Below are 72,089 nucleotides of genomic sequence, written 5' to 3' on the forward strand. Positions count from 1 at the left end.
ACTTTAGCTTCCCATGTTGTAGATACTTCCGATCTCTTCCTATAAGCCAAAAGAAAAAGGCTCCTTTTCCTGATTAAGTTTGTTTTCTCATCAAAATATGTATTTTGTAATCACAATAATAAATATAATATATATCCAGAACTGTTGATTTTGATTAGTTGATTTTCACTGTAAGTCAAAATAATAGATTTAGTGATAAATCAAAATCTCGATGTTGACATGTAAATGGATTGGTAGGCACCTTAAATTGTTAAATATAAAACAACACTATCATTTTGGTGATCGTTTAAAAATGTGTATTTTCTTGATTTGATGTGAAATTATAGAAAAAAGATTACGTTGAAGCATTTTTTTCTCTACTCATATGATTTTAGTAGGTATTAAAATTGAATCATTCACCTACAGTATACAATTTTACAAGATAAGAATTTCAAACTCTAGTTACTATTTAATTTGAAATTCATTTTATTTTTCTTGATAGCTCTTCGATATTGAAAACTTCCCAGAGTTCAAAGACAAATGCCATACAACACTTGTCTTTCTCTGTCTGGTTTATTTCACTAGCATGTTCTCAACTTCCATCCATGTTGTCTCAAATGACAGGATTTCATTTGAGAAGTTTCTCTTGGTTGAATAATATTGCAGTGTGTGTGTGTGTGTGTTTGTGTGTGTATGTGTGTTTGTGTGTGTGCATCACATCTTTTTTTCCATTCATGTGTTAATGGACACTTAGCTTGTTTCCATATCTTAGCTATTGTGAATGATGTTGCAAATGAAAGTGCATATATCTCTTTCATACCCTATTTTCATTTCCCTTGGGTATATACCCAGAAGTGGCATTCTTGGATCATATTGTAATTTGATTTTTAATTTTTTGAGGCACTTCCATATTGTTTTCCACAGTAGCTGAACAAATTTACATCCTCACCAATAGTGCACAAACTTAAACCAACAATCTCATCACAAGGAAAACTCAAATATGAAATGATGATAAAAGAGTAAGAAAAGACATATTACAAAAGTGATTAAATAAAAATGTTTTGGAAAAAATAATAGTACTACTACTAATAATAAACAACTTACAATGAGCCATGTACTTTATAACCCTTTCAGTTAAATAGTCTTTTTTTTTTTTTTTGATAACCCTTACATTATCAAAAGGAAAAAAGTATGGGGCAAAACCAGTCTGTTCCAATCCTAACTAGACCTATATTAAGGATCAAATTTAGCATCTATATTTCCAAAACACTTAAACAAATACCTATTAAATAGGATCGGAGGAGAAATTAATTGGTAGTGAAATCAAATATTATTCCTGCTGGTCTTGCACCTTATTCTCAAACATAGCAGTTTCATGCTGTAGATGTCTTCCTTTTGGACAAATATAGTAGGTGATGAATATAACAAAGTGTTAAATTGTAGACTGTGCCTGTATTTTGCCAGTATCACAACTTCATTAAAATTTTCAATGGATAAGACTAAGAGTCAGGTCAGTTTAAGTTATAATTAGAGTTTAAATAATTTACAGATGTTTATTTATTCCCCATACTTTTCTGTTAGAAGGGTTTGATTCTTAAAGGACCTTATTGCCCAGTAGACTTACTTTTAATAGATTTTGAGTTTGTTATTCTTAAAACACTATAAACTGAGGTCTATTTTTATTTATTTACTTCTTATTAAAATGTATTGAGGTGACATTGGTTAGTAAAATTACATAGGTTTCAAGTGTACAATATTGTAATACGTCATCTATATATCACATTGTGTGTAATTCACCCAGAGTCAGTTCTCCTTCCATCACCATGTATGTGACCCCATTTACCCTCATTTACTGAGGTCTGCTTTTATTGGTTTAACTGTTTATCAGTTCATTTTCACTTTTAGTTCAATTTTAGGCAAAATTTAATGCCACTGAAGAGAGAAGTCAAAATCTCCAAGTAAGCATAAAGCTTTACCTATTTTTTTTCTAATAGATACTGTCCAAACAAAATAATTTTCAACTCCCATGATTACTGTAGATGAACTAAGTTATATTGATTGTCTGTTGTAATAAGTGAGAACACACTAAGAGAGAACTATGGGATTTTTTAGTAAGAATGTATTTTAAAAATCGTGCTACAGGACTTGTGTATTTGTTCGTTGATTTAGGGGTGAGTTCAAGGAAGTAAGGTTTTGCTTTTGATTGGATGCTGTCAGCAAACGGGATATTTCTATGACTGGACATATCAACTAATCTATCTATAAAGTTTGAAGAATAGATGAAAGTTAAGTTTTAATTCATAAAGAGGGAACAGTCACAAATGTTAGCTGAGATTCAGAGGTATTGACATTTTTTGTGATTTCCACAACAACCTTATTTCTGTTTCTCGTATTTTTTCTCTCATTTTATCTAGGTCACTTTACCCCCACATCTACTCAACAGGAGAATATCACAACCTAGCTATAAATAACAGCTCCTAATAATACCAAATACTAATTGTTAATGTCAAACCATTCCTGTATGTCAGGAACTCTGCTTATCTTTCTTAAACCCTCTCATTCTCATTCTTTTCCTCACCCATCACCCCACCTCACATTTAGGTCAAGGACAGATGAAGTTAGATACAGTAATATCTGTCTTTGATATCCTGATTTTTACTATTATCAAAATGTTGCTAATAGGGATTTGTTCAGAGAATATTGTCTGGAACTAGACTAGGATTTATCCTCCCTGTTTTTTTTTCACTCCTGGGTGAGTTGCTGAATCCTCCAATGTAACAATGGCTACACAGTAACATCGAAGACTTGGGATATACGTGTTTCCCTGAAAATAAGACCTATCCGGACAATCAGCTCTAATGCGTCTTTTGGAGCAAAAATTAATGTAAGACCCAGTCTTATTTTACTATAATATAAGATCGGGTCTTATATAATACACTATAAGACTGGGTCTTATATAATATAATAGGATATAATATAATGTAACATAATATAATATAATATGATATAATATCAGACTGGTCTTATATTAATTTTTGCTCCCAAAGACGCTTTAGAGCTGATTGTCAGGATAGGTATTATTTTCTGGGAAATAGGGTAGTACATTGTTCAACTGTAACATGCACAGTTACTAGAAACAAGAAAATGATTATTAGCTTTTGTAACAACTATTGAAGCTTGGGCCCTAGATAATAAAGCTCAGGTAATAAAAACACAGCCTAGATTTCAACAGAATCTGTTTTAGAAAGTAAAGTTTGTTTCATTTTCAGTTCTCATTGCTCTGTATTATGTAGCTATACAAAGATATGTTTATTATAGCAGCAACCACCTCTTGTCTGGCTAAAATTGTTTATTTTTGTTTCACCAAATTTTAGTAATGATATAAAATAAGTGGTTATGTAGAATAAATAAGCATTTAAATTTTTCTATCCCTTTCTATCCCCCCAAGTTCCCAGTTGTGTCTGGAGAAAAGAAACGTTGATTACTTTGGTTAAATGTGGTAATTAATATAAATTGTTAATTATGTTAGGTCATAATTTTAGAAAAATATGAATTTAAAATAAGAATATTGACCAATTTCCTGTCTGCTTATTAAAACTGCCATTAGAGTTTATTCAGATGAAAAATTTAATATGAAATGTACTTTTTAAATTTATAATACTAAGTAAATTATATTTTATGCTATATTTAAAAGTTTTACATTTTACAATATATATACCTATGTATCTCAGTCTGCCTAAACATACATATAAAGTTAAAATAATAAATCTTTCACAATTTGTGATTGTTACATGAATAACATACTAAAGACATAAGATTAGCATTTATAGTCTTTTTATCTATAAAATTACTATTTTATGCTAAGATTAGTAGAGATTTCTGTTGTCACCAAATTATTGTAAACTCTCAATGCTTTTTAACATACTCTTAAAAAATTAAAAATATTTAATTAAAAACTGTTAAGTTTCTAACAACTATGGTTTTTATATTCTGTTGATATTCATTGTTACCTATAATAATAATTATTTTTTAAATTAAAGTTTATTGGGTGACTATTGTTAGTAAAGTTACATAGATTTCAGGTGTCCAATTCTGTAATACATCACCTATATATCACATTGTGTGTTCCTCACCCAGAGTCAGTTTTCAACTTCCATCACCATATATTTGACCCTGTTTACCCCTTCTATGACCCCCCCTCTTCCTTTACCTTCTGGTAACCACTAAACTATTGTATATGTATATGAGATTTTGTTTGTTCATTTGTTTGTCTTGTTTTTTGTTGTTGTTTCAGTTTTATATACCACGTCTCAGTGAAATCATATGGTTGTCTACTTTTTCTGTCTGACTTATTTCTCTTATCATTATAATCTCAAGATCCATCAATGTTGTTGCAAATGATACTATTTCATCTTTTCTAATGGCAGAATAATATTCCATTGTGTACATATACCATAACATTTTTATCCATTCATCTATGGAGGGACACTTTGGTTGTTTCCATGTCTTGGCCAACGTAAATAAAGCTGCAATGAATATTGGAGCACATATGTCTTCATGGATAAACACTCTCAGATTTTGTGGGTAGATACCCAGGAGAGGGATTGCTGGGTCATATGGTAATTCTATTCTTAATTTTTTGAGGAACTTCCACACTGCCTTCCATAGCGGCTGCACCAGTCTGCATTCCCACCATGAGGGTTCCTTTTTCTCCACAGCCTCTCCAACACTTGTTACTATTTGTCTTGGTGGTGATAGCCATTCTAACAGGGGTGAGGTGATAGCTCACTGTGGTTTTTATTTACATTTCTTTGATGATTAATGATGTTGAACTTTTTTTTTTTTTTTCATATTTTCATACTGGCCATTTGTATGTTCTCTTTGGAAAATTCTCTCTTCAGGTCTTCTGCCCATTTTTTACTTGGAAAACAATGCTTCCGATAAGGGGCTAATATCCAAAATATATAAGAACTCATACCTATAATTATTTTTTAGATACTTCTGAGTTATATTTTATTTTCTGTAATACCTAAACATGATTTTATCTTTCCCAAATTCTGAATAATAAAACTGTTAAGATCTTTTATACTGGATTTAACTTAAGGTTTCTTAAAATGGTCATTAAGTAACACAAATATTTTCTTCATTACCACATTAAAAGGAAGGACAATAGGAAAATTTTTTGTCTAAAAATCATTTAAATTAAATGCAAAATTGACATTAAATGTTTGCTTAACAATTTGGTGGAAAGAGCCCTGAAAGAACAAAAGAATTTATCATTCTTTCTAGATTAATGATTAATAAAGTATAATATGCTAATAAGAATCTTTCAACAATTTGCATATTGTTCATTCATACTTGTATTTGTGTCTAAGTACAAAGATTATTACAATATCTGTGTACTAAAAGATTATTTTTCAACACTGTAAGTTAGGACACAACATAGAAGCAAAACCCAAATCAAGACAAATAAAAAAAAACTTGATTTGAATAAAGTGATCCCAATACATCGATTCAGTTAAATAAAATGGTACAGGTAAAGGAATCATTAAGTGTCATCCCATGAAAGGGTGATAAACTCAGAGTATCTCTAATTAAGTGGCGGGGAGAGGGAGAAAGAGAGAGTGAGAAAGTGAGAGAGTGAAAGTGAGAGAGAGAGAGAGAGAGAGAGAGAGAGAGAGAGAGGTATCTTCAAAAGAATTATGGGTATGGCTATCTGCATATCGTGCTAAAATAAACACCAGTGTGTTTTGAAAGGCTCTTTTATTAAAAATGCCTTTAGTTTGGGTTACAAGAGACCTTGACTCAACGAGATATAAAATGACCTTACAGACTCCTAATATCTTTGGCAGGAAGCAGGCAGAAGCAGCAGCACAGATGCCAAGGAAGGCATATTCCCCAACTCCCTTTTTAAATGATCAGGGAGGATAATGGAAAACAAGGTTTCATGTATAGAGCCAAACTATGAACAATAAAGGACAGAATACCTAACCTCAGGGGACAGAACCGAGGCCCAAACAAAAACTGTATTTTAACTGAAGGATTGGATGACCTTGCAAGATTTGTCCACTGGCTGGATTTCAAAATGTTCACGGACAGGACAGTGTCTATGTGTTTCCCATTATGCACTTTTCTTAATGTGCCAATTTACTGTAGTCATCCAGTCTCTGTTTCCTCGTGTGTGTGTGTGTGTGTGTGTGTGTGTGTGTGTGTGTGTGTGTGTATGTGCATGTGTGTGCGAGAGCAACAGGTAATTTGTTTTATTTCTTGATTTTCCAAATCAAGAGACAACAGTTCCAAAAATATGATTGTGATCCAGACTGGATTTTAACCAAACCTTGATTTTAAGCCTGATGCTGTGATTGCATAAGAACTTGGAGGGATGTTTTGAAAAGGTGTAAGTACATTATATGTGCAGGAAGGAGGTAAGTAATTGAGACCAGTAGACTATGGTGGATTGTAACATTTGCTCATAATATTTTCATTTCTTCCCTGTTATTGTCATGCTTCTCTGACCCCATTGACTCTGTGCTGGGACATGTGACTTGCTTACGCCAATAGACTATAAGCATAAGTCAACATGAGTGCTCTGAGCAGAAGCTGTGAGAGATGTTATACATATATTTGAGCCACTCCTTGCTCAATGGCTACCAATCAATTGAATATATATATATATATATATATATATATATATATATATATATATATATATATATATATATATATTCCTGAAGAAAATACAGGTTTTCTGGAACAAAGATAGATTATTTATTCTTACTGCAATAACTGCAATGGTTCACCACACCCCCCAATTTCTCTCCCTTGTGGGGCAATGCGATGAGAGATAGACTAGCATAGCATATGCAAATGGGTTTCTTAAACTACATGAGTAGAACCCTGAAATTATGAATCTAGTAGTTTACCCAGTAGTGGGACAACTGTCCCCTCTCTCCCTCTGACAGGGGTAAAAAAACCTTTCCTCCTTAATAATTTATAATCCTTTGGAATATAAACAGCTGGCTCCATGTCTCTGGGTTTCAACCTACCCATTCCCTTTGAAAAGTAAACTCACACTTGGAAAGAATAAACTATTTCACGATCTATTCAGGAGTTTTGTAAAATTCCAAGTCCTGTCTTTTAATCTAGAACCCAACCCTGTGTTCTGAAAGGATTAACTAAGCAGAATCATTATCTCTCTTTTTTTTTTTCTTTTTTCCCGTTTCTACACCTACTTCTGCACCCTGGGTTTGGGGAAAGATAGACAAACCAAGCCCAACTGAGCCCTGTAGATCTGCAGTTGTGCACAAACCCCAGGTTACATAACAAAGAAATAACTATGTTGTTTTCATGCCTTGTAATTTGGAAGTTGCTGTATATACACTATAAAGCTACTGAAGCTGAAAATGTTCCTTTTCAAACTTACCCCTCATTCCTGACAATTCTGACTTTTGGTGGAGTCGTGTCAATGAAAACCAGAGCTGGACAATAATTAAAATGGTAAAAGAAAAACAAAACAAAAAGATTTACTTAGGACTATTGCAATAGGGAAAGAGAGTCCTCAGTATAAAACTGAGCACAGGTCCAAATAAAACAAAGAAAATGGAGATTTATAGCCAAATAGCAGAGTGGGGAGATTAGTCGAAAGACAATTGCTAAGAGGGTAAGGTAAGTCTTTGTTAAGTTGATCTAACAGGATTTTTGCTGAAGGCAGGCCAGGGTTGTCAGACACCACCTAGAGGATAGTGCGGGGTTGGGGGAGAGGAATTTGGCCAGATATTGAGGGTGATGAAATATTGAGGGCGAGAATTTTGGTTAACCTGTCTGAACGGATTCTTGATAAAATTAGGCAATATAATGAATAACAAGGAAATCCTAAAGTCAAGGCCTAATTGGGAAGAGAATTCAGAGGAACCTGACTAAAATTCGGTCAAGGAAAGATTTTTGAAGGTGCTGAGTTATTTCCATAAATACAGAGACCCTTTCCTCTAGTACTGATCTAGACTAGTTTAGTGTTTGAAGTAGATTGCATCAAAGGATATATCAAAATCTCTAATAGGGCTAAGTAAACAAACATTATACTATGAGTCCAAAATTATTCTGTAACCAAGTCGTAGGTAAAAATGTACATAAAAAGGGCAAACAATTTTTATTGTTACCATTAATAAAATAATTGTGTTTTTTTTTAATTTTTACATATTTTCATACTCTTGCCTAAGACCTTAAAACAAAGCCTGCTCTATAGGAAGTAAAAATATAATAATAATAATAATAATAATAATAATAATCTGACAAGGGAAAGAGAGAAGAGACTCCTGTATTTTTTTCTGCTTGACAGTCTCATGCCATATGACACATCCATTTCATTTTTCATACAGAAAGATCTGCTGTCTCTTGAGATAATATTTCTTGGAAAGGATCAGTCAGGAAGAGGACAGCTTGAAGTCTACTGGTCTCTTAACGTGAGTGAGTGAGTGGATGATAGAAATTCTTAACTTAAGCAAAGAAAACATGACTTAGGAAAGATTGCTCTGAGAAAATAGGAATAAAAGGGAGGAAGTTACGTAAGCGCCCATTCATCTATAATGAAAAACATGATGTCCAAAAGGAACAAAATTTAAAAGAAAATCTCATGAGTTCAGAGTCACAAATTATGAGTTAAAATTATCACTTACTGACATTTTGGTAACAATTTATGTATCTCTGCTAAACATTAATTTTACTATCTTTAGACATGGAGGTAATAATTGTTTTTTATGTTTTTTTTCATGGAATTATGTGAGACTATTCATTTAAAAATGTCTTGGACAAAAAAAATAAAAATGTCTTACTTTTATATTTTATTCCCCAATTATCACTTTAAACATTTTCTAATGTGTTGCCTCAGCCAATATTAATTTATTTTAAATTGTGACTTATTACCTAATTTCATGTGCTTTTGTAAGAACTGGGAGAACAGTATGGAATGGAGACGACGAACAATGGAATGAACAGGTTTCTAGGCCTGATTTTAGCATTTTCCTTATGTATGTTTGAATAAGTCACTCAAATGATCCAAATTTTAGTTTCCTACACTGTATGATACCAAAGTGCCATTAAATAATCTCACAAAATAATAAGCATAAATATGCATATGAACAAAGTAGGAAAATAATAAGTAAACAAATATTGCAAACTTTTAAAACCTGGAGGAAAAAAATTAGATCTATCTGACAGAATTTAGTATAGGTAAGGGGGAAAAAAAAACAAAGAAACACTATTATTGAAAAAACCTAATATAAATTGCTCAGTCAATTTTTAACAAAACATGTCCAAAACACACATGAAAATACCAACAGTTTCTTAGACTATAAAAGGCACTTAAAAAGATAAGAAAAGTCAAAATTTAAGAAAGATATAACCACAATATTATTAAATTAAGATCTGAACTAGTAATTTTAATATCAGCCATAATATAATTTGAGGAATAATCACTATGGGTAACAAAAGTGAATTTTATCTAAAGTAAAATGGCTGATTAATTTTTAGAAAATGTATATATAACTATATATATATATATATATATATATAGAGAGAGAGAGAGAGAGAGAGAGAGATAAATATATATATATAAATCTCTATATATATACATAATCTTGGAACATACACTTAATTTTGTTAAAAAAAAGTTTAATAGCATTTTTATTTATAGATTGTGGTATGTTTTATGTAGGAAATGACCAGGGTGATGAGAGAAAAAATAAACTGGGGAGGGGCACCATGGAGAGAATTCAGGGAAGGCCTTTCTAAGGAGGTGACACTTGACTTGAGACATAAAAGATGAAAATGAGCCAACCAGGATAAAAATGATAATGATTCATAATGAGAAACACTAGAAGCAAATCATTAGATGGGAAAGTACCAGAATGGTACAGAAGGATGCTTTACCAGTACTTAAGGATATGTCAGGCCTTGCGATGCTCATTATTTCTCCTACTGGTATGATAACCCCCAGTATAAGTACTCTATGTCTTAATAAAGCCATGTTATACGCATTATATGGAAGGAACCACAGTCTGGAAGTCTTAGCATAGGAGCCAACATAGGTGGGTAGAATCTAGCAACTTACTGCCTCAGTTTCTCTCCCTGTCCTTTACTGCTATGAAAATAGGGTTTTCAGGAAAAGGTAAGAACAAGTGGGATAAAAGATCAACAGCATGGCATAAAAATACAATAAACGGTACAGATAAAGCATCTAAAATGGCCCTGAAAGTCCTTAAATCCCCAGTAGTAGGCTCTCAAGGAATAGTGGTGGTGATGGTTTTGATAGTGACATTGGCAGTTATGATGGAAAGTTGGTGATTATCATAAAACTGATCGATACTCAACCCTCAGTGCAGAAAAGATGAAATGCAATCTACTCATTAGGCTTCTTGCCAAATTAATAGTTTTATTGATATATAATTTATATATCATAAGATTCACTTGTTTAAAATATACAATTCAAGGTTTTTTTTTCCTCATAGCTACACAATTGTGCATCATCAACAAAAGCTAATTTTAAAACATTTTCATTGTCCTAAAAAGAAAGGCTGGCCTAATATTGACTAAAGTAAAAACTGACAGAACTAAAATTCCTTCAGATGATATTTCTCTTGATCAAACATAAAAGATATAGAACATGTAAAAAATGATCAATAAAACAAGTGTAAAAATTTTAAATCTAAGAATTGAGAGGAATATATTTTAAAAATTGTTCAGTCTATAATCATAATCTCAGATGATATCATATATTTCTTAAAGAACTAACAAAAAGAATTAACCATAACAGAAATGGTTTATAAATTAGGCTTTACTAAAACTGAGAATTTATCAAAAGATGTCTTTAAGAGTAACAAGCATGCCAAAGAATGACTTGCTTGTTACTCTTAAAGAAGATATTTGTAATATGTTGACAATGAATTGATATCTATAAGACATATAAAAGAAAAGATAGACAACACAATAAAGAATAAGCACGTATCTAATTAAGGACTTCGCAAAAGCTATCCACATGTTCAATAAATACATAAAACTGAAGACTGACATCATCATAAAAATACAGGTTAAAATTTGAATAAGGTATGACCACACACTAGCAAAAATGATGAAAATTCAAAAACCAACAATACCAAATATTGTTGATGATTTGGAGTAACTGAAACTGTGGCACACTGCTTGTGAGAAGATAAACAGAAAAATCACTTTTTAAAATTATCACTAAGTCTGTATATATGCACATTCTATGATCCTGCATTTTCACTCTAAAAGGAATTTGGTATTAGTACCAAGTAACATATAGAATACCCATAACAGTGCTATACTTAAAAGCTAAACATGGAGGAAACACAAATAGTCATCAACAGTAGAGTAAATAAATAGTTTGAGCACTGTTTATACAACAGAAAACATTATGGTAATGAAATAAGGACTAATTTCACAAATAAAAATGTTGACTGAAAGAAGCCAGACACACACTAATACATATGTTGTGATTCCATTTATATAAAGCATCCAAACAAGAAAAACTACTCTGGCACTAGGAATCAGGATCGTGGTTACCACTGGAGAGGACTGTGGGAATATTTACTAGGTTTGCATGAGGAAGCTTCTGGAATGCCCATATTATATGCCTAGATCTGGTGGAGTTGCACATTTCTGTGTTTACTTTGAGATCATTTGTGTATTTCTATATTCATGATTTGCTCTTCTTTCCCAATGTATTGGCAACTTCAACAAGAAGTTGATTTTAAAAGTAAAAGTCAAGAAAATTCCAAGGGGGTCATTTACCATGATTTCAAGAGAAAGATTTTATCAAGAGTTTTTGAAATACTTCAGTGTTTCAATGTCCAGTACCGTCATACTCTTGTATGTGATGTGAATGTCAGTTCTGTCTATATATGAAGAAGCTTATTCAGAAATAACAAACAAAGCATTGGATTGGAATGCAGTGCTACTTCAGGCAAGAATAATCAATACCACTACTACTACTACTACTACTACTAATAATAATAATAATAATAATAATGATAATAATAACAACAACATCTAGGCAGCTCAAAGTTTAAAGAGATATATGCAAACGCCTAGCATCTTCTTCACTTAATCCATATTTCACGGTGAGGCAGATATATGTTTTATAAATTTCTCCCATGAGGAATTCTGGAGGGTAGTGAGTAACATTTATTGATATATCTGATTTTCATAACCTGTGCTTGAGAGAGCGAGAGAATCCTTTGAATGTTGTGGGATAACAATCATATTATGGTTGGTAGTGTCAGTCCTACCAACCTGATGGCCTGTTAAAATAAGAAAGGAGGAGAGAGAGAGAGAGAGAGAGAGAGAGAGAGAGAGAGAGAGAGAGAGAGAGAGGAAGAGAAGAAGAAGAAGGAGAAGGAGAAGGAGGAAGACGAGGAAGAGGAGGAGGAGGAGGAGGAGGAGGAGGAGGAGGAGGAGGAGGAGGAGAATAGTCATAGGAATTGGGAAAAACTCTTCGAAGGACTATTAACAGAATCCAGAGTCTCCAAATATAACCTCATAATACCCAGGATATAATTCAAAATTACTTACATCCAAAGAAAGGAAACTGTGACAAATTCTCAAGAAAAAAAAGACAACCTATGGAGACCGAGCTTGTGATGAACCAGATGTTGGAATTAGCAGATGAGTAGCTATTATCACTACTGTTAAGTAAAAGTGAAAAAAATACAATAGAGTAAATGAAACATTAAGAAATACCAGGAGAGAAATAGAAACCCTAAAAAATAAAACTTCTAGAAGGAAAAACTCCAATTTTTGTTACAAACAGAAGAATAAAGATGAGAGTGGAGAAAAGAACCAATAAACATGTAGATATATTAATAAAGAATATGGAAAATATAAAGACACTCAGGAACTTATGGAAACTATTAAATCTATACATATATATATACACACACACATACACACACATAGATATAGATAGATATAGCTATATCTATATATATACATATATATGATAGATATATCTATATATAAATATAGATATATAGATCTATCAATCTATATCTATTAGATAGATTAATCAATCTATATCTATAGATAGATCTATATATCTATGTATATCTATATCTATATCTATTTCTATCTATCCATCTATCTATATCTATATCTATATCTCTATATCGCTATATCTCTATATCTATCTATCTATCTATCTATCTATCTATCTATCTATCTATCTATCTATCTTCCCCTGTGGACAGATAACTGGAAGAGAGATATTGGCCAAGGGAAAATACATTTTTTAATATAACTGAGAATTTCACAATATATTGGAAACATAAATTAACAGACTCTTGAAGGTCAGTGAACCCTAAGCAGGATAAATAAAAAGCACACTACACTTAGGCCCGTTATGGTCAAACTACTGAAAAACAAAGATTAAGAGAAAATGTTTAAATGAGCCTGAGAAAAGTAAATTACATGCAAGAAAATATAGTATAAATACTTAAATACAGCTGACTATTCAGAAATGTGAAGGGCATAAGACAGTAGAACAACTTTAGGAACTGAAAGAAAAAAATAAATAAAACAACAACATTCTGCCATCCCATTATTTTTATCCAGAAAAAAAATATTAAAGAATGACTATGATATAAAAACATTTTCAAATAAGAGAAGATGAAGAGAATTCACCGCTATTAGACTTTCACTAGAAAAATTACTGAGAGATGTTCTCCAGGCTGAAGAGTCATTTGAGTGATGAATTATTTCAACTGCTCTTTGTTTAGTATTTAGCAAATTATATTAAAGTTACAACTGTTCTCTCTCTCTCCCTGTCCCTCTCTCTCTCTCTCTGGTAGGTAAGGTTATTTGACAGAGAGAACTATTTTAATTTAACTCTGTATGTTACACAGTTTCTGGTACGTAGCTTGCATTTAATAAATGCTTGTTAAATTTTTCAGTTTTTTTATTAGTGAATAATGTTTTCACACAAAATATCTCATTTTGTTATTATAAAAATTAAGCGAGATTACTATTACTTCTCATTTTTAAAATTTGAATAAATGAATACATAGACAAAGTGACATGTGTAAGCTTACTGCATATCAAATGCATAAAATTCTTGAGTCTTAATTAATCCAGTGATCCTTTTAGTCTATGATATATAAGTGAGAGAATACTTATGCTGGATGCATTTCTAAATCTAAAATCAATGCATAACTAAACCATTAGTTATGACTATTTCAACTAACAAATTTAGATTTTTATGAAAATTGTAAAACAAAATTTTATTATTAATGGCTTTACATAATGTATATATTATTTTTCTGAAGTAACTACCAATAATTTTATGGCAATGATTATGTATCATAATTAAAAAATTGCAAATTTGGTCTACTTCCCCAAAATATATGAAAATGATCCTCACCAATTTGTACCCTTATGGTTTTCTTTCTTTATGTTGTTCTCATTAAATATTTAAATGCATCTTAAAGGCAATTAAACTATTTTAATAATATTTGTCTTCAAATATTAATCCAGATGCATTATTAATAGAGAAGGAAATATTAGCTTTTCCTATTTGTGGTCTCCTTTTAAACTTAAATCTCTTAATTTAAAAAGATTCTTGGTAACATACGCAGTTTGCTATAGTGACTAGTGTGGTGTCACTCTGTATTTGGTTTATTTTGGGGAATTGTGGCTGTAATTATCCTTTCACTGCAAAATCTGGTTCAAGAACCTGGGTAATAATGAAAGAAATAGGAAAACTAAAAGAACAGATGAGTCAGACTTCTTTATTTGGAGCGAGCATGGATTCCTGGCTTTTTTATCAGCCACTAGTACACTATTATAACTGGTTGAAGCCCAATTGTTAATAAGATAGGCAGCCAAGAATTCTCTAATTTTCCCTGTGCTACTTGCTACCTGAAAGCCATTTTTGTCATGTCACTTGACATTCTTTAACACCCATTTGCATATTTCAGGGTACTATTCCCACTCAATGGGGTAATTGCTGTCCATTTGGATACCAAATTTCATGATCACGACACTGTCCCAAATCAAGAAATTTCAGCAGAAGAAAGAACAGTTTTACTTTCAATGATGTGTGACTGACAGTTTATAACTATTTTGTCTAATCCTATTCTATCTGAAATAAAATGCCAATGTGTCTTTCTCTGCAGTGAATATGTTTGCTCATCAGAAAAGCGGCAATGCACTGGCTGTAACCTCAAGAGACAAATGATTTTGCTATTGTCTGTCTGGGTTGCCTTGCTTATCAAAATGGAAAACTAGACAGATATTAATGTATTAAAAATGATCCCGCAGGCAGAAGTTTAGTCTTATTGTCCATTCTCTCTGATATATTTTTAAAGCATTTATAGAATTTTTTAAAGAGAGAGAAAACAAAACAAAACAAAACAAAAAACTGGCATTTTAGTCAGACCAAAAAACAACTACACAAACTCAGTATATCAAATGATGTATTTATATCAGCTGGCTTGTAGACAACAGTAACTTTCTTAGAAAATGGATGTAAAACTATCCTAATGGTTATATTTCCACTTGGATCCCATTACGCCTGTGAGAGAAAGTGCAAACAAAATAAATGACTGTATCTTGCCTCTGAACCCAAAAGGCATGTGGTCAGTATTCTTCTGCAGGGAGAAAAAAAAAATACTTCCTATATGGAATAATGTATAGTAATAATAGCTAAATATCAACTATGACATTCCACATTACTAGTTCAGGAGAAAAAATTGACAGCACATAGATAGCTACTATAAATATATGCTTTAAAAATAAACTGCATGCAGGTTGCCCGAAATAACCTTATCTATGAGATTGTAGCATGCATGTCCTTGGGCTAATAAACAAACTTGCGTGTGGCATGTACACAATCTCTATATATTATATATTTTACAACTTTATGACAGAAAAAGTATGCATTGTTTGTATAATGAAGAGAAAATATTTTGAGAGAGTTATAACAGTGTATCTGGCAGTTAAAAATAAGAACTCTCTTTTTTTCCATATTTCATTTCAGTTTATTTTGACAGCTGTAGTAACAGAGTCAAAGGTTTGATCACAGCTGTGTGGGCTGCATCCTCATCAAATCCACAGTTTCTACTTCCCAGTGGATTTAGTGTCATTTCAATCAGAAAAGTGCCCCCAGACAAATGCAGTAATAAATTGGAAATATCATTTTCAGCCTTTTCTTCTGTCAGGATGAGCCTGAAAAAGCTGGAAAGTGAGAAAATAGAAATCATAATGAAAGGAGTGGCATTAAATCATCTACCTAGAATATAGCTTATGATGTGGCTGAAAGAACTTTCCTGGAAGTAAGCACATGTAATTAGCAAATGACAGGACTTTTAATACTAAAAGACTTTCATGGACTATAGATGAGGAAAGGTATAAATAAAAGGTAATTTTACGTTTTGCTCTACTTAATATGCTCCATCCAATAGACAGGGATTTCACACACAAAATGGATTTCAATTATCTACATTACTATTAAAGAAATGCGAGTAATAATAAATCAACTATTTCCACAGACACTCTAATCTTAAATAGGCATTAGTTATTCTTTTGTTAACAAAATGTAATGGGTTTATTTCAGTAGTTTAAAAAGTTGCTTCTCTGAGAGTCTACAAAAGGGAATCTTTGTTAGGATATATATATATATATATATATATATATATATATATATATATATGTATGTATGTATGTATGTATGTATGTATGTATGTATGTATGTATGTATATCTTTTTTTTACGGTTTTGGGGGAAAAATGTAAATCTCATACACACGTTAAGTGTGTGCTAAATGTTTCTTAATAAATGGTTTGTCAGGCAATAATAGCAAGAATTTCTCAGGAGTGTTAGAAACCAATGATGCAAAGGGACAAGATGAGATTGCCTCTGGTTTTGTTTATGACACGAAGCATAAAATCACAGGAAACATTATTGATTCCTTACTCTGTCCAAGTTTTATATCATCCTTGTAAAAGTCACCACCCACCCCCTCCAAACACACACACACACACACACACACACACACACACACACACACACACCAGTGCTTCTCAAGCTCAGTACAATTGGCATTCTGCTCTGTGCCAGATAATTATTTGTCATGTATGGTTGCATCATGTATTGTACATGCTTAAACAACATCTAATAGGTACCTATTTAGTTTCTACTGGCTAAATATCAGGAGCATACCTTCCCTACATTTATATAATTTGCAACTAAAGTAATTATAGAAATCCTATAACTTGGTTTGATTGTGACAACCAAAAATAAATCCGGATATTGTCAAATGCCCCCTTGGGGGCAAATCTCCCATGGTTGAGAACCACTGACACAAATACATTCCTCATATACACAACCACTTATATACACATGTGACGCATGACACCCCCACTTACTTCCCTATACCCCATAACACCCACATACACACATGTCTACACCCACCATGTTCATATCTACACAGTGACACACACACATCCAAATACTGACACTCTCACCCTCACATATATATACCCATTCCACTTATACTCAGTCCCACTTATAAACACACATCTGTATGTACATAATACACATTAAAATGTTATCTATTAGTATATAATATAGTAATTAAGAATTACTATCTCTTACTTTAAATAATGTATTGCCATAAACAGAGGTTTTGCATTTTTTTCTCTTGTGATCTGGGCATGCAGTTCCTTCACCAATAGTTTATCTCAACATATATTTGTTGAAAAAAGTTAGACTGTTTTTCCTGATGTTGACATTAGCTAGAGCTTATTTTTATTTCTCCTAGTTTTTTATTACTGCAGGCACACATAGGGCCTTTCAGTTTTATTAGAACCATGACTTGTATGCTATTCTTCCATTTATCTTTAAATGAGTACTGTACTGGGATGTTGATAGAACCAATGTGTACAAAGATGATATATCAAAAGACATTATTATCAATTTAAATTTGAACAGGGTTGAACGATACATAGTGTCCTTGTTGAAAGAAATCACATATATGTTCATATTTATTTTATTATGACCAGAAAAATTGCAAACCTGTGTTGTTAAAGTATATTTTTGAAATTGAATTGCTAGTATGATAGAATATTATAATTTTAAAACAGCATATTTGCTTTTCCTCGGGCTTAGGAATTATTGAACAACTGTTTACTCCAATGAAGACATGCTCTTCATTTGTATTCTGTGGAGATTTTTCAACTTTGGGATCCAGAAAGTATAATTGGCCAAAAATGGTGTCCTGAAATTTTTAAGAAAATTGATTTTTATGGAGAAATCTAAGTTAATTTGATAATTTAAAATCACTTCCTCAATTTTTCAAACACTGACTCTGTCCCCTTGATCAAATCAAAATGCCATACAAGTTAGAGTTTTATGTCCTCAGGGAGGTTATAATTTATTGCTACATTGACACTATGTGGTTCTATAAGGTATAGGGAATACTAATAATTAAGTTCATCAGTTGCATAGACTGGATTGTTTTTGAATAATATGACTCACAAAAATATTCTGTGAAAGAAATTGTATGTATTATGAATTGGTTAAAGATGTAATGTATGACAGAAAGATTATAAATGCCTTTTCTTCCCTATCTTGACTTTGAACTACAGATTTTCACCTTCCAATTACGCTAATAACTTAGAGTGTACATTTTTTAAATAAGATTGTTTTTTGTATTATAATTTATTACATGAATATATCACCGATTTAAATGTTGGGATGCAGACTAATCAGTGACTCAGATGAGACTTTTTGACGGAGGGATTAAACTTGTTTATGTAGAAACAGTCAATAGTCTCAGTCATTAAATTATTAAACAATTATGTACTTTTTGGACGATATGCATTTCTATTACTTCTGAAGCTTGTATTTTATTGTGTTGTTTAATGTCTAATAGTTACACATATTCATATCATGTATGAATATGTACAATATTGGCATATTATTAAATAGGATTTCTATAATTACTTTAGTTGCAAATTGTATAAATGTTTGATAATGACTTTCTAACAATACATGTAAAGGCTATACACAAAAAATGACTATGACTATTTTTTCATGTGGTCATCTTTTTGCTTATTATACATAAAGACCATCAAATTATAAAATAAATACATTCCATTCTTATCATCTTTCACATACTGTTTATTACAGTGTTAATTTGAGTTTATTGAAATGTTGCACAGGCAAACTATTTCATGTAACTATTTAGAGAACAATCTCATTTAAACTGAAAAAAAAAACTTTCAGGGTAAATAATAGCAGTTATTATATACATTCAAACACTTCCCACAATGTTGATATTTATAATATGCAACTTAGTTAGTTCATGTTACAGTTTTGCCATTCAATATAAAGTGCTAAAGTCAGTTCCTTTTTTGTTCCTTGTTTAAGTATAAATGCATGTAATTGATGTATTTTTTAGAAATTTCAAATTTACTAAATTTTAAAACTTAGAAATTTAAAATTTCAATGAAGAAAACAAAAGTCTTCATGTTAGCTATTGATTGCAGAGGTGAAAAATATTTTTAAATTAATACTCAAACATTTTGTAGAATAAATATATTTTCAGATTCAAAAAATACATGCATGGAGAGATTTCTCGCCCTAACACTTACAACTCACACCACATAAAGTAAATAATTGCATGACATTGTTATTTAGACAGTGAAGGAATTTATAATAAAATAGTGATTGCCTTTCCTTTAATAATTTAAGAAGATGAAAGGTAAGCACTCTTAATTTCATTGAACAGAATTTTTCCTTTTACACAATTTTTTTGCTTGCTTTTTTTGGATGAGGCTAATGCCAGTAAGTGGTATAGTCTCTCTCTCTCTCTCTCTCTCTCTCTCTCTCTCTCTCTCTCTCTCTGTTTCTCCACAGTTTTATCTGTGATAGGTCTGCATCTAGAGCTTGTAGGATAAATTTACACTAAACTGTCAATTTGAAACACTGCACTTCGATTTCCATGGCCATCACCTTTTAAAATGCAATGAGTTTCCAGTTTTATTAACCTGACTTCTTTCTTGGACCACATGAATTCACTGAACTCTAGACAGTTGTTGAATACATACGGAGAAAATACTGCAATTTTCAGTTTATAAATAATTTGGGGTTATCATAAATTCTTATTCTGTGGGGGAAACAATTTTAATTTAATAGGATATATGGGAGATTTTGTTTTGTTTTGTTTTGTTTACATGTCTGCATAACTTTCATTTAATATACACATATACACATATATGCAATAACCAAGACATGGAAATAACTGAAATGCCCATTGGTAGATGACTGGATTAAGAAACTGTGGTACATTTATACAATGGATTATTACTCAGTCATAAAGAAGAATGAAATCTTACCATTTGCAAAGATATGGATGAACCTAGAGAATATGCTAAGTGAAACAAGTCAGACAGAGAAAGAGAAATGGCATATGAGCTCACTTATGTGTGGAGTCTAAAGAACAGAATACATGAGCAAACTAAACAGAAATTGTCTCAGAAATATAGAGAAAAAACTGATGGTTGCTAGATGAGAGGGAGGTGAGGATGAGGGGATTAGAAAGCACAGATTGGTAGCCACAATATTGCCAAAGGAATATGAAAGACAGTTTGGGGAATATAATCAATAATGTTGTAAAGATTTTGTAGGGTGTCAGAAGGGCGCTTGTCTTATTAAGGAGACCACTTCATGGACAATGTAGATGCCTGACCACTGCCCTGTACACCTGAAGCCGAAGCTGAATAATAATGGATGTCAACCATAATTTTATATATATATATATAGTCACGGGATGTGAAGTACAATGTAGGGAATAGAGTCAATGGTATTGTAACAGCTATATAGGATGTCAGAGGGGTAGTAGATTGGGGGAGGGGGTTATCACTTTGTGAGGGGTGTAAATATCTATCACATTGTTTTGTTCACCTGAAACTATTTTTAAAAATTAAAAATAAAATTCTATGTATAACTTTTGACTCCACCAAAACTCAGTTGTCCTTTGGAATCTGCCAGGGATTTGTTCCAGGACCCCAGGTTACCAAAATCTGCTGATGCTCAAGTCTCTTATGTAAAATGATGTAGATTAATACATACAGTCAGCCCTCCTCATCCACAGATTCCCAACTGCAGATGAAAAAGAATAAAGGTATTTATTGAAGAAAATCCACATTAAATGGATCTTCACAGTTCAAATCCATGTTGTTCAAGGGTCAACTATAGTACTTAACCTCAATTTCTACAGCAAAAAAATGGACATAATAACAGAACTTGACTCATGGGTTTGTCTTAAAAGTTGAGTTATTATATGTAATGTACACAGAACAACTGTAATTAGTACAAAAGAAACTATATCAGTGTTTGTTATAATTATGAAAGGCAGACATCAATAAAGCTTAAATTACCTTATTTGTTTGCATGTATTATTTGAATATGCATCTTAAATACTAAATGTTTACTTCACTATGTAATTTAAATAGATGTCAAAAGTAAAACCACGTGATTATATTATAATTTAATGTTCCTCTAAAGAAATTGTTTCCTATATATTTTAAAATGTCTTCCACAGGAATTTTTTAATTCCTGAGAAGAAACTAGGAGGAAACTTCTAGTAACAAGATCTGAAAATTTAAAGATATTTCAAAATGAATTATATTCATGAATTCCATATTAATGAATTTGAGGGGTTTAAATGTTTAAAGTATGCCATCAATATGCAACTCAATATATTAGAATATTGTTTTAAATATATCTCTGTATTACACAATGTCAGGCTTCTGAAATTATCTGGAAAAATATAAAGGACAGCTATCAGAGGTCAAATCAGTAGCGATTCCATTTACAGACTGTGTCTCTAAAGATGGTAACTTATAGGATTGACATGTGCCTTTTTCCAGTTTTATTGAGATATAATTGACATATAACATTGCATTAGTTTAAGGAATACAACATAATTTTTGATATATGGGTATATTGCAAAATAAATACGATGATAAATTTAGTTAACATCCAGCATTCACAAAGTTATAGAACATTTTTTTCTTGTAATGAGAACAATTAAGATTTAAACTCTTAGCAGCTTTCAAATATACAAAACTCTTAGCAGCTTCTCACCAATAAAATGTGGCAAAGGTGATGAAATGTCACTCTCTTGATTAGCACTCCACCATAGTAGACTCCATCTTAGCAGACTGGTATGAGAGATTCTCCTAGCCTTGTCAAAACAAACAGCCATGTTGTGAACTGCTTTGGCTGAGGACAGCATGGCAGGGACTATATGGCACAAGGGGAGTTTCAGACTATGGCCAGAAAGAACACAGGCTCTTAGACTTAGGACCACAAGGAAGTGGGTTCTGCAAAACAATCTAACCTTGGAAGTGGATTATTCTCTAGTTAATCCTCCTGGTTAGATCATAGACTAGTCACCACCTTGATCACAGCCTTGTAAGACCCTGAGAAAATTCATTTAGAGCACGCCTGAACTCCTGAACTATGGCAACTCAGTTAATAAATGTGAGTTGTTTTAAGTCATGAAATGTGTGGTAATGTGTTGTGCAACAACAAAATAATTAATACACTTGATCACTAATACTAGTCATGTTCGTTACTGAAACCACTCTGCAGTTACAAGTTTAATCATTTTACCCTAATAAATACCTCATATTTCCAAATAATTCCTTCTGGTATGCCATCACCTACATTCTTTAATTCTATTAAAATATGCAAATCATTTCTATTACTTTTTTCACTATTCCTAAGTAGCTCCAAATTCTCAATTCCCTCTTTGTTCATTTCAGTTCCATGGCTAATCTTTGTGATCACACATTTTCCTCAATTTGCTTGAGCTATTCTCAGTTCATCAACTAGGTCTATTAACACATTAATTCTTTATCAACTTCCTACAAATAAAATCTTCTCATATTTTCCAAATCTTAAAAATCAATGCCATTCATACAGTAGAACAGACAAAAAGATGGGAGTCAATTTTCACTTTGCACTTGCTCTTATATTTTACATCTTGTCCATCAGCAAAACCTGTGGGTTTTAAAATATTCCCAGAGGTAGCAAAAATTGCTCTAGATGTCTGAAACTCGGTCTCAAGACTGAGTCAACGTCTGCTACAACATGGCTTTCCTCCTGAAGTTCACAGAAGAGTGGACACCAAACCATCTTTCTCATCCCACAGGACTCAGCTGAGGTGAGGCCTTCCCCACACACTGTCCTAACTGTGAATGAAGGTTTAGTATCTAAGCCATAGGAATTGGGATTAAAACAAGCCATCAAACTTGTGCTTTGAATTTTGTTCACTTTCCTCTGGATGAGAAGATAAGGAGAAGTTTTAACAATGGGACAGCAATCCCTACGTCCCAGCTGACAGGCAATACATCTGTGCGTAATGAGGAGCTATGTGAAGAAGTAGCTGAAAGCAGGAGCAACAGAGATGGGAACAAATGAGCCCCTAGTTTCCGAGTGCTGGCAGAAACCATCTGGTCCACATCAGAGGAGGCAGTGCTGCCCCTGAAGCAAGAGCCCAAAAGATTAGGGAAAAAAATAATAATAATAAAAGCAAGACTTCTCTGGTCATTCCTCACAGGCTAGACATCCCCTGCTTCCCCCGTTGCTCTATACTCTTAGGAGAGAGAGCCATTTTTGTCGGTGGGCCTATAGATGAAAACAACACATGTGTGAACATACACGCATGCACGAGTAGACTGGACACCCACACATTCAATTTTATAGTGTTAACAATTGAAACATGACTTTGTTATTGCCAAATCAATGTACTGTTGATGCGAAAATGTATAATTAGCGTTCCTTTTTTTCTTTTTTAATAACTACTTCTACTTTACCTGCTCATAAAGTGTCAAAAGGAGATTCTCCCAGTCAGGGACTACTGGTCGCAGCTGCATCCTTAGGGAGAGGTGATCTCTGTCCTTTCCATGTGGACCAATGGAAACAGTATAGAATCCCAGAAGACGAAAGGAAAATCACAGTCCAGAGTAGGAATTAAAGGCAACAGGAGTAGTAAAAAGATGCACAATCTCAGTATGACGGCCTCATGGGACCAGTGGAAAGGCTAACAAGAGCTGGAGACAGAGTGGAATATCAACCGAACCCAGTGTTGGCATGAAGCCCCAGCTGTTCTAGACAGTGTGACTACAACCCTAACCATTATTTCAATTGATGACACATGATATGCTGTTGCAGACATTAACATCTTTTTTTCTATTTCTTTGGTACTTAAGGAACAAGACTAATTCACACTCATTTGAAAAGGCCTGTGATGTACCTTTGCAGTGCTTTGCATTTGAAGTGCTCCACTAGGGATACTTCATCTTCCCTGACTTTAGCCCCAATTGGAGTTCAACGCATCACAAAAACCTGTGCCCCTGAGTCTGAAGCTTTTAAAGAATAAATCAGGTTTCAGTTGTTTGCCAAACCAGAAGCCCCAGTCTCAGTTCGTAATGCAGTATTATTACATCTCCAACAAGTGCCTGGGAAACCCTGACAAAAAGTCAGGATCTTGCTTTCCAAATATAGTTTTTTAAGAAAATGTCAAATTTCTCTGTTCTGTTGTTAGCAGTCCACTACAAAAGGAGGCTAAGCATTACATAAAATTATTTTGAATACTGGAGAGAGTGTGTGCCTCACTTAAGCATTTTTACTCAGTCCTTTATACTGACTACCTGGAAATCAAAATCAACTTTTTTTTTTTTTTTTTTTTTTTTGGCGGGGAGGAGACCTGACTCAACAAGCTCTGTTGGGAGCTGAACTTCAAATTGTGGCTCCCTTTTTACCTTTGAGGCCCCATAATCTCAGTTCCTTCCTTGATCTATACTGCTGATTGGAACCTGTGGCAAAAGTAAGCCATCTCCTCCCAGAGACATGTGTTGGGTTTTGTACACATTGCTTCCCTCACACAACTACTAGGCAAATGTCTTCCGTAAAGAAACTGTTGACCTGTTAATGGTCTCATTGAAACTGAACATTTGGTGCATGAAGACCTGGTGACTCTCTGGCCTGATATTACTATTTTGAGATGGGTCAATTTTGACTAAAGACAAGATAGGAAGGACCCAACAAACTTCACTTGTCAAATGAAAATTCAAGAGTATACTTGACCTGATCCTATTGCCATCTTATTTTTGCATGATGGAGTGGCAGCTTTCCCTGGAAGGAAACCTTATGTCATTCCACTGCCTGAAGCAAAATCACTCTAAGTGGGCCTTGATTGACAGGCTTTTCCTGAATGCATGGACCTGATTCACTGCTTGTTTGGCTAAGTTAAAACCTGAGAGTGGCTATTATGATTCTACTATTGTTCAACCTCAGTCTCAACTATGTAAAACTAAAGTCAGATATGGTGGTTTTGGTCATTAGTCAAGTGAAGGTTATTCCCATAGATCTTGCCAATGTTACCATTGATAAATTGTGTTATATTTTTACTGATTCTTGGACTATTGACAATGGCCTAGCTGACTGGTCTGCCACTTGAAGGACTATAGACTGGCAAATTAAAGACACTGTTCAAGGTCACAAACTATGAAATAACATTGAGACTCCTGGTTGGACAATCTGAATCATTCATATAAAGGTCCATCCTCTGGGTTAGGGCTCATCCTGTGATGAAACCAACTGGAAACAAGCTGCTTAACAAAACTGCACTGATAAGATCATGACCACTGACAATTTAATTCATTATTGCAGTGAACATGGCAATGCATGGCACCCACTAAAGGACTATATGGTCTGATCCAGAAGCCACTGCTGAATGACAATTGTCACTGATGCCAAAGATCAACCCATTTGTCCCACCATGAAAGAAACAATGTTACACGGGGTGTGGCCCCTTCCTTCTCTTGGTAAATTAACTACATCAGAATTTTGAACCCCTCCTCTTAACGGTACCTCACCAATTTTGACACTGTTTGAAGTTATGCTATTATATTTGCTTCTTATTGCTATATGTTATAACAAATAGAAAACCATACACACTAATTAGCTCAAAGTTTTATAAGTCATATATCTATCTTAATATGGCTGGGTTCTCTACTCAGGTTATTTCAGAGCCAAAATCAAGGTGTTGAACAAGCTGAGTTCTTGTTTGGACACTCTGGCATAAAATTCACTTCCAATCATGCTCTTTTTGACACAAACCTTCCTTGCAGTTGAAAGGCTGAGGTCCCTGTTTCCTTGTTGTCAGTGGGAGGCCACTCTGAGCTCATAGAGGACAGCCACATTTCTTGACTCATCGCTCCCCAACTAGGAGCCAGCAACGGCATGTGGAATCCTTCCTGTACGTTGAAACTCCAACTTTCTCATCTGTTGCCATCCAGAGAAAACTCTTCTTTTAAAGGGATCATGTGATTACGTCAGGCCCAAATGGATAATATCTCTATTTTAAGTTGAATTGTGTCACACACCATACCACAACTGTGGGAGTAAAACCATCTTATGTACAGTACTAGGAATTATGTAGAAGGGCGGGAGTATGGGGAATCTTGAGTCACCTTAGAATTCTGCCTAGCATGTCTATTATTGGTTTACTCCAAACAGCTTACTCCTGAAACACTCTGGCCCCTAAATTAATCTGTGTTATGTATTTATCTTTCTAGACCACCTATAATCTGATAATGGGGCTACTTTGTCACAAACACTAGCATTGGACTGGTAATCAAGATATCTGATGGATATTCTATGCTTCCCACCATCCTCAGGAATCTGGTATTTTTAATTGGAGATAATCTTTTCAAAAATTATCTCTAATTCACAGAGATGGAAAGCAAAATAGTGGTTACCAGGGACAGGGGAGGGGGGAGAGGTAATGGGGCAATATTGTTTAATGGGTACAGAATTTTAGTCTGGGATGATGAAAAAGTTCTGGACATGGATAGTGGTGACAGTTGCATGAAAATGCGATTTCAATTAATGCCAGTGAAATGGTTTGTACACTACAAAATTATTAAAATGGTAAACTTATGTTATGTACATTTTATCACAATAATTTTTAAAAATCAACTCAAAAAATTTCCTGACTGAATTTTCTTACTTCTTCCCAAACGTAACTGGGTAGCAGTTTAATTAATAATTGTGGCCATCTCAGAAAGAGACTCTCATCTTGGCCACCCCATGGGGGATGACATGGGGGAAAGGGTGGTAGGTTATATTGGATAGATAATAATCACTTGGTTGAGTATAGAAATTGGAATTAGTATAGTTTGAATTTTATGATTAAATATAAGAACATATGCGTATGCTTATATGCATATATTACGTTCAACAATTAAAAGTTAACTAAATTTCTTCTGATCTTAAAAATAAAGATAAAAATTCATAAGGCTGGAATATTATCAATTAGAAAATATTTGGAGAAATTACTTCTTTAAATATTCTACCACAGAATCACAAGCAAATCATATATCTTATTTGTAAATATGAATGTATATCAGGGCAGGTATTAATCATAAGTAAACTTATTTTTTCGCTCTAAATACACATTTAGAGTGAATATATTGTACTTAATATTATTCACATGCAAAGAGTCTAATAACTAAGGTTCTTATAGATTACTTTTTTATTTCCAATGGAGTACTGTACAAGATAGATGACTTTACCTTAAAAAGAATCATTGTTTTTCCTAACTAATCTACTTTGAGGGTGGTTTGTTTGTTTCTTAAATGTATACTTAAAATACTCCATAAAGTTAATTCATCATTATAAAAGAGGAATTCTATTATGCTAACCTGAATATTTATAATATTAAAGCTATGAATTGGATTCATTTTTGTAATTAAAGTATTTAACTAAAATCTTTACATGAGTTATGTTTAAGTTAAATAAATCACATATGCTATGTAAAATAACCCAACATCTCAACACGGTTAACTTTAAAATTTTACTTTATCCTTTGGACAAATATCTGAAAATAATTATATAAAAATAGATTTTAAATAAGAAAATAGTTTTATCTTTTCAAGTTATTGAAAATCTGTGGAATATGACTAAAATCCGATTTATAAAATGATTCATTTACAATTCTAATTCAATGCCTAGTGAAATAATTCATCCATTATCTTTCGTAGAAAACAACATAATTAGTCTTTGAGAAAGTAGTGCAATAATATTCATAGAGAGGGCAGGAAATGTTAATACATACACCTTTCATGATTAATGGCAATAATTCTACTGGTAAAGCAAAAAAGATTAAAAAAACACTTTCACATAAGTGATGACACTGGTTATTCAAACAACCCGGAAAGGACAGAGAGAAGTTGTGATCATACATGGGAAATTGAAACTTAAAGAACTTGAGTGATTTGCAGAAAGCTACAGAGCTATACAGTTTTGTATCCTCAAGTAAAACTTTTTCACATGACAGTGTTATATCCAACATACCGTGTAGATGCACACAGTCATATTTTTAGTGACTTCCAGGTCAAACTAAAAATGATTCATGGTTTGAAACGTACTTGGAAAAATAAACAGCAGACTAACTTCAGCTCAAGATAAATGGCTATTGACAGATGACTATGCATCCTTCTTATCACCCTATGAATGTGTATGAATGCCTATGTCATTCATGTCTCCCTTAATCCCCAGGGCATTTGTTTTTCCTTCAAGAATTTTAACTGAGAAAAATCTATTCAGATTATTTTTGTAGGAAAGATATGGGTTAGACTAAAGAAATGGATTTTTTCAGTTTCCACATATTTGAAATTAGAGGGGTTTTTCTAGTGTAATTCTAAAGGGAAAAAAAAGAAGGTATTTTCTGAAGTGAATAAATGAATTAATAGAATGTGGTTTTTCAGAAGATAAATGATTGGTATGACAAATACTTTTAAAAAATGCAATGGCTACAGTAAGAAGCCTGTCTTCCAGTTCTAAGAGAATGATAATTTTATCTAATTTATTTGCTTGAGCATTTACAACTGTTCACCAACAAATGTGTTTAGCCCTAAAAACACTCGTACTGATGACACTCCACACTTTTCTGACTTTAATTCGTAAATAACAGAGTCTTTCAACCCATATCATAACATTTTACCTCCTAAACCCTTTCATTCTTAGTCTATGTGTTAGGCAGAATTGTGCTCTCTACCACAAAAATGCTTATGCCCTTATTTCTGGAGCTTTTGAATGTTTCATTACATGGCAAAAGGGACGTCTAGGGATCTTGAGATAGGGAGATTAGCTTGTATTACCTAGATAGGCTTAATGTAATCACAAGGTCCTTAAAAGATGGAATATGTAGGAAGGAAACCCAGAGTGTGAGCTTGAGAAGAAAATATGAACACTGAAGCAGAGATAGGAATGTTGCAATTGCTGGAAAGGGGCCAACAACCAAGGAATATGGTCAGCCTCTAGAAGCAAGAAACAACGGAGGAATGAATTCTCTCTTAGAGTCTCTAGAAGGGACACAACCATGTGGATGCCTAAATTTTAATGCACCATTTCAGGCTTCTGACATCCAGAATTAAGATATAATATATTTATGTTGTTTTCAGCCAATTTGGTGGTAATTTGTTACAGCAGCAATAGAAATCTAATACACACTAGATACGGGCATTTAAAAATATATGTTAATTAATTTAAAAACAGCAATAGACTCATATGGTAACGTAAATAAGATATTTTTATGAAAATTATCTATATTTTAATGAAACAGTGAGAAGAATGACATTATCTTATGTTTTTGAAAATCTTTCAAACTCTTTCAATGGTTTAACAGAATACAGCAGAATTTTCATATCTGCCTACATTTACTCTATTATATGTACTTTTAGTTGCCACACATGAAGAAAATCCACTTTACATACATATTTACTTGGAAATAGGAATGCATTTGAATTATGTGCCATAAAAAATGCCCCTCAGGTAGTAGAGGTAAACATAAAAGTGCAAGGTATTTACTGCTGGAGATGTCTTTTAAGATAAAGAGAAAAGAGAGGGAGGTTAATCAGGGGAAGTTTCAGACTGCATGTGATACTGGTATGACACCCAAGAAAGGAAAAAGGAGATAGAGAAGGAAGAAGGATCTGAGATGAAGATCTCAGCTACCATAGTGGCTTTTAAAGAATATTGGCTAAACTAATGAGGAGCATCAGAGTAAAGATTGACAGTTAGTGGAGTTTCACCTCAGACAGAAAAGGCCCACCTCCAGTACCCACACTACTCAATCATTGATGGGTAGCAGCTGGCACAGAGGAAGGCCTAAGTCTGCTTGCCACAGTGGTATAGCATCTGCAGATCCTTCCCTTTATATCCTCATTGAACATTTTTTCTTGAAGATAGATCTGAGTGATGCACCTTTATCATTATCCTTTTCAGATGATTGTGGATATTCTTTGATACTATGCCAAACCTCAACAAGTAGCAGTTTCTTAAAGTTTAGTTGTAATATGGTATCTGACACCCTAATAAATTCTACTTTTGTACTTTGCTACGTTAAACTCCATTGTTCTGTCTTGCAATTTGAATGGAATTTTTACTTATGCATGACTTTCTAACATCATGCCTTTAATTATTTGTAAAATATTGCTTCACTGAATGACGCACATTTTACCAAGGTTGACACATATTATTATCAAATATATATTAAAAATCATAAATGTTAATATCACCATTAGTGTCATCAGAAAATTGTAAGTATTGAAAAGCTGTCAAAGTCACAATGGTGAATATAAGCTTTCTAAATTTCCACTTCTAGCAAAAGACAATAAACTAAGAGTATCTGAAGATACAAATTATCTATGAATATTATGATTGAAAATGATTGCCACTGAAAACAGTCAGTAATTTCTTTCCTTGAAGTGACAGGCTCACTTCATTCTTTTTTGAAAACCTCCCAGGTGCCCAGGTCTGAATAATCATAGTTTGCCAAATGTTTTTTCAAGCAAAAATAATGTTTTATGCAAAAACGTAATGGAGAGTGCAACTCAAACAATTGTCCAGGAGTGTTTTCTAGAAAAAGCCGTGGTACTGACATATATGTGGCAGAATTGCAAACTGCACCTTCTAACTTTGGCACACATGGGAGTAAACAACAGCACTCAGGTCAGTGTTTAATAAAAGGAATGATTTTTACCGTTGCTTTACCAAAAACAGTCTTGTATGAAAGGTCTGTGTTCATTTTTTGTTTGTTTGCTTGTTTGATTGTATGGTGGTGAAGAATCCAATATGACTATGAGTAAGACTTGATGCCACATTTTGATTCTTACTGTGGCACATAGTTTTACCCACCATTGTTTTTGCACCACGAGTGAAAATGTCAGTACAATATCAAAGCACACAACTTCTTAGTATTTTTCTCAAAACAAACGTGGCAGACACCGTGAAAAAAAGTCTCAGGGATCTCTAGAGGTCTGTGGACTATACTTCAAAAACCGATGACCTAAGACCCATATTTATCAAATGCAAGGCCAGAATTCATGGCTCCTAATACACAGCCCAGAGCTAGTTTCCACCATGTAGTACAGTCTTCTCATGTTCCCTCTGAATCAGAGAGGAAAGGCTTTGACAATCTAATCTCCTTCCTTTTGGAACTCCCTTTATGACATAGTATCCTCTCCTTCTAATTATGAATTATATTAAAATTCTATAATTTCTGAATTTGTCAATCTCCCTCTTGATATGTAAAATTAAAATATTCAGAATTAGACATTCCTTTTTCTACAGACAAGGCTGACTCAAGACCACTATATTCTGTAGGCTCAGAAATTATGTTTTTGGTTCCAAAACCAAACATCTGTCTTCCCCTTTCCTTTTAATTCCTTCCATAAGACCCTGAGCCTTCCTTAGGCAAATAGTTGTTTCTGTCAGAACAGGAAGAGATTACATAAAAGTAAACCCAAACAGATGCGCACATTTATATATTTGTAAATAAGAGAACCCCTGGGCTATAACCTTAGGACCACACAAGTAAATTCCCTGCTAAAGCACAGCAAATGAAAGGAATGCCTTGTCTTGGTCCTTAGATGGCTATTCATGCAGAATAAATAAAGGCTTTTCGCTCCTGTTTCCTGATAATAGTTTTCACACTATCCCTTAATATATATCTTGTTCATTTTTGACTGGAACTTTTTCTTTCCAAAAGCATCCAACTTTTTATTTCTGTGACTTGACTATACATGTGTCTTTTACCTCTATGTTAACATTTCTTTCCCTAGACAACATGTTATAAAGGTTATTTTACAGTTCTTCCTGCCAGAACAGCATTTTAAAAGTGAGGTAGAGGTATATGGTATTTTTTCAGAGTATTCTGAGGACAATTTTTAAAATATTTATTCCAAGTTATCATCTGTCTCCCTAGTCCTTTTACTTTCAGAAATGACAACCAAGACACATAAATTTAGATATCAAAATATGATTAAAGATTCTTTTTAATTCTGCAGCTATATTCTCAAAGTTACAAACTCAAAGCATAGCCCATGTTCATTTCTTTGTTTGTTTCAAAAGGGAAAGTGTCCAACCACTCAAATAGCAATTACATTTTAACTCTCAGGAAAGTCCACTAAGTGTAGTGACAAATCTTTTCTAAAACTCAGATATTTTATACCATCACTTTGATAGATAGAAATGAGCAGGAGAAGGAGACATTTAGCCCCTGTCAGAAAGCCCCTGGCTGCAGCTCCTACTTGAATCAAGACCCCTGGCAGCTGCCCAGAAGGACCCCAGGTTTACACATACCTTTAATCAAAGAGACATGTTGTTAAAAGTCAGAGAAGTGGGGGACCCCTCCTGTGTCACCAATACCTTACTAGCCCAACAAGACTCCAGGCTTACACATATCCCCATGGGATGTGTTTATACATCTCCCAAAATCAAGAGGATGTGTTTACACATGCCCCAAATCAAAGAGATATGTTTACACATGTCCTTAAATCAAAGAACTACATTGCTAAATGCCAGAGGATTAGGCACCTCGGGGGAAGAAAGAGAGACAAGAGAGGGGAAAGGGGACAGCAATTCTACCCATAAAAATAAAAGACTTCATGCAATGTAAGGCGAGGCTGCTTCCCTCTCTTGGGTCAGCCTCCTCCATGTCTTAGAGAGTACTCTCTTTTACTAATCAACTTTTGCTGTTCATGCCACACAAAATTCTGCCTTTTGATTTTAAGTCTTTCCTTCAAGAAGACAAGAACCAAGGTTTCAATGGCATTTCTCAGTAACAATTTTACAGTACGACTTAGTGGGATTTAGATACATTTCACTATTTATTTATGTCACACACTCAATTTCTGGATAATCTCATTAGGAATAATATAAGAGCAATTGAAATGTTTATTGATTTTTCATTGGCTTTTGACTCTGTGGGTAGAAACTAGTTACTATCTAATTTATACCAACTCAATATAAAATGGTGGCTAATAAGGCATGCCTCAATCCTGCATTTTAATAACGCTTTGAGATTTAGGGCTGATAGAACAACTGATCTTCAACTCTAATCCTGAAAAAAACACAAATGACAACTTTAATGGGGAAAAGAGTTATAGCAGACTCCCAAAAATCTACCTCTTTTCTGTCCATATTATTTAAAATCCCTTTTGATTTCACAAGTAATATAATTTCTTACACCCTTTAAATATAAATCCTCTCAACATAAAATGCCTTGCTAACTACAGTATTGGAGATGGACTTATATATAACACTGTGTCCTATAATAAAACAAAATAAGTTATCCTTAAAATATACTTCAAAATGTGGTTCAAGTCTGATCACCCCACATACTAAGACTCTTTTATTTTTTTTATTTATTGTGACTCATTTTCAATCAATACATTTTCGGATCAGTGGAATTAACCAGTAAATTTTTTTCCCAAAACTTTACATTTAAATATTGCATCATTAAGAGTCTGCTATAGTAAAAGTAAAGAGTTAATGACAACTAGAATAAAGAGACCAAACTAAAATTATCTTGGCTTTAGGCTTCCATGTAAATATCAGGGATCATGTAAGTGTTTTCATTTTTGTTGATATGAATTATGACTTTTTCCTTGAAGGAAAAATACTGGATTTATTCACATTTATATGGAGGTAAAGAGTTACTTCTGAAGCTGACATTTACAAAGAGACAAAAAATTGCATAACCTAGTTAAGATTTCTCAGTAAATATTTAAGGAGCAACACTCTACATCGTAGTAACATACGAGGTCTGAAAATGAAGCTCATGAACTCATTGCAACGATGCTGCTAACCTTTTTTGATATCACAGAGATTATTGATTATGAAACCAAGTTTACTATTTTGAAGTGCTGAAAAGGTTCCATGAAAAAGTTAGATGACCTGAATTTTTTGCCAGCAAGTCATGGCTCTTGCAGCACAACAATGCACCAGCTCACACAACACTGTCTGTGAGGGAGTTTTTAGCCGGTAGACAAATAAATGTATTGGCACACCCTCACTACTCACCGGATCTGGCCCCCAAAGATTTCTTTCTTTACCCAAAGGTAAAGTAAATATTGAAAGGAAGACATTTTGATGATATTCGGGACATGAAGGATAATACGACAACAGCTCTGATGGCCATTCCAGAAAAAGAGTTCCAAAATTGCTTTGAAGGGTGGACTAGAAACTGGTGTAGGTGCATAGCTTTCCAAGGGGAGTACTTTGAAGGTGACCATAGTGATATTCAGCAATGAGATATGTAGCACTTTTTCTAGGATGAGTTCAATAACGTAATTGTCAGACCTCATACATACAACTTTGCATTGTAAGTTTTCTAAGGTATATTCTCCATAATCATTGAGTAACAAAGAATCCCAGGATTTGAACCACTTATTCGAGAGCCAGTCTTAAATTGTCTGCTAAACAGTTGTTGTCTAAAAACTCTTGAAAGAAATGCTATTTAAAATAGTTTAGAAAAAGATATACAACCCATTCAGAAGAAGGCAGCTGTGGTCTTGAACTATACTTATACTGTTAGGCATTAATTCAAATCCTCTTACAAATTATATCCAATGTGTTACATTTAAATATTGTTACATCAACCTTTATGAAAAGACACATAAGAAATGCCCTGTTATGTATGTTTAGAAGAAATGTTCTTGGTAGATTTTATATTATTATCTTCATCATATGAAAAATTAGTGCTATTAATTAGCCCCCAAAAACCCATAATACATAAAAAGAGAAACATAAAAAAATCTTTGGTAAACTCAAATTTTTACTTTTTTTATAGTAATGAGATTTTTGTAATAAGAATAATAGTAAATACAGTTAATAAATACTAACTATGTACTAGACCATCAAATACATGCTTTATAATTCTAACAACAATTCTATGGGCTAGGAATTCTCCCAAGAGAAAACAGAATTTCAGATGAAGAAACTGTTTGAAAAAATTGAACTTCTTTCTTTTTTTTTTTTTTCCAGAAAGAGCTGCAGTATAATTAGACTTAATTATGGCAGCCATTGATGCTTGTCACCTGAATATTTTATAATACTAAACATATTGCTTTTATTATGTGATATTGTTATTCTAAGCTTTTTGTATGTATTAATTTATTTAGTTCTCACTACAAGCTATAGGACTTTATAAATGAGGAAACAGCTGCCAAACTAGCCCAAGTCACATAGATATCTAGTTGTAGAGTTGGGATTCAATTTCAGGCCATTAGTCTTGAGTCTTTGCTCTTAGTCATTAGCAATATTGCCTTTGATATTTGTATTTTTCTTTATGTTTTCTTTATATGGTATTTTTATTTGTATTTTTCCAGGTCAAATTCCTAATTGGTTTATTTACATTTTCTTGTACATTTGGCTCTTGGAGTCCACTTCATTCCTAAATTGGATTATGAATATAATAAATCTAGATTTATAATTGATAGATGGTTAAATAGATGGATGGAGTTAAATCTGTGAATTTTGTAATACAACATGTTTTTTAAATCCACATAATACTCCAAATATTTCTAGTTCACATATATGTTTTATATATCTTCCAGTAATATAAACTTTGAATAATTAGAGAGCAAATAACTTGTTTTTGGGCTCCTGACATTATAGATGGTTCAGTACATTAATTTAATAACTGGGCAACTGATTAATTGGGCCTATGTGTGAAATACAAGTTTTTTTTAATTAATGAAGCTCAAAATCACAATTCTTAAGGAAACAATTTTGTCAACTAGCATAGCTTTACCACTGATAGCATTGATAAGTTGATGTAAAATTTGGGAATGGATAGACATTATCCAAATCTGTCACTTTTTCACATTATCTTATTGATTACAGTTTATGAACAGTGGAAATTTGAGGGGGAAAAAAAAAAAAACAAGGAAAGGACTTTTCTAATTCTCTTCTAAAGGATTCACTGGAAAAAGCTGAACTAAAAATTGAAATCTGACGTTGAAGTCATTTATAAAATTAAGAGACTTGTGCTGGCAGATGTTTGAAGAGTTAAAAGTAGTATGTAATTACAGATAAAGGAATTTTCTGCTAAAGCGAGTTAACTGTCCCTCTTCCCAGCTAGAAAATTAGATTGCAGGACTTGGTCAGTTTAATTCTTCACTTAACCTTAGACATTTTGATAATGGACAACTCACTGAACCATTCTTCAATTATACCCACATCATTCAAGTTTCCTAACTATTGAATTTGTCTGACTTCAAACACTTTTGGACTAGTCTGAGAAAACACCTTCGATTATGACTGATTGATATAAATAAGATCACGGAAGTTCAAGAACTTAGATTCTTGGATCTATCCCATTAATAACATCTAGTTGTCAAAGCAAGTATGTCTGCCTTTAATTCTTACACTGTACGTTTAAATTATATGGTCTAGGTTATAGCACTGGAGAGAAATGGAGGAGGACTGCTTTTTCTCTGAATTCAATTCTGCATAATCTTATTGTTGCACCACTAAGTTTTATTTAAATCTACCAAATTTGATATTTACCTAGATAAATGTCAAAGATCACATCAAAATTGCATACCTCAACAATTAGTTTTCATCCTTCTAACTCAAAATATCCAAGAAGTCTAAAATAACATGATTCTAAAAGAGGTAAAAAATGCAGGGATTCTTCTACGGTACTTGACTAACTGTTAATTATTTCCATTCATATTTAAAATTCATTACAGAAAGGCCAGGTACAAATCTGGTTGAATTGCACAGACTAGAATATTATTTTAGCAGTGCTTTAATATACTTTAAAAAATTCTCATGTATCTCTGGACCTTGAAGTAATGGTATTTTAGGTTTATTGCTTAAACTATGAAAACTAGACCATCACTGGAGAAATGGGTCAACTATACTCTTATATACTAACTAAATATAAAATGTTGGTAGAAATAAAAATGATTGTTTGTAGTGCTATTTTTTTAAATTAACCACTGTCTATGTTGTGAGTTGATACTGAAAGCTATTCACATGAATATATGGCTACTAGTCATAATCACGTTTCCCCTGTAATGGACTATTTTATTATCAGTGCCTGCACAATGTTCTCTGTGCACTTTATTCAGAGGGTTTATTGCATTTTATTTATTTATTTTCTGTTTATTTATATCTCTCCATTGCTAGGAAATAAAGCCCCAGGATAGAGACCACGAATAAACAATCTAGTAAGCGGATGGCCTAACATGGATGGTATTTGCAAAAATCCCCAGTTAAATGATTAAATTAATCAATCATATAAATGCATGAATGTTTACATATATTAAAGTACATTGTCACAAGTTTGTTGTGAGAATTAAATGTGTTAAGTAAAATGATTGGCAGATTATGGGACATATTGGAAGGATTCAAAAACACTTATCTGTTCAATATTCAAAAACATTGAAACACTCTTTTCATCTTGAAAGGTGTACAAAATACTTTCACTTAGGGAATATACAAAGGAAAGATGAATTTTTAGAGCACATATCACAGGACAGATATCCTCGACAATTCTACATATTAAACTTATGTGAGTTAATAAATAAAATAAAGCAAATAGTGATAGAACCTGGTGATTAGCAAAACATGGTAAATTAAGCATATATATAGTCAATGATAATAGACGAGAAGAAGGAGAAAAAAGTTTTACTGGTTGTTTATACTAGATGATATGGTTTTAGATATAAATTGAGTGTACTAAAGACCTTTCTAACTTTACATTACTTTATATAAAGCAAATATCCCAATATATTATGCAATCTAAAACACATATATATATATATATATATATATAATTTTTTTTTTCAAAAGAAGACACTTTGCACATTTTCCAATTTCCAATGAAATAAGCAATAACATGAGTGAAGGGGAGGATGCAAATGAACTAAAATTATTCAAATTAGAAAACATCAGCTATATACTAATTAAAAAATGTGTGTTATTAGTTACCAATAAGCTATAGTTTTGTGTGAGAGGTTTTCTCTAAATCTTGTCTTAAACTAGGGTGATATATAACTTAAGATTCTGCAAAGTGGGTAGAAAAATCTGTGTGTTGTGTTTTGAATCTAACATTAGATAACGAGTCTGCTCACTCAGCCGTTAAGTACTGGATTGCTCATCAACAGAAGGCACTCTTGCAGAATCAACAAGGTGAATAGTCCCACATAACATGCCCAGGGCATAAGAAATTAGAAAATGCAAAGAGGGTTCTGGTCAGTTATGGAAGAACCAAGAGGACCGGAGCAAAAAAGTGAAGGGTCAGAATTTGGGGAGCTAGAGGCAGGGACAGGTAATTACCAAACTATATTTCCCAATGTATGTATAAACTCTTTGCTTTCCTCTGAGTCTCTGCTAACCTCTTAATTTGTATTAATTGAAAATATCAACGTGCATTTTTTTTCCATAATACATCTTTAAAATGCTCAGTGAAATGACAAGATTATATTAAAGTGTTGTGTTGGGAGCACACCAGATTTGGACAAGGATAGGCCCGGAAGCCCCCAGATAGTATTACTATTTAAGACCTACTATCGTGACATCTTCAGAATTCAAACAACCTCTCTAATGCTTGAGTTTTTTCATTTGTGAAGTAATGATATTCATCATCCCTTTGTCATAGGATTATTTTGAGGTTGAATAATGATGTATACCAACTCAAGAAACGTTTGTTTCTGAACAACCATGCAATTACTGGTTAAACAAGTTAAATCCACTATTTCATTTATTTTGTCACATGGAGAAGTCAGTCCTTAACCTCAAAAAAAAAAAAAAAAAAAGTTTGTTTTATCAAAAAAGGTAAGCATGTTTCTTGAAATAAAGACCATTATGCTTATATTTAAATCAATACTTCCTTGATAGGGTAAAATTAAACCCAGTTTGTATCTATATAATCACAGAGTTCAGAGTAGAGGAATTTGCATTGATCATATTTAACTGTTTTGAATTTAAATAAAGGCTTATGCAAAGTCATGAGCTCAAGGTTAAAATTACTAATCTGATGATATTAATGTTTACTTCCCAGACATTTTGTGACACTTGTGTTCCAAGGACTTATAGATCTTAAAATTTATTCATGCATATTTTCAACTCTACAGTTTACTGAAGTGGCTATGCTAAATTATGTTATTTCCATCCTAAATGTTGCTCAGTGAAATGAATATGATGCATAATTATGGAAATGATACTGGTAATTAGCTCAGAGCAGCAGCGCAGCCTACATAAGTTAATTTTTAATACATGGTTCAAATCAAAGAATGTTTTCAACAACATTTAGATATCTGCTTTCTATTCATTATATTATTTAAGTGGACAAAATATACTTCACAATCATTCAATTATATTTAAGATTAATTTACTGATCCTAAAAGCAGATAAGCAAAGCCAAGAAAATTACCTTTAAAACCTTTACAGTCAACACTTTCTGAAATGTTGCACCTTTCAAAAAAAATCATTCAAAACCTATTGTGTGTAATTGGCTTTATTAAGTGCTACATTTTTGTTTGCTGATGAACTCAACACAAATGCTCGTTCTTATTTTGTTTTAAAAATACAGTCATAGTGGAATTTATCTGCTAATTAAAACCAGCACTGCCTAATTAGTTTTCTCCGATATTTCTTTGTGAAGGACACTATTTTGTGCAAGGTTAATCATTTCTGTAAGAGCAATGGATACAATGATAATAAAAGAGCATTCATTTTGTATTTAAAATTTTCATATTCGCATTTAGACTATATAGAATACACTTCCAGCTAGTAAATAAGAGTGTCCAACTACAGTTCTTTGATTTTTTTTTTTTTAGATTTCTTCTCAAGGAATTAATTCAAAACAAAAACTTAATATTAAATACTACCTTATGTAAAATCACATACTAAAATCCACACAATAGTTTTTGCAAATTGTTTTAAAAGTAGTGCATTATCTACAAAATTTTATCAAAGTTCTTGGATTATAGAATTTTTAGAAGTCTTATTAAGGCATTTGATTGGTTCAGATTTCTATTTATATAAGGCCTATAATTAGTAGAGGTCTACAAGTTGGCTCAAAGGAGTCCATGAAATCCCTGATTTTTTTTGTTCACCCTAAACTGTGTTATAATGTGCACAAGTGGATTTTTCTGGAACAAGATTTCTCTAGCTTTTCTCAGATTCTCAGAGAGATTTATGATCTATAAAATGAAACAACAATAAAATTTATAAGGCTGCTTTTAAATGTAAATATCTGTAACTACCTGAGTTTTTGCTTTAGGTACCTAGCACATTTTACCCTCCTATTTTTATTCTAGATTAGCAATGCATTCAAATGAAAGAAATTAATGACTCATAATTTGAAACATCATCCAATGGACCTATTCACAGAAATCCTCATTTTGTCATTTTTATAGATGAGGAATTGATGTCAGTTTTCCCATCATGTAGGTGCCACAGAAGATAAAATAAGCATCAGCAAATACATCTTGCAAAAGTATTTATTAACACTATAACATTTTTATACTAGTAGCAGCAAGAGGTACACCATAAGGAATAGGAAGCATTTGAGTAAAACCCAGAAACATTCTCACATCTCTCAAATTTGTCTTTTTCCTTCATTAAGAGAGTGGCATCATAAAGGAGAGGAATATATATGTCAATGTCAAATCTGCTTCTACTTACCATCAAGATAAATTGATATTACGTTAATCTCTATCAATCAATAAGTCTTGAAAATTATTTCTTATATTTAACCACTGTATTTTGGTAGACTTAAAGCCTTAGTGGTTTTAAATATAGTTTTGGGGAGCTAGAGGCAGGGACAGGATTCTAAATCCTAGATTTTTACTACAATTAGATTTTAGGTAATTATGTTTTATTCTTTACCAAAGGGGTGATTATATATTTTATATTTATATTTGTACACCTTTCCATTTACATAGATACATTTACAAATAAGAAAAATATTATTTAACCACATGGGTAAAAAAAAAAAATGTAGCACATGTGGTCCCTATATTTAGCAACATACAAACTAAATATTTATTCGGTAGATTGCATACACTAATAAAAACAAATAGAAACTGTTATAAATATTATTTTACATGTTAATATAATGGTTTAAGGCAGTAACATAAAATTGCTTAATCCTAGAAAGGCAGTAGACACACACAGGGAGAACAGCATGTGAGGATAGTTGTTACGCTACCACAAGCCAAGGAAATACCTAAAGATTGGAGAGAGGCCTGCAACAGGTCCTTTCTCAGCTCTTTCAGAGGGAATATGGCCCTACCAAGATCTCAATAAAGACTTCTGGCCTCCAGAACTATGAAAAAATAAATTTCTGTTGTTCTAAGCCTCCCAGTTGTGGTTCTTTGTTAGGGTAGCCCTTACAAGCTAATATTTTGGTATACTTACTTAACCTATTTTTCTTATTCTAAATAAGATGTTTCTCCCATGTATGAAAGTATTTGAAAGAATAGTGCAATATACAACTGAAAAACATTACTATACTAACAATAATCTAAAATGAATATGTTACATTCTAATTAAGACTTAGGCATCTTGGTATTTCTGATAAATCTAAACAAAAAAAGATTATAAACAATTTATCTGTAAAGTTCGCAAATTCATAATTATAAACACTTTAGTGGTAGCCATATAACACAGGGTGTCGTAATTAGAAGGGAGATTTACGTTGTGAGAGAGAATAAAGAAAGAGAAAAAAACAGTATTTTACTACTACTTGTAATAGAACCACAGCTGTGTTCCTGTGTGTTTTCATTGCTTTATGTCCTGCACAGCATTTAAATATTTTGAAATGAACTTATGTTGCTGATCATATCGTTGGCCCATAAATATTAAACAATGATTAGACTGTTCTCAGGTATAACATTCTTCTGTGATACTACTAACTAGATTGAGCTGTCACATCATTTTTCCTCTCAAAGATTATAGCAAACACAAATCATTACAGGATAAATTATAAAAGGATGACCATGCAACACATGCATTCACATTTACTCACTAATCAAACATTACTCACTTCCGAGTTCTTTGTCAAGTTGAGTTATTTAACATGTAATTAACCTAATATATTTAATGCGTATGAACAATTTATAACATATGGATTAAAATATCAATAAACAATAAACAATGTGTTTTACTTTCAGTCAATCTGATACCATCCTTTATGTAATTCTACAGATCATTTTTTTTTTTTTTTTGGCAACTAAGAATGGAGATTATTATTTCTAACACAAACTTTGTGATTTTACTGATCAAAGAAAAGACTTGTATCAGTAGAAAAACAAGTAGGTTGTAGGTTCCCAGAGAATTTCAGAAATATAAGTTTAGAACAAATAGTCAGATTCCTGTACTTTGCCCCAGTCAATAATGTGACTGAAAAAATGGCCACAAGATGGTTCCATTCCTCCGCCAAAAATAAGGATATGGAGTTTAAGTCCCCACCCTTGACTGGCCTTGTGAATTGTTTTGTCCCTTAGGGTGTGGTGGAAGTAACTTTAAGCGAGTTCCTAACCAGGCCTCCAAAAGCTTGCAAATTCCTCCTCTTCTGTTTTTGGAATCCACTTACCATGTGAAGGTGCTTGAACTGGTCTGCTGAGTAATGAGCAACACAACGGTAAATGCTATTGTCATTCCAGCCAATTTACACAGCTGTTAGTAAAACCATCTGGGACAAGACACTCCCAGCTCATCTGTCAACCATCAGCAGACATACAATCAGTGAACCTGGTACAGACAACAGTAACACACTAACAGCAGGACTGTGATCTTAATAAATGGCTATTGTCTTAATCCATTCAGGCTTGGAATGGTTGATGCCTCAGTAAAATCTGAATGATATAGAAATTGGTGCCTAGAAGTGGGATACTGGAAAAAAATAAACATGTGGCGCTGCCTTTGGGAGAAGGCGGCGGGAACCCCATTTTCCAGTCCTCTATCACAATTACTTACTTCAGTGCTTTGTGAGCCTTTGCTAGCCATCGGCGTGCTATCAGCTTTTGCTAGCAGTTCCCTCTACGTTTTTCCACTTTCTGCTGGCCTATGCTATAATACATAGTACTGAATACAAATGGCCAAACACTCCTGTGTGGTACCTTGAAAAAGAAGTGCATCGAGTGAATGTTTGAATCTGCCTAAGGAGATCACCAGACAAAATGTTGCAAGTGGCTGTTTGGTTTCATTGACTGTGAATGATAAATAGCTGCAAGAGAGAGAGAGTTGAGATAAAGAAGAACCCTTCAGTTTTGGAAGCAGAATTGAGAGACAGTATGGAGAAGATATGACTTGTAAATTCATATTTGTTTCAGGGGAAACAAACAAACAAACAATGACAACAAAAACCTGTCTTCATCACCCAGGTCTTCTAATGTAGTAAAATATTCTTAAAATAATATGAGGCCTGGAGCCAAGGGTCAAATCAAGAGTGTATCTGTGAGAACCTTAGACCTCTGAAAGGCTTAAGGCAGGGCCTAGTAGACTAGGCCCTATACAAAAAACAAACAAACAAATGAACAAACAAACACAAATATACCCTTGACACTTTGCCTCAAAGAATCTTATGGAGATTGTTCTGCAACAACCTGATAAAACCACTTGAAAGTGAGAAAAGTCTGTCTGGGCAAGAATTGTAGGTGTGGGCTTTGTCACATGAACTAATAAAATTTCTGATACATATAAATTCCAGAAAGATTTATGAAAGTTAGATCAGATCAGCAAAGAAGACACCAGCTTGGGTTAAGAGGAATTGTGATAGCTCAAATTACTAAAAGGCTTCTGGGTTCCTAACTTTCTATACTTCGCAGCAAATACGGACCATTTCTTACGGAAAAGAAAGAATGTTTCAGAGACCAGATCGAGGTCCAAGGCAACAGAGTTGAGAGAGAACAATGTAATGGGGAGAACCGTCAGGAAGCAGAACCATACCCTATTGAAGTCACATTCGCTTTCTTACGGAGGACCTGGAAACACTTGATCTGTAGGACCAGAAGCTGCTATATGCCTACCATTCCCTTTTTGAATCAAAGTGCTTACATAGGGTTGACAAGCATCTGACCTATCATGGCTGTACACTGAGATCCAGAAATGCCTGGAAAACTCTGGCACTCACCTTTGGCCAAGATAGGGATGAGATCAACCAGAAAATGTCTTATTATCAGGTTCTGTTTGAAGTCTAAAAATTCCCTGTCTTAAAGGCATGGCTTCTCGACTGTATTTTTGAAAATTTACTATTAACACCTGGTTTAACTGAGTATAGAGCAGGGTTTTCGCTATCTTATCAGTAGGTTATAAAAGATTCCTCAGTACATTTGAGCCTTGACTCCCGTGACTAATATATGTCAGATGAATCCTGGTAGTTGACCGTCCCAAGACAAAGCACATTTTCTAACAAAGAGCTACAAAAGAGCTGCAGGAGCTGTTCTGGGGTACTGGGACCTCTCTGTGTTTCCCCAAGCTTCCTTTCTCCTGCTGAACCATATTCTTTACTTTTATTAGAGCCTCATATATGTATACACTGTAGAATTTCGAGTGTCAGTGCAATTGTGTCTGGTGTATTTGCTGCACTTTTTTTATACATAGATTACACTCTCATGGCCTCACTATTATATTTAGGTGTGAGGACACATAACTTATCTTTTTCAGTTTATAACTCTCTAGATCAGGGGTGTCCAAACTCTTTTCAACGTTTTTCACCAAGGGCCATATGTGGTAAAATACACAAACAGCCGGGCCACTCACTGGAGGTGAAGTACGTATTGCCTCACCTGGTTTATTTAAGTAAACTAAATATATTTTTGGAATTTGCTGTGGGCCAATTAAAAATGGATTGCGGGCCGCAGTTGGCCCCCAGGCCGTAGTTTGGACAGCCCTGCTCTAGATGAACAGGAGCCACATTCAAACATTCTCAGCCACTTCCAAACTCATCATTCAAACTGAAGGCATTAGTGAACATCATTAAGAGCCTCTTATTATGATAGTACCTGAATGCTTCCTGCCTTCTCCAGGCTTAGAAAGGAATTACTCAGGATCTAAATGTTTTCAGAAAATAATTGCATCAGTTAAAGGAACCTGTATCCTCAACAACATCAAAAGTCAGGGCAATGGCTACTATGAATTGTGACTTTGTTGCTATTCAAAGGCATTAAGTTATTTCTATTTTGTCTTAAAAAATATCTCTGTATTTGGTCTGTATAATAGGTGCATTCCTGAAATGGTGGGACTAAGGAAACATTTGAATGCTGTGTAAAAATACCTCAAAACTATTTTAAAGGATTATTTGTTCATCAGTTTGTACCGACTTGTTGGCCATATTGATCACTGTTTGGAAACACTGGCATCTATTAGGGTGTTACTGTATTAAGACAAGTTGTGACTTTGCCTTCCTGGGTAGTAAACCCAGTCTGAAGATTATTTGTGGCTTAGAAAACAGAAGTATAGTGAGACTAACCAAGTTGCTGTTTTAGAATCAAGGTCAAACAAATTCACCTCAGATGAACTATAGGTTTGACATTAGAAGATATTAATGGAGGGACTTCTGGCAAACTCAATCTGCCAAGAAAAACTGCTTCTGAGTGCCAGATAAGACTTCAGAAGTGATTATCCACATAAACCCTTACTCCAATGCTGTCAGTCAGGGAGGAAAAACAACAAAATGGGATACCTGTGAACCACTGAGCATGTAGAGGTTGAATCCTGGGGAACAGAAAAGATATTTTTTTAAAAGGTTAAAAATCTGAAGCACCCAATGCAGGATCTGGATCAAAATGGAGAACAATTTATAATGGCAAATTTGAAACCAAGAATTTTGGGATGGTGAGGATGCAGAGAAAGCCATAAATAGCAAGCTGAAAAGATTATGGCAACAGCAAATGTATCTGCATGTTAGCACTAATAGCTATGGAAATGGATTTATGCCATCACCATCTCTCTGAGCTTTATAATGTCACTAATCTCAAAAACCTAATCATGATTTTGATTCAAAGAAAGCAAATTTGAATATAGAAATGCACAGGTGAGGACATATTTCCAATACTACTATTAATAAACATTTAGCCACTCGTTGTGATTGTATCTAAAACCCAGTGGGAAAATCGTTGGGTTCCAAGTTTAAAAAAAAAAAAAAAGTCTCCGTTTGCATTTTCCTAAAGTTAGTGAAGTTGAGCATTTTTTCATATATCTGTTATCTGTTTGTATGTCTCCTTGGGAGAAGTGTCTGTTCAGGTCCTCTGCCCATTTTTCAATTGCATCGTTTGTTTTTTTATCGTTGAGTTGTATGATATCTTTATATATTTTGGATATTAGCTCCTTATCAGAGGTATTGTTTGCAAATATCTTCTGCCATTTGATAGGTTACCTCTTTGTTTTGTTCATGGTTTCTTTTGCATTGCAGAAGCTTTCTAATTTGTTATAGTCCCATTTATTTATTTTTGCATTTACTCCCCTTGCCTTTAAGACCAAATTCATAAAATCCTTTCTGAACCAAAGGTCCATAAGTTGAGTATCTATGCTTTCTTCTCTGCAGTTTATTGTTTCAGGTTTTATGTTTGGGTCTTTGATCTATTTTGAGTTAATTTGGTATATGATGCTAGATAGCAGTCTAGTTTCATTATTTTGCACGTGGCTTTCCAGTTTTCCCAACACCATTTACTGAAGAGGCTTTCTTTTCTCCATTGTATGTTTTTGACTGCTTGTCAAAAATTATCTGCCCATTTATACATGGGTTTATTTCTTGGTTTTCAATTCTATTCCATTGGTCTGTGTGTCTGTTTTTCTGCCAATATCATGCTGTTTTGATTGCTGTCAATTTGTAGTATAAATTGAAGTCAGGGAGTGTGATACCTCCAGCCTTGTTCTTTATTCTTAGTATTGCTTTTTTTTTTTTTTAATTCAGTGGTCTTTTGTGATTCCATACAAACCAAAACCACAATGAGACACCACTTTACACCTGTTAGAATGACTATTATCAACAAGACAACTAATAACAAGTGCTGGAGATGTTATAGAAAAGAAAAAAAAAAGAGAGAACCCTCATGCAAGTTGGTACCATGACTATGGAAAACAGTATGGAGGTTCCTTAAAAAATTAAGAATAGAGTTACCATCTGACCCAGAAACCCCTCTTCTGGGTATCTACCCAAAAAATCTGAAAATATTTACCTATATAGATGCATATACCCCTATGTTCATTACAGCATTATTCGCAGTGGACAAGACAGGGAAACAACGAAAGTGTCCTTTGATAGATGATTGAATAAAGAAGATGTGGTACATACACACAACAGAATATTACTCAGCCATAAGATGAAATACTGCCATTTGTGACACATGGATTGATCTTGAGATTATCTTGCTAAGTGAAGTAAGTCAGACAGAAAAAGTCGAGAACCATATGATTTCACTCATATGAGGTATGTAAAACTGAAAGCAACAAATGAACAAGACAAACAAAAACTCATAGACTCAGACAACAGTTTATTGGTTAGCAGAGGGTAAGAGGGGAGAGGAGGTGCTAGAGGAGGGAAAATGGGGTCAAATATATGGTGATGGAAGGAGAACTGACTCTGGGTGGTGAACATACAATGTGATTCACAGATGATGCATTGTAGAATTCTACACTTGAAACCTATACAATTTCACTAACCAATGTCACACCTATAAATTTAATAAAAGATTATATATATCCATAATGTTAGATTAGATAGATGCTGTTGTACTTATCAGAGTATCAGGGTTCTTTTGTTCTAGTTTAAATGTCTGTGAGGGCTTCTAACAGTGTGCTTGATTGGTTCACTGGAAATCAGAATCAACTGTGGACTATATCAAGCAAGATTAAGAGGCCAGAACTTTGCCTAGTGCAGGAACATTAATCTGTAGACTTCAAAATATAGAAATATTGAATCAAAGATATGAAGTATGACTCACTTTGCTACCCCTTCAATACTGGAAAGGCATAGAGATACTTTCTGTACCACAGTATTAAAAATAAAAATACCATATGATTTCATTTATATGTGGAATCTAAAAAAAACAAATAAATGAACAAACAAAACAGAAACAAACTCATAAATACAGAAACGATTTTGATGGTTGCCAGATGGGAGAGAGGTTGGGAGATGGGTGAAAAGGGGAAAGGATTAAGGAGTACAAATTGGTAGTTACAAAATAATCATGGGGATGTTAAGTATAGCATTGAAATATAGTCAATAATATTGTAATAACTATGCTTGGTGTCAGGTGGGTACTGCATTTGTCATGATCACCTTGTAAGTCATATAAATGTCTAACCAGTATGTTGTACATCTGAAATTAATGTATCATATGTCAACTGTAATTGAAAAAAAAATAATAATAAAAATAATTCTAAAAGTACACTGATGAGGGAGTACGTGAATCCTTGAAAATCTCAGTAATAGCTGCAAATGTGAGATGCTGCCATTTAAAAGAGCAACCTGACTTAAAATATTAGTAAAGCTATCAGAACAGCAGAATTGTAGTAATGGCACTAATCTGCTAGAGACAAGATAGGGATTGCCATGAGCTGCATGGATAAAGCAGTAACCAGAGAGATTTTACCTTCAGGAATATTTGCAGGAGGGTATTTATCACGATATCCGTAGGACTAAATAGAAAGACAGCCTACCATAGTTCTTATTTGTACTGCAAAACTGGAAGGAATAAAACCTTACTTACATCAGGAATAAAAGATACTAAAGACATTAGAAGTAAAATAATGCAATATTATGAAGACTTTAAGTCAATAAATTTGAAATGGTTTAAATAACTTTCAGAACAAAATTATAGTCATTGACATAAATTATGGAATATTTTATGGCCTTAGGTTATAGTAGGTCTCCCTAAGCAATGAATTTCTCAGAGGGACTTCTAATAGCCAATATAGATAGATAGATGATAGAGAGATAGATAGATGATAGATAGATAGATGATAGATAGATAGATAGATAGATAGATAGATAGATAGATAGATGATAGATAGATAGATAGATGATAGATAGATAGATAGATAGATATCTGTCTATATATGTGAAACTATTTAAACTCAGAAGTAAAGAAATGCAGAAAAAAACAACAATAGATATACTTTTGTTATATATACAGATTTATAAAATAAGTTGTATTGTAAATATTCAATGTAAAGTAATTAAGAAAGATTTAAGTAAATATATCATTTTAGCATTGAGAACTTCATATCTGGTAAGTATAAAATTAATTAACAACAAAAATATGAACTAGAAGAACTTTAATCTTTGAATAGCTCTACTCTTCATGAAAAGAATAATTAGGCACACATTAGCTGTCATCTCACATATTTATTCAATTGATTACTTTGCATATTAAAAAGTAAAGTTATTTATACATTAACTTTTATGCTTAAAAATGATGATTCTATTTACTTGGGTTTCAGTCATGACCCAGAAGAGAGGAGATGTCTAAGATATCTATACATAATTGAAGATAACTTTCCTTCAGTTATTCTTTCTCTTAAGTTTAAATTTTGCCCAGTCAGATTCCCTTATGAACAAGTCTGTTCTTCTTAAAAATAATATGACTCATAAATCTGGCTTAAATGCATATGGCTGTGCTTTTCACTATGCGTATATCTAAATTCGATTAAATAGGAATGCAAATTTTGATTGCAGAACCGTGATAGAATTGTATGGCTACACAAAAATGAGTTTATTTATTTCATAAGCATTTATGTATTACCATGATGAAATATGAGCTAAAAATCACAGCACAAAATATCTTGTAAGCATTTTATGGGTTTGAATTGTGGCTATGTGTATATAATGAATAAAGATTAAAATGTAACCTAGCATACGTCTTTTAAGGTTATACTTAAGAGTTCAAAGATACACTACTTATGAGTATAGCTGGAAATAAAAAATAAAAGTTGTACAATCATTAAAAGATTGTTTTCTTTACAAAGACAAATATATATCCCTATCTAGATGTGTTTTATATCTAGATATCAATGTTGAAATTAATCTGTTAAACTAAATTACCTAACTTTTAAAATCTACTCATAATATATACAACAGATATAAGTAGAAATAAAAATTGTACGCCAATTTTTTTTAAGGAGCTAAAGAGAACATTCAGTTAATGTAGTTTAATAACTTTTTATGTGTCTAGAAAATTTAATGAATACCATCTAGATGTTGCCATTACACTTCATAAAATGAAGAAGTAGAGGTTTGACTATATTAATCTGATTATAGAAATAATGTTAGTTGTTTATAGTTGGAGATATATAGATCTTAGTGAGTTTATGGATATTAATTAAGAGAGTAAAGGAATTATTGGTATAGGATAGTTCCACAATATATTTTCCGATTTATTGAATGTAGTGGTCATAAGACAAATACTATAGGTGTATTTTAGAAAATTACACTAATCCTCTTGGAATTTAGAAAGTAGTTCATAAACATCTACTACAAAATTGACATACAAATATGAAGTGTTTCTAAAGGGAAAGATATAATTATGTTTGTATAAGAAATGCAATTTTCCTAACACTAGAAAGGAGGCATTTCAGAGATAAATGGAGTTGTGTTTCTTCTCTGTTATTATTAACAACATTGAAATGTGTAAGCTTCAGGACAAAAACAATAATTCTGCTGAAAATATAAATTGCAGTGCTTTATTTATAATACATACTTCCAGGTGTCGAATAAACAGATTTCCCTGTTAACTTATTTCTAACTCATTAGTATACATTTATTTTCTGCCTTCAGAGTTCTTACAGAAATGGGGAAAAAATGAAAAAACAAACAAAAAAACTTGTTATGATTGGTTGTTTTTATTTTTAAGCTCATCAGCTACATAGGAAGGACCCACTTTTGCCTATTTCTCATATTTGGGGAATAATTTGGTTCCCATCCTATTAATTTGGTATTTGTCAGAGAACCCCTGAGATGTCTTAACATGCAAAATAATGTTGATGTTTGAATTAAAGGAATCCTCAGTCCTCAAAAATTTTATTCTAACTGTTAATCCACTAAACAATGAAGAAAAACAATTAAGTTTAACTATAGGATATGATAATATAATCTAAGAATCAATTTCTACTTCACAATTCCAGATTTACATACCCAACTGAAAACACATCTATATTTGGATGAAAAATAGGCATCTTACACAGAATACGTATAAAACTTGAATCATTACTTTCTACCCAACACCCAGATCTTGTTCAACGGCTCCCTGTCTCCACTCCTCTATAAATGACAAATCCATCTTTCTGTACTTGAGCCAACCACTCGTAATCGTTCTTTAATCTCCTAACTCTGCACTCATTCACAAAATATCCTGTTGACTTCTTTTAATTTATTCCAAAATCAATCCACTACTGATAACTTTCATCGCTTCCACCAGGTCTTTTCATACTCATCTTTTATCTGATTCTTGAATTATTTTATATAATTCTGGTACTTTTGCTTGTGGTTTGCCCTTAAATCTGTCCTCCATAGTAATAGAATGATCTTACTAAAATATATGTTGGATCATGTCACTGCTCTACTCAAAACTTTCTAAGAATTTTGAATTGCACTCAAAGTAAATTCTGAAGTCCTTGTCATGTCTTTAAGAAATTTCATGATCTAGAATCTGGTATCTGTTTAGCCTCCCTTGATCACTAAATTTCAGACACTCTGGCCTTTGTAATCCTACAAGTTAGCAAGCATGCTTCATCTCAATTGATCTTCCCTCACCCAGAATGTTCTCTCTGTAGATATTCACATGGATCAATGCCACACTTCCTTCAAAATCTACTCAAATGTAACTTTATTGCAGAATTCTGCATAGAGTACCCTAAATAAAAGAACAACACCTTTATCTTCCTCATTATTTTTGTCTAATTTTAAAAGCACTAATCACTAATGTAGTGTATGTATGAATTTGCCTATTGTCTTCTCTCACCTAGAATGCAGGCTTCAGTGGATCATAGGTTTGTCTTTAACAGTGTCTTGTCTGTAATAGAATCTCAAATGCTAGTAGTTTAATAAAGTAAATGTTGAGATACAGAGATGAATGCTATACAGTCCCTGTTGTCAATACAATAGCATGAAATTTAGGGCAATACTTCCTCTTCCATTACTCTTCCCCAGTTTGGTCATTCTAATAAATAAGCCAATGAACAAAATGTACTTACAGGAAAAAAAAAAAAGGCAAACTAAAATTAACTCAATAATTTAATTTTAAGGAAGTGTTTGTTGCTATGTGCCATGAGATAAATACCAAGTTAGCAGACACTGCATTAGGCAAACATAACCTACAGATATGTTTCTCATAATTCCTTTCCATTCATAAATGCTAGATCATGTGGGATAGATTAGAGTGTTCCTATTCAGAGAAGCAATTATATTTTAACTCTAGGGTAAGTGAGGAATATATAAGAAAATAAAACAATATTAAAAGTACCTTAAATATTTCAGCACTTCCAATGATACAGGGAGGGCTCAAATATAAAATAAAAAAAAAGTATTTATGTTCCTTTAATAAATGCTATTATAAAGAAGATAAAGTTAGGTGTGAATCTGCAATAATCTACAAAAGAAACAGGCAAGAAGAAAAAGGATCAGGAAAAAAAAGGAATAGAAAATAAAACCAATAAATGAGCAAAAACTGACTTGACAAAATAGTGAAAAGCAGAAAGTAAATTATTGGGTAGGAATGGTATGCCCAGATCCCACAGAGCAGCTATGACAACAGACACAGCAATCACCAATAAAAACAGGTATATATGGAACTGAAATCCAAACAACAAATTGATCCCCCTTCTCTGAAAATATTGAACTAGTTAATAGTTAACTCAATTCAAGGACATCAGGCATATTTGTTGGTTAATGTATTGAACTGAACTAGAAGAAATCAAATGAAATTCTTTACTGTTGATAATGAAATCCAAGTTCCGTATCACAATTCAAGTGAAAGAAGGCTGTCACCAGGGTTGTTCACCTACAGGCAGAATATACTATTAAGGTTTTCCCATTGGCAAAAATTGACCAGCTCAATGGAAAAGAACTGCAGGTATCTCAGTGAATAGTCTAGTAATGAAAGGATTTAACCAAGTTCACTGGTGGTTTATCACCACTAATTACTAAGAGTTCTCAATTATACTACACCATTCTAAATATAAGAGAAATGTCAAAAACTATTTGACATTTGTGGGACGCTTTCATAACAAAAGGCAGAGATGAAACAAACAGACAAAGTAAATCAGAGGAAAGTGAATCAAAGGCAGGAGCAGAAGATGTCTTTGAAAACAAAGAGGAAAAAGCACAAAATAATGAAGGTGCTTAACAAGGTTGAAAGAAGATATTCAGCCCATTAAACAATAGTAAGAAGCTTACTAAGAGTTGCACTCATAAAAAGGGAATAGCTCTTATAAATCAAAGAAATTAAAAATAAATTTTAATAAAATATTCCAGAAAATAGAATAATTAAAATGATAGAAAAGAGAAGAGTATGTGAGTGAGGAAATGAGAGGACAGGAGAAAACAGAAAGGAGGAGAGAAAATGAGAAAAGAGGGAAGAAGAAAAGAGAAAACAAGAGAAAATCAAGGAAGTTTCCAGGAGGTCCATCAAAAGAAAATTCCAAAAAGAGAGAATAGAAAGGTACATGTAATTTGGGGTCTTTTTATTTATCACCATGAATAAAGGAGTGGAGATTAAAGTATGAGGACCTCTTAGTGAGGGATCCAAGTGATTTAGTGGGTTCCAAGTCAAACTCTCCAAAGAGAAAAAAATATTTACTCTCTGCTGTCCAATGTTTGGATTAGTTTTCCGCAATACGAAATACATTTTAATTATTTAAATAGTAATAAGCTTATTGAATAAAACAGAATCTTACTTTTTGCTGAGAGTTAAAGATTAGCATGGCGATGTAAAAGCATGATGACAAACCCTGCCCATTTATAGGCTGTAAATGTAAAGTACATACCTATAAATTGTGTTATAATTAAACATATATAATAAATAAAATTTAAATAACCTAAAATTTAAACATAACAGCTAGATAATTCCTCAGAATTTTTTCTGGTTGTAGTTTTCTCTCATTCTATTTCTCTATTTTATAAATTTCAATGCTGGCTTCCTTTTTTTCTTTAAAGATTTATTAATATAGTTTTAAAATTAAAACTCTTCTAATTCCTTCATTGTTTTAAAATTCCATACGAGTTATGCGTTATACTTTTTAGAACATAGGAAGGCTCTTATTACAAAGTGTTTTCCCTTTTCACCCTGTTTCTAAGATACAATCAGTGAACGTTCCCCTGAAATGCTCAGTTTATAAGTTCCCAGTCAGTCAAAAGCTCACAGGGAGTGTGGCTTCATCAGAGACCAAGGCCTCCATGATTTTTCAGTTTGTGCCTTACACAGAAGCACCTTATTCCTGGATCCCATGAGATGAAAATCAATCCCTCTTCCCCTGTACCAGGAGTTTTCTTTGGCTTGGAACTGCATATATCCAGATGAGTTCCTGTTTTTTCTGACTAAAGGAAATGCATTCATAGGAGGCATTTATGTTTTTAACCTGTATTAGCAAAGCAACTCTGCCTGAGATATTTCCTAAATGGCTTCTTTAAAATCTTTGAAATTATATTTGATCGTCAAACAATATTGAATTTTAGTAACCATTGATAAATGTCTCTACATTTATACCATTATTAATCACTTATACAATTATTAGGTATATGAAGTCCCATTACTTCTATTCTGGATGATAATTGCAACAGCCAAGAAAAGACAGATAACGTAAAAGAGAATGGATAGGGAAGTTAGTGGGATGGGAAATTAATATTTATTGAGCAATTTTGGTTGAATGTTTTAAATACTTTAATATAATGGAAGGAGGGAAATTTACAGTTGATAGGTGATGTTAGAAATTCATTCAGGAATACACTAAAAGAATATGAAATACATAACTAAACTAATTTCAGAGAACAATTGGTTATGCATATGTGTATGGTAAATAATCAGATAATAATAGGGTAAAGTGAATTTCAAGCCCCTCTCTAGAGAGATTACACAATCCAGTCCCTAAAAATGTATCCCCTTCCTTTTTCAGCACTTCATAAAATCTGTGGCATTATCTAGTCACATAAATTTTTCTATAAAGAGAAACAGAAATATCAATGAGTCATCATGTAAAATAAACATAACTGAATATTGAAGTTTTTAAAGTTTTTAAGTGTTTTATGATAAATTAGAGAGAAATAATGAAGAAAAATTTAGCCATGACATTCATAAATATGTTCAAGAAATCAATATGCACTATAAGCAATCATTTACTGTTTTTCCCTAGATATGCTTACCTACAGCTAGTAATAAGTTATATTTGAGAACTTATAAAAGTTTTCATCAATATTTGAAGATATTTGTGACCTATTAAAAATACCTATAATTTGAGGCCATATTTTAATTTCAAAACTAGAATGAATTATATGATTCTGAAACTTACTTTTTATAAGAAAAGTTTATTATGAGAGTATCTAACAATAATGATGATTCCATTTTATTTTGTATTTTTTTTTGACAGTTAAAGTCCTGGTTCTTTACCCACATTCAGATATATCTGGAACCAGTTGATTCATTCAATTCTCTTTGTGCTCCAGGATAGTTATCAAGAACTTCATTTGTTATTTTATAAATTCAAATCCTGGTTTTGTGTTCTTTATGGGTATTAGAATTATAAATAATAAAATTATCTACAAAGAGTGTTCCCATTACTGGCCATGCTCAGTACTTTATATAGACTATATTTAAATCTCAAAACAACCATAAAAGATAATATAGTAGCTCATCCTTATTTGCAAGGGGTATATTTCAACACACAGGAGATATCTGAAACCACAGATAATAAAAATTCCAACGTATATTATGTTTTTTTTCTATACGCACATACCTATGGTGAAGTTTGACTTATAAATTGAGCATCAATAATAACTAATAACAAAAAAACAATTATAACAATATATTGTAATAAAAGTTATGTGGATGTGTTCGCTCTCTCTCTCAAAATGTTATTGTACTGGACACATTTTTCTTCTTGTGATAATTTGAGATGATAAAATGCCTTATTAAGTTTTGTACTTATACTTCTTCACTTAAAGGAAGCCCAGTATGGCTTCTCTTTAGCATATCTGAATTAACAGCCTCACCACTCTGGCATTTTGGGGCCACTATAAAGTAAAATATGGGATCCTTGAACACAGCACTGTGATACTCTCACAGTCGATCTGATGACTGAGAGGGCTACTAAATGACTAATGTGCATGGATCCTGTACATCATGGGGACACAGAACAAAGGCCTGAGTCACGTTCTGGGTGGGAAGGACCAGGATGGTGCAAGATTTCATCATGTTACTCAGAATGGCACACAATCTAAGACTTATCAATTACTTATTTTTGGAATTTCCCATATATTATTTTGAGACCTCTATTGACTGTGAGTAACTGAAATGGCAGAAAGTGAAAACTGTGGATAAGGGGGGACTACTATAATTATTCTCTGTAATTACAATGAGAAAGCTAAATCTTGGGTAGTTTATGTAGCTTGTTAGATGTTAGTCATCTGATAACTGGCAAAGTTGGAATTTTAACAGAAGACTAATATCTATAAATAGTGTGTGTGTGTTTTTTTCCCATTAAGACTTAAATATATACTAATACTACATTTTGATGGTCCTAACTGTGTGTAACAGTATAGGGCACCAAAATTTCTTTCAATCTCCAAGTATCTGGAATGTACTTAAAGAGACCAAATAAGGCTATAAAATAAACAATTATATATTTGCACCTACTTTACCCTTAATATGAAGCTCAATGTTCTTTTTTTCAGAACAAAAAGCATGCTTAACAATTATCATGAGACTAACGATAACAGTACTAACAACTTCCATGAACTGTATATTTATTAATACATTTACTTTTCAAAGCATTCTTAGAGAATAGGTGCTATTATTATTATCCACATTTTATAGACAAAGAGAGCTTGAATAAATTACCTAATGGTCATATACTTAGCAATCCATAGGGTTGAGATTTAAATGTAGTTATTGTCAATTATACACATACAGAGAATAATTTTGCAAAAAATAAGTATTTAATAATAGAACTAATATAAGAATCTCTTTTACATAAATATTTCAATTGAAATTTTAAACATTACACTACATTCTTGACCATGAAATTCAAGAAAACAAAATCATCCCCTTTCTAAAGTGTCCTCCAAATTTATTCAATATCTCTGCATTTATATACAAAGGGAGGGTGCCAAAAAAGGTATACACATTTTAAGAAAGGAAAACTGTATTGAAATTGTAATACTCAGTATATACTGATAACAAAAGATGAATACAAGTCATGTTTGACTTCTACAAAGTGCTCAAAGTGGTTACCATTAGCGTTCAGACACTTCTAATTATGGTAAACTACTGCTTGAGCAACACTGACCAAAGTGTTCACTTGTATACTTTTTTTTTGGCACCCTTGGGGTGTGTGTGTGTGTGTGTGTGTGTGTAACTGAAATAGTGTGTTTAGGACCATAAAATTCTCCTGAAGGAAATAAAATAGACATTATTAGAAAATAAAAAAACAAAAAAAAACTTTAAATGTGAAGGCCAATGGCACACATGTAAAGAGATGGAACTAATGAGAAGAAGAAATGGTATACAGTCATTGAGTATAAAATAAATAGAACATCAGAAATTGTGGAACAGTGAAATATCTCCAAGTATATGTGACAGGCAATAAGTGAGTTTTAGTGGCAATGTTTTGGATTTAGTAGGGCATTAGAAAATAAAAGTGTGCATGGTCAATAACTTCCTGACTTAACCAGAATTTAAATCAATGTAAGAAAAATAAGCTACACTTTGTGATAACAGAATGAAAGGGGTTAATATTTCAAACAGTGAAATTTACTAGTACTTGCAGATTGTATTAATGCAGAGCTAATGAAGAATTATTATGAGAATGCCTAAATAATATTTTTTTTTCTTCTAAGGTGAAGAGACTGTTGTACAGATGAGGCTAGGTAGTCTGCCGTAAATAAGTGCATGCTATCTGCAAAGATTTTCCCAGGTAATGTAGCATTAAAGTCAATCACTAAAGATGTTTTCAACTTTCAAGTTCTTGATACCTCCATCAAAAGGCAAAATAGAACACGTGGAGTTCTACACAGGGACAAATAAAATTGGGTGAAATGGGAGCATCTTAGGAATTGCTACATAGTATTTAGAAGACGGTAACAGAAGGCATGCTTTATACACATATCAGAGCTACTAGAGAAAAACTACCCTTTTTTTTACTCAAAGTAAGACATATTTTGAAACCTTACTTTGAGAACCACTGAGACATAATTTGCCAGAAAAATAAGAAATTATGGATAAGGAAACATAAGAAAGGGTAGGTAGGAATTGAGCATCTACATTGTTTTAGGTACTTTACAAGAAGTACTTCATTTAACCTATATATTTAATCTATCTTCATTTAATCTACACAAAAACCTCTGAATATCATTCTTCCCTTTCTATAGTTGTAAAGAGTACAATTAGGAGACTGCCAGTAAATGGTAGTGGCGGGGTTTGAACTGGGTGTAAATAAGTGGAAAAAAAAAACAAATGTTCTTTTCACTACAACACTCATATGGCATTAGTCTTTGCTTGTAGTTTGAAGTATGAGAAAACATGTGAAAATTTTTGTGTATTTTAAATGAGCAGAGATAAATTTTTGAGGCCAACAATTTCTTTTAACCTTTATTTCCTATCAAAGACAAATCATGAGTCTGAGAAGCAAGGTGTGGTTGTTGTAAAGACAGTAGGGAGACTTTTAAAGCTAATTTTGGGATCCAAGACAAGGAGATAAGAGGGTGAAACTGCTGAAATACTCTAGGCCACTGATTCTCATAATTAAACATTCATCATAATCACCTGGGGCCTAAGAATTTACATTTCTCACTAAATCCTGGGAGCTGATACTGCGTGCCTAGGGACCTCACTTTGAGAACCACTGCTCCAGGCAACAAGACACCTGCATTCAGAGAGCTATATCATTGTAACAGTCAACTGGGCTTTCTACTGCCTTGGGGATTCTTAGGCAAAGAAGTAGGATTTGGGCGATATTATCTTATTATTGATTGTAACAAATAGTGAATTAATTTAAATCTAAAATATTAATTAAATTAAATTCTGAAGCTGGAAGTCTAGTTTACTAAACAAACTGAATTAGTATATAAGTACTGCTTTGAATTCCTGAACATATTAAGGATAAAATAAAATATATTACCAGTCAGCAGAAGGAAATGTACTGTCTTTAAAATTGCATGTCACTGCTGTGCAAAATACTCTCATTTCCTTCAGTGAAGCATAAATGCAGCATGCATAATTTTTTAAATAATTCATGTTTTGACTTTGAATATATATTTTTATCTTATTTGAATACATTCGATAATCCCTAATAAAATGCATTTTCACAATTAATTTAGTTGGGTTATATGCTAAAATGCATTCAGTAATTCTGAAAAAATATAACTACACATTTTACTTTATTCTGAATTCCATTAAACAGATCTCTTACATTCATGCAGTATAGGGAAAAAAATATGCGGCAGATGAGAGAAAACCTTTGTTTGTTTGTTTTCTCTCCATTATATTATATATTTTTGCAATAAAGCATGGATATGATTAATTATAGACTGCTTAACAAACTAAATATCTTTAGCAAATTGAAGTAATTGATTTTATCTATTGAGCATGATATAATACTTTCTCCAAAATTAGATTATATATATATATGTTGTTTTTCTTTAATTTTTATTTTCCTAAGGAGGGCACAGCTCGCCGTTGCCCATGCGGGGATCAAATCGGCAACCTTGGTATTATTAACACCATTCTCTAACCAAATGAGCTAACTGGCCACCCCTAAATAATTTTTAAACAACAAATATAACAACATTTACTGTTGAACATAAAACCATATGAAGTCATCTACTATAATCAAAAGTTGTAAAAAATGGCAGTTTCTTTAATTTTGAGAATATTGAATGACTGTTCAAAATGTTCATACTTCTAAAGAAATTAATAAACCTAAAACATTCATGATTGTAATTTTATATTGACTTGAAAAAAAACAAATATCTTTGCAAGTATTGAGTTAACATAAATGAAAAGAAATATTTTATTGCATTGAACAATAATGTCTGGGTTTAAAAAAATTCTGTAAATAATTTCTGTTGTGTTAAATTTTACTGTTAGGAAACAGGATGGGATTTGAAGAAGTAAATGTTGCTTTCTGATATGATTTTCTAAATATATGGTTTAATGCTTACAATGATGTTAGGGTTGGGGATTTCCAGCTGGAAAATGTAATTCTGAATGCCAAGTTCATGGTATTCAAGTTTTTCTGCTTTAAATGTCAGGGCTGTTCACCTGTATCAAGCACTGGACTGATTAAAGCAGTCAGGGAACTAGAACACAGAAATAAAATCAAATATGACTTATGGAAGAACAGAGCAGAGAACTGTGAAAACTCACATCCTTCAATGGGAAACAAAAACAGTACTTGAATCAAATTTCTGCAAGTGGGTTATATTGTTTTTAAGTTTTATATTCATAAGGTCATAAAATTATAAAATTACAATAAAGTCATTTGTACAACTTGATTTTTTTCAATGAATAATCAAAAGTTTAAAACCAGTTTTGTAGGAAGAAAATATACAAAGTATTTTTCTCTTTTAACTATGATTCTTCCCTACTTGCCTCTTTTTCTTCCTTCTCTGGACCGGGAAAATATTAATGCATATATATAAAATATATATTACATATATAATATATTATATTATGTATATATGTAACGGTTACTGACAATATCACATGTGAGAAACTACTAAAGTAAAAGAAATGACAGACATAAAAAAGAATGCAGTGTAATCCACTCTATGGACACTTTGGTGAAAAAATCAGAGATAATGGGAACACTTTCATTCACTTTAGAAGAACATAAAATCTCAACTATGTTTCTCCAACATTATTATATCTCGTATATAAAGGAAGTACATTATTGTCATTTCATATATAATGCCCTTCAGGTTTAGGAATTTCCAATATTACATTTTAATCTTATAGAGCAAATTATGCTTAATTTAAAAAGAACATCTTATTATAATGGTTAGATAATGCAATTTGCTTAATATATTTAATATATTAATTATAATGTTTCTCGAAAAAATGGCACATTTGCTTAAATAAACATTCCTTGGCTGCTCTATTATACAGTGAATAAGGAAAGGTCCAACTGGAATCAAATATATCTTCAAGTGACACAAGTAACTTATTGCCCATTCCTTTCTTATCGTTTTGGTTGTTTCTGGTGGCAGAGATTCACATATGTATGCTCTCATGAATCTATTGAATAAAGAAAAGTTGCATGTCAACTTTACCTATATTCCTTTAACTTTAATGATGACCTACTGAATCCATAAGAAAGTTGAGAATTTAGCTAGCTTATTCTGTCCCCTCCTTTCCTCTTTCCTTCAAACATTTAGTAATAGCATTAAATCTTCTACTGTTTACCTTTGACTAATATACTTGACTTAGATTTATTTTTCTACATTTCCTTCTACAATGTATAGCTAGGGCTAAGTATCACTCTATAGAGTGCACTTTCTTTCAAAATAGAGAATCTTCATATCCTAAAATACAAAACACATTAATTGTTTGACTATCCCTTCAAATTCTATCCAATTCCATCTTACCTCAATAGATAAGATTTTTGTTGTTGTTGTTGTTGTTTAAGTTGATTAACCCTTTATTTAACTGTTTAGTTTCTTGTTTCTTAAAGCTCAATCCACATATCAGCAGCATTGGCATTATCTGAGAGCATATGAAAAATCCAGAATCTCAGATTTGCTGAGTTGGAGTCTGAATAGTCACAAGCCCCTCGGGTGAAACCTGAGCACCTTACATCCTGAGAAACCCTGAATACTATACACACTACTAAACTAATGAAAACCAAATAAAATTGATATGTCAGGAATCAAGTTAATTAAGACTTTGAAAAGACTGTCTAAAGGGTAAAGTTATGTTGTGTTTTCAGTTGTGCTGATTCTGCATGTGTTACTAATCTTATGATACGTACTTCTATATTATTTTATAGAAAATTTTCCCTTAAAGGGATAAAGTGGTAATTAAAGTAAATATCGTATTTCGGGAAGTGAATTCTAGTTCTTGCATTGTAGTTGTAAGCCAGTTCCAGTGTATAGGTCAATAGCAACATGCTGTCTTTTACTAATATTAGTTTATTCTGTCACTTAGTTCCATTTAGTGTCAGGCTGTGTTAGAATTGTTAGAGTATACATAAAGCACTTCAAGGAAAAAATGGTAATTCTTTGGAAATAATTGACAAAAAAATAAGCTTTTTACTACTCTCCTCTGCAGAAAGTCAAGACACATCAATAGTTATGTCACTTCTGCAGTCCTTCTGAATTTTTTATGGAATACTATAAATGAATAGGTAGCTTTTCACATATAGTAAGAGAAAAGTAAAATACTTTTGAAAGATGAATGTAAGTATATTCTTTATTGTTAAGGTGAATTTAGCAGTTGTTTTTCTACTTAGTTTTTTCCTACAATTCAATGAATTAAATAGGTAAACATGTTTTAAATATATTTTGGGAGTAAGGTAATGCACTTGGGTTGCATATGTGGTTTATAAGATACCATTACTTTTTCAAGGAGCTAACAATCTGGTAGGAGAGCATGAGGTATCAATGTGAGAAAATTCAATGTAAAGTAAGCTGTCATTAAAAACTACCTGTGTATTTTTTTTTTTTTTTTAATGCATCATTTAGCCTTGAAATCAAAAGAAAATTCATGGAGAAAAGAGAAGATGTGGCCAAGTGTTAATGATACCAGGTTGGGATTCCTGGCAGATAGTATCACATTAGGAAAATTCTGCTGGCAGGAAACCACAGAAATGGTTTACCTGGATGATTATATAAGAAATTAAAGAGACGAAAGTTTTAAAATGATATATTGGGTGAGACTAAATAGGGGAAGGGGGAATTTATATGCAGTTTGGTTGGAAATTTTTGACCGAGTGACAAAAGAAGTAACCTGTTCTGCAAATTACAACATTACACAGGATGAGCCGAGCAAAGGTAGAGTTATTTAGAAGGTCTGCAATGATCTCAGTAAGGGAATAATCAAAATAGAAAGAGGGGATTCTATATGAGAGGTGTAGTGGAGGTAGATGATACACCAACTTAAAAATAATTGAATAGAGAGAAACTATTAAAGCATCAAAGATCACTGAAAGCAATGCAGCCAATTTTTTTGTTTGTTTCATGTGTACAAAACACTGTAATAGTTAGACATTTATCATTTATACTCCTCAAAAAGTGATAACCCCCCGTCCCCAACCTACTATCCCTCTGACATTGCATATGCCAATTTTTCTTAAGGGACAGTTCCATTTGTAAATATTGCAAAGTAAAGAGAAAGAACTGATTGCATTGGGAAGGGGATTTTGAGCATGCTGAATTTACGATACTGCTGGAAAATCTAGGCAAAAATGTAGATAAGCATATGAAATGCATGTCTAGATTTAACAGTAAAACTTAAAGACATATCAACTTAATTTGCTTCTATTTCTTTTGTAACTTGCAGAGTATGTATGTAGCTAAAAGAGATAATAGTTAAAGACATGAAATTGCATGAAACCAAGGAAATGAATTTGAGATAGAGGGGGGAAAAAAACAAGAAGTAAATTAGAAAGCATATTTTCAAAAAGAGAGGTGTAAAGAAGAGAAGATTGCAAAGAAAAAAAAAAAAAAAAAAAAAAGAGTTCCAGGAAAGTCAGGACAAATGCAATGAAACAAAGAAAGATAATTGCAATATGCATCAATAGTTTTAAGTATTTCAAAAAGATCAAGGAGAATTACATAAAAGAGGTTATTATTGAATATACTAGTCTTAAGTGGCAGGTACATGATTGGACTTTCCAGATAGTATGTCTGCAATAAGATTCCTAGAACTCAGTATAATCTCCCCCATTTTAAGGTCATAAGATCTAATCAGTAACCTTGTTTCTCTGTGCAAAGTCTGTTTCTAGCAATAGCTAGAAATATGTTTCATTAAGTAACCAAGAGGAAGTCACCCTCAGAATTTTGCCTCCACAACGGAAGTCTTCCTCTTTCAGGTCTATATAATTTTTTCTGCACATAATATGTTTCGTATTCTGTTTCCAGCGTTATGGAATGAATTTCTTGTTTCAATTACCTCATTCTCAGTATCTAAGTGAACATTTGTTCACAGGGTCTTTCTAAGTAATGCTAGGTACTGAAAGGCTAAAGAGGAGGGCTTCTTCCAAGAAGTTTACAAAATGCTTTCTGCTTCAAGTTGTGAACCTAAGATTGACTCTCAGTATAGGTTGTTCAAAGACAGAGACTTGGTTTAAAAACAACAACAACAACAACAACAACAAAAAACAAACAAACAAACAGAAAAAAACTGACCATGGTAGGTGTTGTATCCTTTCCCCATGAGTTATGCACTCTTCCATACTAGGCTAAGAGAGTTGAAGTAAACATAGCTCTGTGATTGAAGTATGGCAAAAACCAATACAGCCAACAACAAAAACCTTTCAATATAAACACTGTTTCTCAGAGCCACCCAAATATTTCCATTCCCGGTATTGATTCCTTCGTGCACAAGCTTAATAAGCCTTTGGCTCTTGCCTGGGGGAAAAAAAAAATGAAAACACCATTTCTCTCACACTAGATACTATAGTGCTAAGTGAGTCAGGTCTTTACATTCCCAAATCTCTCTCTGAAGACTCACTGCAGTAGGCAGCGAGCGTTCCTGCTTAATCAGGTATATTCCTTATAGAAGAAATGTAATTTAAATTAGGATTCTGAGAGATACAGGGAGAATGGTATTGGGAATACAAGGTATGCCTTAGTGATATAAAAGAATCCACATTCTCAGAAAGTTCAGCATAGAATAAATACCATTTCATCAAGGGAAACGTGTAGCAAAGTTACTCTGTCCACCGCAAACTATAGTCTCCCTATTGAGGCACTAGCTCCATCTCTAAACAACAAATTGCTCTGCATTACAGCCCTCTCATCCAAATTTGCTGCTCTGCATTTGATTTTGTTTAAATATCATCGCAAGTAAAGAACAAAACAAACATCATACCCCAAAGTTGCTATGACAAGCTCTTCTTAATAAACATACAGTTTCATTCAACCCTCTACTGTTGTCTTGGTGTCACTTATTGCTTTGTCCAAAAACTCAACTTCATTTTATTTTAGTCAGTTCTCCTGACAAAAACTCATAGACATAGACAATGGTTTAGTGGTTACCAGAGGGTAAGGGGAGGAGGGGTGGTAGATGAGGGTAAACGGGATTAAATATATGGTGATGGAAACAGAACTTCATCTCAATATTCACCATACGGCTATCCCCTCTACCTACTCAAACAATCATTGCTCTTTGGGGCTAGACAACCTCACATCTTGGCATGATAAGCAACAGTAATAGTTTGACTTTACTCTCTTTCACAATAAGGGTAGAAAAGTTAGGGTTATAGACCATTCTTAATCCATAAAATATCCCCAGAATGAAGTTGAGGCCATAGACCATTAAAAAAAAAAAAAGTGGATAAAACATTGGTTAAAAACTCAAAGATTTTATCTGGCATCTGTAAGCTAGCATTGAAAGACAATGACAACATGTACGTATGGACATGTATGTATGTATTTAATGCAACTGGTATTTTTGAACACATACCAGTCTCGACACTATGCAGTGCACTTACATCTAGAAACTTACTCTTGCAAACCAACAGCTTGGTATCTAACCATTGAGAAAAGTATTTGTGAATAATTAATGAGGGGCCAAATAAGGAAAAGAGAAAAGTGTCAAATAACAGTAAAATTTGTTGGGGGTCACAAGAATGGAAGAAGGTGCCAGTATACTTTGAACTCGTTCGTCCAAAAATATACATTTGGGGGCTCCTTCTCAGTGGCCAACATCCATTCTAGCAGCCTTGCTTCTCCAAGTCCTTTTGCAACAATCAAAATTAGACAAGTGCAGCTCTGACTAAGATTACCAGGAGCATTGGGCACATCCATGCAGAACAAAGAACTTCCCAGAGGAAGCAAAGGGAGGTTTTCAAATGGAAGCTGGCAAAGACATTTAGAACTTTTAAGTGCTGCTGTTCTGTTTTGTTTTCATTTTATTTAATTTGCCCAATATCAAGATATTTCCCAATCTAAAGTATTGGTCTGTGGTAAAGATCAAAATAAAAAATACAACACAAGGGGTAATGTAGTGTTCAGATAGTCTTATTAAAGGCATTCCTCTTTGTTGCTGAACCTGCAAAAACATTTAAAAGTAAATTTAAATTAGCAAACTTAAAATAGATTATTAATTATATATTCAGTAAATAGCTATGACATAATTTGGCATACTAGTTAAGAAAACTAAGTCTCAACTTGATTTATGTAATTTTGTTCTCCATATATTACAATTTATAGAAAGCTGACTTGAAAAATTATTAGATGCAACTGATTGATGTAATTAGACCATGAAAATGAATGAAATCTTCTGATATATTAGGCAGTAACTCATTTAAATGAGGTACCTAATGTGTTAGAGTTCAGAGTCAGATCAATTTCAGATAAGTAATTTATATTACTGAATTATATTCCGATTTATGAGGACAAAAATGTTAAACACTATATAATCTGATACCAAAGAATCATGGATTTTAGTGCCGAGGTTAAGTGCATAAATGTTTAATGAACTAAGACAACAAGCCAAGATTTTTATGCAATAAAAGTAAATGGTATAGTTCAAAACAGTGATAATTGCTAATTTATGAACTATTAAACTTACCAGCTGGATAGGTATTGCTAGGTTTAGTCTTCTAATGAAGGAAGTATTTTGCAAGCCAATAATATAGTTGGGATCTATTTTTAATAATGTATTCTAATATAATTTGTACCAAGAATTTGAAATGTCATTTTCATTGGTAATGAATGAAGTGTTGGTTTATCACTGAACTACAGGGATCTATCTATAACTACTTAACTATTCACTGAAGTCCTGAAGATGTGCATATATGATATTTATACAAAAATAAAGATATTCCAAAGGAAAATGATTTGTCACTTAGTCAAGACACTGTCTCAACATGTACACAGTGTAGAGTATGTTTCTCTCATTGTTCATCAAGGGAGAAGCTAGCATCTAATTTGGTATGCAATACATTTCTGGGTTGGGAAAAGATATTGTGCAACCTATGAAACAAAGTGGCAATTGCAAATAGCAGCAAACTATGCCACCAGAAGGCCTAACAGCAAACCAAAAAATAATCTGTCTGAGTCTAAGACAAGAACCTCTAATCACAGAGCTTATGTCTTAATCACACATACACAGAGAAGAGCCTATTGTCATCTTTTGGTTGGGACAACAATGACCATTTAAAAATGTATAAATGTGCTGCTGTTTAAGAGATCTAACACAGATATTTATATGTCACTGCACATATGTCTGTTTTTGTTTTGAAATAATCTTTTAAACTGCAGAAACTTCAATTACTAATATATTGTTTTCTCACTCTTTAATAGTAGCTTGGGCTTTGGGGTACTTTGAGACACATATTTTAATGATTTCACCAAATTTTACATTCCAACTGAGATAAAAATGTCTTTATATTTTAGAAAGTAATTGCTAATGATTGTAGCCATGTCTATGTTAATTATTGTGTGCATGTACTACATATTAAAACTAAGAATAAACAACAAAAGAGCAAGACAAACAAATGAGAAACAGAAACTCATAGACACAGACAATAGTTTAGTGGTTACCAGAGGGTAAGGGGGGTGGGGATGGGAGAAGAGGGTAAGGGGGATCAAATATATGGTGATGGAAGGAGAACTGACTCTGGGTGGTGAACACACAATGGGATTTATAGATGATGTAATACAGAATTGTACACCTGAAATCTATGTAATTTTACTAACAATTGTCACCCCAATAAATTTAAAAAATAAATTAAAAAGAAAAAAACTAAGAATTATATAAATTGTTTCAACATTAAAATATTTAGAATTTATTAATGTTTTTAATATAAAAATGTTTTATCATGTTATCAGAGTATGCATATCTTTTGGGGGGTAATATATGAATTAATCATTCTGTGGGTCTTTTTAATATGTTTATGTGTTGATAGCCACCTATATGATTTCCTAATATTATCTAGAATCAATTTAACTGAAAATTTATTTTATGTCCCTACTCTCATTCTTTCTTAGGGACAGGATTTTAATCTGTTTCAATACGCATCATATTTTCAAAATGTCAAACCGTTCCATACGTGTGCAGGAAATATTCTGGTTTACAACAGCAGAGGCAATTACCCATCCAAGGGCAGAATACTACGGAATCACCCAGGGCCAAGTCCAGAATACTTGCTTCCTAAGAAACTTGTACTGATGATCATTTTATTTTGATATATTTTTTAACTGAAATGAGATATTTGAGATTTCAAAGAAGCATCATAGTAATCCAAAGAAAATGTTTTGGGGTAGGTACAGGAGGAGATTGAACTCTTTAAAAGAAAGAGTTTTTGTTTTGTTTTAGGTTTGGGAAAGTGGGGTAGTAGGAAGAGTGAGAAGAGGTGGTATATATACACAATGGAATACTGTGCTGCCATACGATGAAATACTGCCATTTGCGACATCATGGATGGATCTTGAGATTATTATGCTAAGTGAAATAATTCAGGCGGAAAAACTTGAGAACCACATAACTTCACTGAACTGAAAGAAACAAAGGAACAAGACAAACAAACAAAGAAACAAAAACTCATAGACACAGACACAGTTTAGTGGCTACCAGAGGGTAAGAGGGGAAAAGGGTGGTAGAAGAGTGTAAAGGGGGTCAAATATATGGTGATGGAAGAACTGACTCTGGGTGGTGAGCACACAATGTGATATATAGATGATCTATTATAGAAATGTATATTTGAAATCTATGTAATTTTACTAACCATTGTCACCCCACTAAATTTAATTTTTTAAAAATCAAAAAGCAACAGTTGCTGGATATTTTCGACACCATGAAAAGTGGCTTATAGCTGACATGCTTGGTAACATGGCAAATATTTGTAGAATTTGATGCCAATTAGTGCCAAGATGGTTTCTAACCCTGGGGTTGGTCTTCAGAAATGTTTTGTTTTTTCCTCCTCTTTGGTATTTCCTTTCTTTTTTTTTTTTGGAGTTTCACAGAAAGACCACAAAACACGAATGAATCCATACAACCATGAGTGAAAGGTTTTTGAAAGAAATAAATTGAAAAATAAGATTGGATGTTGATTTTATAATAGGAAAACTGAATTATTAATTTAAATCAATATTCAACTGAGTTTTAATTTACTATGATTTAAATTAATTTATGTTTAAACCGTCATTTAAATACTTGTAAATGCATAATATATAGTCATATTGAAATCTATTTAATCCCATTAGAGATTAAATACCTACTACTTCATTTATCTCAAATGTTGCCCTAAGTCATTGAAATACTCTGGTTTAAAATTACTAAATTTGATGTTTCTAATTTCAAAAGTTACTGTTCCATAGTAAACTCCAAAAAGGAAGCAAATTCCTGAATAATAATCATTGTTTATAGGAAACATCAGCTGTAAAGCAGAATTATACTGAAAACAAATTCTAATTTTACACAGTAACCGATACAAAATGGCAAATGTGTGTTTATGGGGATTGTGGTCTATCAACCACTGCAAATGACCTTGAAAATCCAAAACATCATCAAACCATGTGAGCACTATTGGATTTCTGTCAAGAGCATAAAATGTTTAAAGAGAAATAACAGAAGATCATAGAAAATTTCAGAGTATTATGTAAAAACGTTTCACAGATCTTAGATTTATAACATCACAGTTTCACTTGTATAAGCATAAACTAGTCAGATTTGTCTATAGCCAGTATCATAACCATTTTGTAGGACATATAAATAAGAACATGCAACAAAGATCCATTTTCCCTACGGAAAGTTGTAAGTAGGAAGAAAATATTTAAAAGCAAAGAATAAAGGCTATTCAGTTTGTCAAATGCATTCTTTTTCCTGTATTTCATTTTTATATTGTGCATCTAATGATTTTTCTTGTGGGTTATCTAAAAAAGCCTTTCTTTGGACAACCTTAACTAATAACTTGGCAGATGCATTTAGAATCTTCAAGAGAATGTTCCTTTTTACAATGATAGAGAATAGGCTGAATTTTCTAAATTACTGGTTAATTTATGGTTGCTGCAAATAATTAATGCTAAACTTTATAGTATTTTTTTTAACTATAACATGTATGCAAAAAAGAGATTAATAAAGGGTGTTTATTTTATCTAGAAAGGTTATTGTTTATGGATAGGCATGAATGCACATATGTTTTCTCTTCAGAGTGTTAATAATAAATATAAGAGAGAAGGAATTGAGTACCCAACTTGGGTAAGAGGCAGAAAGAATTTTTGATATGAATTGTTATTTTCCCAAATTTTCTAATATAAGTCCACTTATGGACAGCTGTTTTATATGAGTGTATTTGTTGGGGAAAGGAGAGAGGCAATCAAGACGAAAACATATCTGCAAGTCTGATGGCTTGGTAATATGTAATATTAACTAGGCCAAACTACATTTCCCAAATTTCACCTTCTTGTATGTTTACAGTTAGACTGCACCACAAAAGAGATTTTTGAGAGATTTGGAGCACAAAGGGGAAGCAGCAGATATTTTTCAGCTCACACACGTTGTTGCTGATCTGCTAACTCACATTGTTGATAAGAAGCGACAGCTAGATGCACTTGCTGGACCTTCCCCTGGATCCTTTTTCAGCTTCACCGACTCCTAGGCCATAGGCCTGTATTCAGCTCTGTGATGAAGGGTCCTGGCTTCTGCAAGATATTCTCGCTACCAAGGGAATCAGAAGCAACAAGAACTAAAATGGGTTCAGTCATACTATAGGAATCTAGCTTGTTCTTTAAGGTTTCAGCCTAACCCTTGAGCTTCCCTACTTGACATCCATCTTCCCTAAATGACTTGCATGTTCAGTAGATGCTAAGATCTGGCGTCAGATGTGGAAACAACAGCCTTACAGTTCCCATAAATTCATGATTGTATATGGCCACTTCCCTTTATGTATGTACGTATACAGTGGGGGAGGGGGAAATGTCTTCCTTCTCCTCTTGGTTCTTATGACTGGTCAAATAATTAAAATGACATATGGCAGATTAAGAGGAGAAAATCAAATTTAATACATATGCATGGGAAATTCACATAAGTGTAAGGAATTCCAAAGACGGTAGAGCAAAATGAGGTATATATGTCATTCTGTACTAAAGAGAAGGAGGTAGGGTATGGCACTTCATTAGGAAGTAAGAGGATTCAACAGAAAATGAAGAGTTTATGATTAGTAAATAACTATTTGCTGAGTCATCTAAAGATACTGGGTGTCTGAAAAAATTTCGATCAAATAGGCCTTGTTTGGTTCCACCCCTGTCTACCATATCTAACTCAAATTATACTATGGTTATCTGTGCTGATAGCTCTTCCTGAAACAGAACTTTTTTTCTTAAATTATTTTAGACAGTTTAAGGG

The sequence above is a fragment of the Rhinolophus sinicus genome, linkage group LG04, assembly GCF_036562045.2.
Source record: "Rhinolophus sinicus isolate RSC01 linkage group LG04, ASM3656204v1, whole genome shotgun sequence".
Taxonomy (NCBI): Eukaryota; Metazoa; Chordata; class Mammalia; order Chiroptera; family Rhinolophidae; genus Rhinolophus; species Rhinolophus sinicus.